The sequence below is a fragment of the Arachis hypogaea genome, chromosome 14 (genome assembly GCF_003086295.3).
Source record: "Arachis hypogaea cultivar Tifrunner chromosome 14, arahy.Tifrunner.gnm2.J5K5, whole genome shotgun sequence".
Taxonomy (NCBI): Eukaryota; Viridiplantae; Streptophyta; class Magnoliopsida; order Fabales; family Fabaceae; genus Arachis; species Arachis hypogaea.
In genome coordinates, this window is record NC_092049.1 from 86,470,553 (window position 1) to 86,542,641 (window position 72,089).

Sequence of the window (72,089 nt, forward strand, 5' to 3'; positions counted from 1 at the left end):
GAAGAAATGAGATGCCACAGAATTTCATCTTAGAACTGGAACTGTTTGATGTATGGGGAATCGATTTCATGGGACCATTCCCAACCTCATAAAACAAGTACATTTTGGTGGCAGTGGACTACGTTTCCAAGTGGATGGAGGCTATTGCAACCCCAACAAATGATAACAAGGTGGTCATGAACTTCCTCAGGAAGAATATCTTTAGCCGGTTTGGAGTCCCACGAGCACTCATCAGTGATGAAGGGAGCCACTTTTGTAACAGACCACTAGAAGCTCTTCTCCTACGATACGGGGTGAAACACAAGGTTGCAACGCCTTACCATCCCCAAACATGTGGGCAAACTGAGATATCTAACAGAGAGCTAAAAAGGATTTTGGAAAAGACTGTGGGAGCATCAAGAAAGGATTGGTCGAAGAAGCTGGATGACGCTCTTTGGGCATACAGAACAGCATTCAAAACACCACTCGGGATGTCCCCATATCAACTGGTGTATGGGAAAGCTTGTCACCTACCACTGGAGCTGGAACACAAAGCTCTCTGGGCTCTCAAGATACTAAATTTTGACGGTATTGCTGCTGGTGCAAAGAGGATTCTGCAGCTGCAAGAGATGGAGGAATTTAGATCTGAAGCCTATGAAAATGCCAAGATTTATAAAGAAAAGGCGAAACGAAGGCATGACCTCCATCTGGCACCCAGGAGTTTCACAAAAGGGCAGCAAGTACTCCTCTACAACTCCAAATTTAGACTGTTCCCAGGAAAACTTAAATCAAGGTGGTCAGGACCCTTTCTTGTCATAAAAGTCTCCCCATATGGACACATAGAAATCATGGATGAAAGTTCTGAGAGGACTTTCACTGTGAATGGACAAAGGCTCAAACACTATATGGACAACATGGGGGAAAACCCCAAAGTGAAGTATCATCTCAAGTAATGGAGGGATCGTCGAGCTAGCGACGCTAAAAGAGCGCTTTGTTGGGAGGCAACCCAACCTAAGGTAGTTTCTTTTTCATCGTCATTTGAATAAAGACCACAAGTTGTTTCCCCTGTATTACAAGGAGCTAAGTTTGGTGTTTCACACCAAAACAATCGAAGAGTGAAAGTGTAATTCTAAGTTTGGTGTTCCACCGAAGATATTAGTTAGAATCACACTACACTCCAATGGCAAAATGCTAGCTCCAACTAATCAGGGGAACCACTTAGCAGTAGTTTAGTCTTTAGTTAATAGTTGCTTAGTGAATAACAACTTATGAGGCTCTCTGCAAGTATGCAATCTGTTGTACTAGGCAAGGAACTAAGTTTACACCAAATTAAGTTCAGAAATTCACAAGCATACATACAAGCTAACTATTTCTCAAGTGCTTTGGGAACAAGCAACTTCCAATAATTTTGCAGGAGCCTTCTGAGGAAATGGTGCACCATCATCCAAGGAAGTGAAGGAGCAAAACCTATGGATGATGACAACAAGGGGACAGCTAAAAACCATCACCCGAAGGTCGTATTGTTACTTAATTCCATATACTTGAAATGCTAAAAAATTGGAAGTCCCAAGGTGCCCTTGATTAATAGTTACTCATTAGTTTAAATCATTAGAATTTAATGTTTGTTTTTATTGCTTTTGTCATAAGTGTGATGTCCACGATACCTGCTGCATCTTCACCTTGCTTATTTGTATGCTTGTCCCCTTTATAATCAAATAAAAAGAGAACGTGTGTTATCAAAGACCAGAGTGGAATCCATATTGTGGAGTAAGTTCCTAATCTTGTGGTGTGGTAATAGATTAGCTATGTTGGTTCACCAATAAGGTGGGAAGGCAATTATCTGTCCTGAATTATATGCTTGAAACACACCCTATGAGACTAGCTAAATAATAGGATCCGAATAAGAAAAAAAAGAAAAAAAATGAAAGTTAAAGAATAAAAGAAAAAGAGTAAGAAATAAGGCTAGGCACCAAGGGTTTGAATCTTGAGGCAAGTGTCTGTGGCGTTTCTGTGTAAGGGATTTACTTGGATGAATAAGCTCTTAGGGGTGCCTTATCACTTGGTAACTTGGGTTAACTAACTTGGGATTATCAGCTGAAAGTCCACTATCAAGAGTAACCTTTGCTACAGAACGCTTAGTAACCCAAAGAGGTGCTGGACAGCAAGGTCTCAAGAAAGAAAATAACAAACCATGTGCCTGTGGTGTGTATGTATGGGGGAAAGAGACTTGAAGGAGTAAGTCCTTAGGGGTGTCTTAACACCTAGCACCTTGAACCAACTGGTTCGGGAGTGCTGGCTGAAAGCTTATCTTAAAGACTCGCCCCCTCACAGAGCACCTAGTCTAAGAACACAAACGAGCCCTGAAATGACAAAAAGGATCAATGAATAAAAGTTTCATAAGGTGCAGTCAAGTGGGTATTCCAGAACATGATAAAAGTCTGAAAGCCAGTGAAGGAATGAACCTAAGTTGCTATGCATGAAACCACCATAAAACCAAGGACATGACTTCCACAATAATGACTCATTTCTCTTGGCATTTCATTCATCATTCTCTTGTTCCAGTACTTGCTTAGGGACAAGCAAGCTTTAAGTTTGGTGTTGTGATGCCAGGGCATTTTGGCCAGTTGCACTGACCTTTTCTTTACTATTTTAGGGTAGTTTCATGCATTTTCTTAGGAAATAAGCAAGTTTTGGGTAAAATTTCACTTATATCTTGGTTCAAGCAAGCATGGTGCACTTTACATGATTTCATGAGAATTTTGCATGAATTAAATCACAAATTGGATGATGCATGTCTCATGATGAGGATTAGAACTTTGATAAACTTTATTGCTTGATTTCAGGACAAAGGAAGCAAGAGAGAACCACGTTAGCAGCCACGTTAGTCTAACTAATGTGACCACTAACGTAGAATGGGAGCTAGCTTGCAACGTTAATGAGAAAAGTAATCACCAATAACGTCCTTGAAGCCATCATAGCCCACGTTAAGAGTCACGTTAACTAAGTTAACATGAACTCTAACGTGGAAGAAGAAAGTGGAGCCAACGTTAGTGACACCAACCTTTGTCACTAACGTTGGACCAAGCTCATATTGGCCACGTTAAGGGCCACGTTAACTTAGTTAACGTGGACTCTAACGTTGGGAAGCAAAAGAATGGCCAACGTTCGACAAGCTCGGCTTAGAAGAAAAAGAGGTTAAAGCATACCCGAACAGCCTGTTCGGACTGGGAGATACCCCGGTACAACCATTGGGATACGTGCCACTACATACAACCTTCGGAAAAGGAAACCAATATAGAACACTCAAAATAGACTACATCGTGGTCGACGTGAGTTCAGCATACAATGCCTTAATAGGACGGACAACCTTAAATCAACTCGGCATAATAGTCTCAACTCCGTATATATGCATGAAATTTCCAACTACAGAAGGGATAGCTATAATAAAAGCAGATCAAAAGATGGCACGCCGTTGTTACAATGAAAGTCTAAACCTTAGAGGCAGAGGAGAATAATTCCACACAATTGAGCTCGGTGGAGTTCAGAGACGAGAAGAACTCCGTCCACAACCCGAAGGTGAAGTAGAGAAAGTCCGGATCGGAAACACCTCAGACAAAACAACTAATATTGGCATGATCCTAAAAAAAGACGCAAAAGAATCACTGATTCAGTTCTTACGAGATAATGTCGATCTCTTCACATGGAAAGCTGCAGACAAGCCAGGCATAGACCCCAAACTAATGTGCCATAAGTTGGCGGTCTATCCAGGATCTCGGCCAATACAGCAGAGACGAAGAAAACTTGGGTCAAAATGATCTCAAGCTGTGGAAGAACAGGTACAAGCGCTACTAGAGGCAGGATTCATAAGAGAAGTCAAGTACCCACTATGGCTAGCCAACGTCGTCTTGGTGAAAAAATCTAATGGGAAGTGGCGAATGTGCACCGACTACACCGATCTCAACAAGGCCTGCCTAAAAGATCCTTATCCACTCCCAAGTATCGACGCACTAGTGGATGCCTCATCCGGATATAAATACCTCTCATTTATGGATGCATATTCTGGATACAATCAAATTCCAATGTATCCACCTAATCAGGAAAAAACCTCGTTTCTAACACCAAAAGCAAACTATTGCTACATTGTAATGCCTTTTGGTCTTAAAAATGCGGGGGCAACTTATCAAAGGCTAATGAACAAAGTCTTTTCAGACCATATCGGAAAAATCATGGAAGTCTATGTGGACGACATGTTGATAAAGACACAAAGTGAAGAGACATTATTGTCCGACTTGATCCAAGTGTTCGACACTATAAGGAAGCATGGCATGCGACTCAATCCTGCAAAATGCACCTTTGCAGTAGAAGCTGGCAAGTTCTTGGGTTTTATGCTCACACAAAGAGGAATCGAGGCAAATCCAGATAAATGCCAGGCTATACTCAACATGAAGAGCCCAACTTGTGTTAAAGAGGTACAACAACTCAACGGGAGGTTGGCGGCCTTGTCCAGATTCCTAGCGGGATCAGCAATAAGGTCTCTCCCCTTCTACGCCACTCTAAGGAAAGGAAAAAAGTTCGAATGGACAACAGAGTGCGAGCAAGCCTTTCAGAACTTCAAAAGTTTCCTAGGGCAACCACCTATCCTAACTCGACCACGAGGGGAAGAGCCACTCGTATTATACCTCGCGGTAGGAAGTCGGGCAATAGCCTCAGCACTGGTTCGAGAAGACGACAAAGAGCAACAACCTGTATAATTTATTAGTAAAGCGCTACAGGGATCCGAGCTCAACTACCAAAAAATAGAAAGATTTGCCTATGCACTCATACTAACATCTCGACGTCTCCGCCCGTACTTCCAAACTCACACCATTAAGGTTCGGACCAACCAGCCCATAAAAGGGATATAGCAGAAAACAGATCTAGCAGGCAGAATCCTACAATGGCTAGTCGAGTTGTCCGAATTTGACCTTCAATACGAAGCTCGGACAGCCATTAAATCACAATACTTAGCCGACTTCATTGCAACCTATAAGACATAGCAACGAAAAAAGTAAAGAAACTGTAAATGGAACCAACATGGAAAAAAGCGGAAAGTTTCAGAAGAGTTGAAGATGGAAAGACAGAATTGCCGGATCGCTGAATGACGCCGCAAACGCAAGAAAAGGCAATTAATACCAATTAATGAAGGTATTAATCCCTCGCACGTTCCCGAGAACAAAGCGCTGATATAAAAGCGCGTGCTTTTAGAAGAAAACGTTCCACATTCAAAAAGATTCTACAAAGAAAGGAATCGACAAAGTGCTCGAGTTCGGCTTCACTAGAGAAAGATCGAAATTAAGGACTCGACCTCAGAGCAGAAGACCGAGCTCAAGCAGGGGCACTGTTCACACCCAGGGTCGAGCTATCCGATCCGGGATGTTCAGTAACAAAGCGACCGACCACCTCAGGTCAGGCTATCCGACCTCTTCTTAAAGAGGTCGGTCAAATTGACAAAAAAGCCCAGTAAGGGGCCCAAATAAGAGGAACACGACCCAAATCCAAAGGCAGTCCAAGCCTATAGAGATAAGGGCGGTTCCCTTGAAGATAAGCTGACCTCAACTCAAAAATAAGATAAGATAAGATAACTAACTTATCTTATCTAAAAAGGTCACTCTACACCATTATAAATACACTAGAGCACCCAGGTATAACTCATACTCTGATTCTACTAAAAAACTTGTTTAATACCCATGCTAACTTAAGCATCGGAGTCTCTTGCAGGTACCTCCACCCTCCAGTGACCAAGGATCAGCAGTACAGCCAGTCCAACAAGTCAGACACGACAGCTCCGGCCGCCACTCACCAGCCGGACACGTCAGCACCGACCAGTACAGAAGATCTCATCCAAGATCGACCTCCAGTTTCAGGTAACCCTCGGAACAGTTTTGGCCTCCACTCTAAGCTTGCTCAATTTTTGAGGTGGAAAGAACTTTGCCAAGAAGGCATTGACTAGCTTTTCCCAAGAGTTCAGGCTTTCTTTAGGTTGTGAATCCAACCATGTTCTAGCTCTGTCTCTTATAGCAAAGGGAAAAAGCATAAGCTTGTAGACCTCGGGATCAACCCCATTGGTCTTGACAGTGTCACAGATTTGCAAGAATTCAGCTAAGAACTGATGAGGATCTTCGAATGGAAGTCTATGAAACTTGCAATTCTGTTGCATTAGAGAAACTAATTGAGGCTTAAGCTCAAAGTTGTTTGCTCCAATGGCAGGGATTGAGATGCTTCTCCCATAGAAGTCAGGAGTAGGTGCAGTAAAGTCACCAAGCACCTTCCTTGCATTGTTGGCATTGTTGTTGTTTTCGACTGCCATGGCTTCTTCTTGTTTGAAAAGCTCTGTTAGGTCCTCTGCAGAGAGTTGTACTTTAGCTTCTCTTAGCTTTCTCTTCAAGGTCCTTTTAGGTTCAGGATCAGCTTCAATAAGAATGTCTTTGTCCTTGCTCCTGCTCATATGAAAAAAGAGGAGAAGAAAATATAGAATCCTCTATGTCACAGTATAGGGATTCCTTGAGGTGTCAGAGGAAAATAAAAATCAAAGGATGAGGTAGAGAAGAAAGAATTCGAACTTATCAAGAGAGATAGAGTTCGAATTGTTGATAATGGAGGGGTGTTAGTCCTTTGAATAGAAGGATTTGAGAAGAAGGGAAGAATTTTCGAAATTAAAGTAAAAGATTTTGAAATAATTAAAACAATTTTGAAAATTTGGTAAATGATTTTCGAAAACTAAGATTGGGAAAGAAATTAAGTGATTTTTGGAAAAGATTTTAAAATTAGAAATCAAAAAGATATTATTGAAAATTAATTTTGAAAAAGATGTGACTGAGAAGATATGGTTGAGAAGATATGATTGAAAATCAAATTAAAAAGAGAAAGTTTTAAAATTAAAGTTGATTACTTGACTAACAAGAACTTAGAAGATATGATTCTAGAATTAAAACTTTTGATTCTTTCTTAATAGGTAAGTAACAACTTGAAAATTTTGAATTAAATCACTAATTGTATCGCGGATTTTCGAAAATAGTAATAAATAAAAAAATTGAAAAGAAATTGATTTTGAAAAGATATGATTAAAAAGATATGATTTGAAAAATATTTGATTTTGAAAAATTATGAAGATTTGAAAAAATTTGAATTAAAAACAAAATCTTCCCTCTAGTGTCCTCCTGGTGTTAAACGCCCAGAATGGCATCCATTCTGGCGTTTAACGCCCAAAATGCTACCTTTTTGGGCGTTTAACACCCAGCCAGGTACCCTGGCTGGCGTTTAAACGCCAGTTTTCCTTCTTCACTGGGTGTTTTGAACGCCCAGCTTTTTCTGTGTAATTCCTCTGCTGAATGTTCTAAATCTTCAATTCTCTGTGTTATTGACTTGAAAAGACACAATTTTAAATTTTTTTTTTTTGAATGTTTAATGATGAGAAACAATAATAAAAAGAATGCAACTAAGATCAAATAAACAATGCATGCAAGACACCAAACTTAGAAATTTTCATATTAGAAACACTAACAAATTGAGAATGCATATGAGAAACAACAAAAGACACAATACAAGAGAATTTAAAGATCAAAGCAAGGAAATCATCAAGAACAACTTCAAGATCAATGAAGAACATATTGCATGTAATTTTCAAAAATTAGAAGAATATAGACATGCAATTGACACCAAACTTAAAAATTGATACTAAGATACATAAAATATTTTTGATTTTATAAAACTAATAATTTTTTTGTGATTTTTCGAAAATTATATGGAAAGGAAAATAAAGGGATTCAAAATTTTTAATGAGAATTCCAGGAATCATTGTAATGTTAGTCTAAAACTCTGGTCCAGGAATTAGACATGGCTTACTAGCCAGCCAAGCTTTCAGTGAAAACTTCGGTCCAAAACCCTAGACATGGCCAATGGCCAGCTAAACTTTAGCAGATCATTACTTTCAATAGCAAGATTGATAGAAATCAACAAGCTCTTGTGATGATAAGTTGAAACCTCGGTCCAAACGATTAGACATGGCTTCACAGCCAGCCAGACTTCAACAAATCATCATGAAACTCTAGAATTCATTCTTAAAAACTCTGAAGAACAAAATAGAAAATTTTTTGTATTTTTTTTATAAAATTTTTTCGAAAATAAAAAGTAAAAAGCTTAAAGATAAAATAAAATTACCTAATCTAAGCAACAAGATGAACCGTCAGTTGTGAAAACTCGAACAATCCCCGGCAACGGCGCCAAAAACTTGGTGCACGAAATTGTGATCATCAATGGCGCCAACAACTTGGTACGCACAATTATAATCTCAACTCTTTATCACAACTCCGCACAACTAACCAGCAAGTGCACTGGGTCGTCCAAGTAATAAATCTTACGTGAGTAAGGGTCGATCCCACGGAAACTGTCGGCTTGAAGCAAGCTATGGTCATCTTGTAAATCTCAGTCAGGCGGATTCAAATGGTTATGGAGAATTGATAATTAAAATATGAATAAAACATAAAATAGGATAGAGATACTTATGTAATTCATTGGTGAGAATTTCAGATAAGCGTATGGAGATGCTTTGTTCCTCCTAAACTTCTGCTTTCCTATTGCCTTCATCCAATCATTCATACTCCTTTCCATGGCAAGCTGTATGTTGGGCATCACCGTTGTCAATGGCTACTTTCCGTCCTCTCAGTGAAAATGGTCCAAATGCGCTATCACCGCACGGCTAATCATCTGTCGGTTCTCGATCATGTTGGAATAGGATCCATTGATCCTTTTGCGTCTGTCACACGCCCAACAGTCGCGAGTTTGAAGCTCGTCACAGTCATCCCTTCCCAGATCCTACTCGGAATACCATAGACAAGGTTTAGACTTTCCGGATCTCAGGAATGGCTGCCAATAATTCTAGCCTATACCACGAAGGTTCTAATCTTAGATTAGAAACCCAAGAGATATACATTCAAGCTTGATTGCATGTAGAACGGAAGTGGTTGTCAGGCACGCGTTCATAGGTGAGAATGATGATGAATGTCACGGATCATCACATTCATCATGTTGAAGAACGAGTGTATATCTTAGAGAAGAAGTAGGCGTGAATTGAATAGAAAAATAGTAGTCCTTTGCATTAATTCATGAAGAACAGCAGAGCTCAACACTTTAATCTATGGTGTGTAGAAACTCTACCGTTGAAAATACATAAGAACAAAAGGTCTAGGCATGGCTGAATGGCCAGCCTTCCAAAGCGTGAACATACAAGTTCTAAGATGAAAAGTATGATTCAAAGATGAAAATACAATAGTAAAAGGTCCTATTTATAGAAACTAGTAGCCTAGGGTTTACAGAAATAAGTAAATGATGCAGAATCCACTTCCGGGCCCACTTGGTGTGTGCTTGTGCTTAGTATTGAAGTTTCCACGTGTAGAGACTTTTCTTTGAGTTAAACACCAGCTTTTGTGCCAGTTTGGGCGTTTAACTCCAGCTTTTATGCCAGTTCTGGCGTTTTGACGCCAGAATTTCTATGCTGACATTGAATGCTGATTTGGGCCATCAAATCTCGGACAAAGTATAGACTATTATATATTGCTGGAAAGCCCAGGATGTCTACTTTCCAACGCAATTGAGAGCAAGCCAATTGGACTTCTGTAGCTCCAGAAAATTTACTTCGAGTGCAAGGAGGTCAGTATCCAACAGCATCTGCAGTCCTTTTTCAGCCTCTGAATCAGATTTTTGCTCAGGTCCGTCAATTTCAGGCAGAAAATACCTGAAATCACAAAAAAACACACAAACTCATAGCAAAGTCCAGAAATGTGATTTTTATTTAAAAACTAATAAAAATATAATAAAAACTAATTAAAATATACTAAAAACATACTAAAAATAATGCCAAAAAGCGTATAAATTATCCGCTCATCAGATTACTTTTTATAACTTGTTAATTTTGAGACCGACTTCCTTGCGTCGGTCCCTTCTAAGTTATTTTTAGTAATCCTCTTTTTTAGGGCTGGCCAGGCCTCTTTCCAAGGATTGACTTTTTATAACTTGAGTTATTGTGATCGACTGGTCCGACTTCTTTACGCCGGCCTGTCTTTTTAAGTTATTTTTAGCAACCCATTTTATTAAGACCTCGTCAAGTCCTTTCTATGGTTCACTTTCGATAACTTCTTGCATTATTCTGTTTTGTCACTTTTTCATCTTTGCCGATTTTCTGTCGAAGTTAAGTTTGGTCCCTGTTTGGTCGACCTTTTGATGGATTTGGTTTTCATCTTCTTTGGTCTTTTATTATGGTCAGACAGTGAATTTGATCTTCACTTTCTGCCGATCTCGTAGCTTTGTAATCGGGCGATGAATTTTTTAGCGTTTCAGACTAATGCATCTTGAGAATTTTGTAGAAAATCTAAAAAACTTTATTCAAAAGAAAATGCAGATATATACACGTGGGAGTTTATCCCTTTAAGTCGGGCAACTTTGTAAATCTTGGCTTGGCACCTCATTAAAAAACCTTTTCAGGAAAAAGAGTGCACTTTATCCTAAGATTTTATTACCTTTAACTATAGTATCTTCTTAAGTTGTAGGCGTGCCATGACCTAGGAAGCTCTCTCCCTTTAAGTTCGAACAGTCTGTAGTAGCGCTTTCCAAGTCCTTCTATGACTCGATAGGGTCCTTTCCAGTTTGCTACCAGCTTTCCTTCTCTAGGTCGAGTTGTTCCGATATCATTTCGGATTAGGATGAGGTCGTTTTTGGCAAAACCTCATGGCACTACCTTTTGATTGTATCTTGAAGCCATTCGTCCTTTTAATGCCTCTTTCCTGATCCGAGCTCTTTCTCGGATTTTCAGAAGTAGGTTGAGTTCTTCCCTTTGAAGTTAGGAGTTGGCTTCTTCACTATAGTGAATCACTCTGGGCGACCCTTCTTCGACCTCCACTGGGATCATTGCCTCCGTTCCATAGGCTAGTTGGAATGGTGATTCCTTTGTGGTGGAGTGTGGGGTTGTTCGATATGCCCATAAGACTTGTGGGAGCTCGTCGACCCAAGCTCCCTTTGCCTCCTGTAACCTCCGTTTTAGCCCAGCTAATATGACTTTGTTGGCAGCTTCATCTTGTCCATTGGCCTGGGGTTGTTCTACGGAAGTGAATTGGTGTTTTATGTTCAGATCGGCCACTAACTTTCGGAACCCTGCATCTGTGAATTGGGTGCCATTGTCTGTGGTGTTGGAGTATGAAACCCCAAATCTTGTGACAATGTTTCTATATAGGAATTTTTGACTTCTTTGAGCCGTGGCGTTAGCTAAGGGTTCTACCTCGATCCATTTTGTGAAATAGTCTACCCCTACTATGAGGAATTTGACTTGTCCCGATCTCTGAGGAAAAGGTCCGAGAAGGTCGAGTCCCCACTTTGCGAATGGACAAGGTGAGGTTACGCTGATGAGTTCCTCTGGTGGAGCGATGTGAAAGTTGGCATGTTTTTGACACGGTGGACATGTCTTTACAAATTCTGTGGCTTCTTTTTGTAGAGTTGGCCAATAAAATCATGCCCGGAGTACCTTTTTGGTAAGTGCCTATGCTCCGAGGTGATTGCCACAGATGCCGCTGTGTACTTCTTCTAAAACTTCCTTCGTGTTGGAAGTCGACACACATTTTAACAATGGTATCGAGATCCCCTTTTTGTATAGGGCATTGTTTATGATAGTGTAGTATTGTGCTTCCCGTTTTAACCTCTTTGCCTCCTTTTCATCTGTGGGGAGTGTTTCTGATTTAAGGTAGTTAATTACGGGAGTCATCCATCCTTGATCTTGACCTGTTATGGTTAGGACTTTCTCTTCTTCCGAGATTGACGGGTTTTGTAGCATTTCTTGGATGAGGCTTCTATTGTTCCCCCTGGTTTGGTGCTGGCTAGTTTTGATAGTGCATCAGCTCGGGCATTCTGTTCTCGGGGTATGTGGTGGACTTCGTATTCTCCGAGTTGTCCGATCTGTTCCCTGGTTTTGTCCAGGTTCTTTTTCATGGTGGGGTCTTTAGCTTGGTAGCGTCCTGCTATTTGCGAGGTGACCACTTGTGAGTCGCTGAAAATGATAAGCTTTTGAGCTCTAACCTCCCTAGCCAGTTTTAAACCAGCTAGTAGTGCCTCATATTCAGCTTGGTTGTTTGAGGCAGGGAACTCGAATTTGAGGGAGAGTTCGATTTGGGTTCCTTGGTCGCTTTCAATTATCACACCTGAGCCGCTTCCCGTTTTACTTGAGGAACCGTCCACGTAAAGTTTCCATTCTATGGGGATTTCTGGGGTGTCTGTGAATTCCACAATGAAGTCGGCCAGGTATTGTGATTTGATGGCTGTCCGAGCTTCGTATTGAAGGTCGAATTCGGATAACTCGACTGCCCATTGCAAGATTCTGCCTGCTAGGTCTGTTTTCTGCAAAATCCCTTTTATGGGATGGTTGGTCCGAACCCTAATAGTGTGAGCTTGGAAGTATGGACGAAGTCGTCGAGATGTTAGTATGAGAGCATAGGCAAATTTTTCTATCTTTTGGTAGTTCAGCTCGGATCCTTGTAATGCTTTACTGATGAAGTATACGGGTTGTTTCCCACTGTCGTCTTCTCGAACTAGTGCTGAGGCTACTGCCCGACTTTCCACCGCGAGGTACAATGTGAGTGGTTCTCCCTCCCGTGGCCGAGTTAGGATAGGCGGTTGTCCTAGGAATCTTTTGAAATCATGGAAAGCTTGCTCGCACTCCGTTGTCCATTCAAACTTCTTTCCCTTCCTTAGAGTGGCGTAGAAGGGGAGAGATCTTATTACCGATCCGGCTAGAAACCTGGATAAGGCTGCCAACGTTCCATTGAGTTGTTGTACCTCTTTGACACAAGTCGGGCTCTTCATGTCGAGTATGGCCCTGCATTTATCCGGATTTGCCTCGATTCCTCTTTGTGTGAGCATAAAACCCAAGAATTTGCCAGCTTCTACTGTGAAGGTGCATTTCGCAGGATTGAGTCGCATGCCATGTTTTCTTATAGTGTCGAATACTTGGGTTAGGTCAGACAATAACGTCTCTTCACTTTATGTCTTTATTAGCATGTCGTCCACATAGACCTCCATGATTTTTACGATGTGATCCTTAAAGACCTTATTCATTAATCTCTGATAAGTAGCTCCTGCGTTTTTAAGACCAAAGGGCATGACGATGTAGCAGTAGTTTGCTTTTGGGGTTAAGAAAGAAGTTTTTTCTTGGTCGGTGGATACATGGGGATTTGATTGTATCCCGAATATGCGTCCATAAATGAGAGGTATTTATATCCGGAGGAGGAATCTACCAGAGCGTCGATATTTGGGAGTGGCTAAGGATCTTTTGGGCAGGCTTTGTTGAGATCAGTGTAGTCGGTGCACATTCGCCACTTCCCATTTGATGTTTTCACCAAGATGACGTTAGCTAGCCATAGTGGGTACTTGACTTCTCTTATGAATCCTGCCTCCAGTAGAGCTTGTACCTGCTCTTCCACAGCTTAGGATCGTTCTGGTCCGAGCTTTTTCTGTCCCTGTTGTACTGGCCGGGATCCTGGGTAGACCGCCAGCTTGTGGCACATTAATTTGGGGTCTATGCCGGGCATGTCTGCAGCCTTCCACGCAAAGAGGTCGACATTATCCCGTAAGAACTGTACGAGTGAATCTTTTATATCTCCTTTTAGGATTGTACCAATATTGGTTGTTTTGTCCGGGATGTCTCCGATCTAGACTTTCTCGACTTCACCTTCAGGTTGTGGGCGGAATTCTTCCCACCTCTGAACTCCACCAAGCTTGATTGTGTGGAATTCTTCTCCTCTGCCTCTGAGGTTTAGACTTTCATTGTAACAGCGGTGTGCTGTCCTCTGGTCTGCTTTTATTGTAGCTATCCCTTCTGCCGTTGGGAACTTCATGCATAGATGTGGAGTCGAGACTACTGCGCCGAGCTGATTTAATGTTGTCTGACCTATTAAGGCATTGTAGGCTGAACTTACGTCGACCACGATGTAGTCTATCTTAAGTGTTCTTGACTGGTTTCCCTTTCCGAAGGTTGTGTGTAGTGAGATGCATCCAAGTGGTTGAACTGGGGTGTCTCCTAGTCCGAACAGGCTATTCGGATATGCTCTGAGTTCCTTTTCTTCCAGGCCGAGCTTGTCGAAGGCAGTTTTGAACAAGATGTTGGCAGAGCTCCCTTGGTCTATCAATGAGCGGTGGAGATTTGTGTTTGCCAATATGATAGTGATGACCATAGGGTCGTCGTGCCCTGAGATGATGCCGGATGCGTCTTCCTTGGTAAAAGTAATCGTCGGCATGTTGGGTGTTTCCTGCCTTCCCTCGACATGATATACTTCTTTAAGATATCTTTTGCGAGATGATTTGGAGATCTCCCCTCCCGCAAATCCTCCGTGTATCATGTGGACATGTCTCTCGGGCGTACGAGGTGGTCGTTCAGCCCGTCCGACATCTTCATCCCTTCTTCTTTTTCTGGGATCATCTGCTCGGCTCGCCAAATACCGATCTAGCTTTCTCTCTCTTACCAGTTTTTCTATGATATTTTTCAGGTCGAAACATTCTTTGGTGGAATGTCTATAGATTCGATAATATTCACAATATTCAGCCCGGTTTCCTCCTCCTTTTTTGCTTTTGAGTGGTCAGGCTGGAGGTATCTTTTCAGTATGGCATACTTCCCTGTAGACATCCACAAGGGATACCCGAAGAGGGGGTATAATTGTGGTATTTTTTGATCTTTTCCCCATGTTGATCTTTTTTCTTGGATTCTTTGACCTTATCTCGGGAGGAATAGGAGAATCCAGATTTTGAGGTCTCTCCTAGTCGAGAGTTTTCCTCCATGTTGATATACTTCTCTGCCCATTCTTGCACCTCATTCAGGGACGTAGGATGCTTTTTTGATATGGAGTGGCTGAAAGGCCCTTCTTGTAAGCCATTGATGAGGCCCATGATGGCCGCTTCTGTGGACAGACTTTTTATGTCTAGACATGCCTTGTTAAATCATTCCATGTAGCTGCAGAGACTTTTTCGATCTCCTTTTTTGATTCCTAATAAACTTGGGGCGTGCTTAGTTTTGTCTTTCTGGATAGAGAATCTGGCTAGAAACTTTTTGGCCAAGTCGTCGAAGCTTGAGATAGACCTGGGGGGCAGGTTGTCGAACCACTTAATCGCCGTTTTGGTTAAGGTAGTCGGGAAGGCTTTGCAGTGGACTGCGTCCGAGGCATCAGTGAGGTACATTCGACTCCTGAAATTACTGAGGTGATGGCTGGGATCTGCCGTTCCGTGGTATAAAGTCATATCCGGGAGTTTAAAGTCCTTAGGGATTTTGGTCTTCATGATCTCCCTAGTGAACGGATCTTGGTCCTTGCGAGAGCTATCCTCATGGGTGGATCGAGTAGCTTTGGCTTTAAGATCGGCTTCGAGTTTTAGAAGTTTATCTTCTAATTCCCGGTGTCGCCTTATCTCCCTTTGTAGATCCTTCCCAGATTCTCGCTGATGTTGGGCTTCTTTTTCAAGTTGTTTTAAACGATCTTGAAGTGTCTCTAGAGCTCTCGGGTTTGGTGAGTTTTTGTCCCCGTTAGATTCTGGGGTATCTTTTGGGCTTCTTTTTATCCCTAGCCAAGGCTTTTATATAGCTTGATTTTCATTCACACTATTAGCTTGTTCCTTTCTTGCATTAAACTCCAAAACACCAATACAACTTCTATTCCGAGGGTTACCTGAAACTGTAGGTCGATCTCGGACGAGATCTTCTGTGCTGGTCGGAGTTGACGTGTCCGGCTGGTGGATGACAGCCAGAACTGGTGCGTCCGACTTGTTGGACTGACAATGCTGCTGATCCTTTGTCACCAGACGGTGGTGGTACCTGCAAGGGACTCCGATGCTTAAGTTAGCAAGGTATTAAGCAGGTTTTTAGTAGAATCAGAGTATGAGTTATATCTGGGTGTTCCAGTGTATTTATAATGGCATGGAGTGACCTTTTTAGATAAGATAAGTTATTTATTTTATCTTATCTTTATCTTTGGGTGAGGTCAGCTTATCATTCAAGGGAACCGCCCTTCTCTTTGTAGGCTTGGGCTGCCTTTGGATTTGGATCGTGTTCCTCCATTTGGGCCCTTTTTTGGGCTTTCCTGGTGATTTGGCCGAGCTCTTTGAGAAGAGGCCGAATGGTTTGACCTGAAGAGGTCGGTCGCTTTGTCGTTAATCATCCCGGGTCGGACAGCTCGACCCAGGGTATGAACAACTTCTAACCAATAATGTGCATCTTGGAGCACTCCTAGGGAGAACAACTCGAGACTAATACTCTCGGTTATTGAATTTAGATTGTGGTGACACAATTTCTTTGTTTGATGTGGAACTGCGTGTCGGTTTAGACTATACTCACGATTGAATTTTATTGATAAATTCTACACCGGCATAAAATCACTCATCAAAATGGTGCCATTGCCGGGGAGTTGCACATGAGTGCCATGTTATTGGTTAGTGTAAATATGTGGATATGTACATACTTGCATTTTGCTTGATTATGTGTGTTAGTTAGGATTACTCTTTTTTTAGTTCACTTTATTGTCATGAGCTCACTATTTCTTTCCTTGAATGACGCGTTCCTTACCAGATCCAAGCTTAGCTACATTTGATCCTGAAATAGAAAAAACTTTGCTTCACATTAGACAAGCTTGGAGACAGTTAGCCTTTGGAGGTGGTGAAAAGGTTTTTGCCAATTCACCCACCATATCTGAAGTTGATTCCGAATCGTCATTTGAAGGAGGCATTGTTTACTCTTCCATAGATACTACTAATAACTCTTCTCTTGATCTAGGTACAGACACTATGGCTGCTCCAAGGCAAATCACTCTCAAGGAAGCCGGTGCTCTGGATTTTGTTCTTCAACCTAATCACATTCGTCATCCGGACTTGAATGCAAATTTTGAGCTTAAAACCGCCTTGATCAATCTTCTTCCCAAGTACCAAGGACTCCCCGCTCAAGATCCTATAAGACACCTTAGGGACTTACAAGGTGTATGCTCCACTACTAGGCGGGAAGGCTCTAGTGAAGTTGCGGTTTGGTTGTATGCTTTTCCTTTCTCTCTTGAAGGGAGAGCTAAGGAGTGGTTCTACTCTTTACCAAGTGAGATTGTCGGTGATTGGGACTTGCTTAGAAGAGAATTCTTAGACAAATTCTTTCCCGCGGCGGTGACCGATAAGTTGCGGAAGGAAATTTCATGCATTGTCCAATGTGAATTGGAAACTCTCTACGAGTATTGGGAGCAGTTCCGAAAGCTTCTTGACTCATGTCCGAACCATATGATTGACACTCTAGTTTTGATTAGCTGTTTTTGTCAAGGAATGAAACCACAAGACAAGATCCTCCTAGATGCTTCAAGCAATGGTTCCTTGACAAAATATAGAACGGCGGAGAAAGCATGGCAATTGATCTCCGATTTGGCCGAGTCTACCTTTCATGCTAAACAAAGGAGCAATCACCCTAGAACCATTAATGAAGTTTCTTCTAGTGGTGAGACCGCCACCCTTACCAAAACCTTGTGCGAGATGACAAGCATTCTAAAGCAACTCCAAATAAATCAACAACCACCTCCATTCCATCAACAACAACCTCCACCACCTCATCAACAACAAAGTCAACAATTCGTCCCCCCAAAGAATATGCGGTATTTGTTCTTGCTACTCCCACTACACGGTTGAATGTTCAAGTCTCCAAGAAGATAACACCTTGGCGGTTACCCATAATTTCTATGACCGCCCTAATCAAGGATACTATTCACAAGGCGGCAATTTCAACCAAGGGTATCCCCAACAAGGAGGCTATTACAATCAAGGGAGTAACAACTATAATCAAGGTTGGAGAGATAATCCCAACCAAGGTTGGTGGGACAATTATCAACAATGAGGTAGGGACAATAGAGGAAACCAAAGATGGAACACCAACAATTCACAAAATCGATACTCACAAAACCCTCCACATCAACATCCAAACCAAGGAAGAAACTACCAAACCTACCAACCGCCTCATCATAGGCAACTACCTCAACCCAACCAATCACAAGCACCTCAAATCACCTATCCTTCCCCTTCCTCCAATTAAGATGAGACGCTCTGGTCCATACTCCAAGGACAAAAAGAAATCCAAAATACACTTACCTCAAGCCTTACCGGACTTTCTTCTACCCTCCAAGCTCTCATTGCTTGAATGGAACCACCTTCTACCTCCACTTCTCAAGCTTCAAGTTCTAGTGCCATACCCTCTCAACCTCTACCCAACCCCAAGGGTGGAATCAATGCCATCACCTTGAGGTCCAGAACTCAACTACATGAGAAGAGTCCAAAGGCACCTAGCCCAATGATAGTCACTTAAGATGAGGATGTGGTTGAGATAGAAGAAATTGAAGAGGAGGATGAAGCACATGAGGTAGTTGAAGATGAAGTCCCTCAACCAAGGAGTGAAGTCTCTAGAGATGAGCAAGTCTTGGAGGAAGTTGCTCAACCAATTCCATTTTCTAAATTGGCAAGAAAGACTAAGAAGCGTGTAGAGCTTGACCCCAAAATGGTGGAGATGTTTAAAAAAGTTGAGGTAATTATCCCTCTCTTTGATTCTATCCACCAAGTGCCTAAATATGCAAAGTTTCTTAAGAATTTGTGTATAAACAAAGATAAAATCCATGAGTTAGAAACTATTCTATTGGGGAGTTCTATTTCGACTTTAATGGGAGCAATACCGGAAAAGTGTGGTGATCCTGGCCCTTGCTTAGTCTCTTGTACCATAGATGGAGTTCAATTCATTGATTGTATGTGCGATCTTGGTGCATGCATTAGCATTATGCCTCTTTCCGTTTATCATATATTGAAGCTACCACCGTTGAAGGGGTCGGCGGCTAGGTTTGTCTTGGTGGACAAGAGCATAATAACTGTGATGGGTATTGCGGAAGATGTGTTGGTAAACACAAAAGGTTTGTTATTTTCGATTGATTTTCATATCCTTGAGATGCCATCTAGTGAATCCGAAAGGACATCATCTATCCTACTTAGAAGGCCATTCTTGAGGACCTCTAGGTTCAAATTGGATGTCTATTTGGGAACTTATTCTTTTGAAATCGACGGAAGAATTGTTAGCTTTAGTCTTGATGAAGCCATGAGACACCCACCGGAGAATCATTCCATATTCTGGTGTGACGTAATTGACAATCTTGTGGCCGAAGTGCATTGTGCAAATATTGATGAGAAGATTGAAGAATCAAGTGTGGGGAGCCCCCACGAATGTGAAGAGCCCCCATGGGAAGTTCAAATGCCAAGTCAAGAGTAACATGTAGAGTTGAAACCACTACTGCCCCATCTAAAATATGCCTATCTTGATGAAGCTCACAAGTTCCCAGTAATTGTTGCAAGAGAGCTCACTCTTCCATAAGAAGAGAAGTTGCTTAATGTTTTGAGGAGGAACAAAAGAGCTATAGGATGGAGCTTGGCAGACATAGTGGGCAAAAGCCCCTAAGTGTGCGAGCACCGAATCTTCTTAGAAGAAGGAGCTAGACCCATTCAGCAACCTCAAAGGTGTTTGAATCCTACCATTCTAGAGGTTGTAAAGAAGGAGGTAACCCGGTTATTAGAGGCAGACATCTGATGAGCGGATATTTTATACCCTTTTTGGCATTGTTTTTATATAGTTTTAGTATGTTTTAGTAACTTTTTATTATATTTTTATTAGTTTTTATGCAAAAATCACATTTCTGGACTTTACTATGAGTTTGTGTATTTTTCTGTAATTTCAGGTATTTTCTGGCTGAAATTGAGGGACCTAAGCAAAAATCTGATTCAGAGGCTGAAAAAGGACTACAGATGTTATTGGATTCTGACCCTCCTGCACTTGAAATGGATTTTATGGAGCTACAAAAATCCAATTGGCGTGCTCTCAATGGCGTTAGAAAGTAGACATCTTGGGCTTTCCAGCAATATTTAATGAGCTATGCTTTTCTCGAGATTTGATGACCCAAACTGGCGTTCAAACGCCCACCAGAGATTTCTGGCGTAAAACGCCAGAAATGGCACCAAAACTGGCGTAAAACACCCAAACTGGCACCCAAGCTGGCATTTAACTCCAAGGATGGCCTATGCACGTGAAAGCTTCAATGTTCAGCCCAATCACATACCGAGTGGATCCCGGAAGTAGATTTCTGCACTATCTGCACTTAGTTACTTAATTTCTGTAAACCATAGTAACTAGTTTAGTATAAATAACACTTTTTACTATTGTATTTGAGACTTTGGATGCTACCATAGACCTATCTTTTCACGTTTGGAGGCTGGCCTCACGGCCATGCCTAGACCTTGTTCACTTATGTATTTTCTACGGTGAAGTTTCTACACCCCATAGATTAAGGTGTGGAGCTCTGTTGTTCTTCATGAATTAATGCAAGTACTATTGTTTTTATTTCAATTCACGCCTACTTCTTCTCCAAGATATACTCTTGTACTTAATTCAGTTAAGTCAGAATGAAGGGGTGACCCGTGACAATCACCCACTATCTTCGTTACTCGCTTAGCCAAGATCCGCGTGCCTGACAACCACAAGCGGTCTACATGATGTTCAACGTAGTCATTGGACGACAGCCGGAGTATATTCTCTTGGATATCTAATACACGGACCGAGTCCGTGAGATTAGTATCTTCGTGGTATAGGCTAGAACCATTGGCAGCATTCCTGAGATCCGGAAAGTCTAAACATTGTCTGTGGTATTTCGAGTAGGATCTGCGAAGGGATGACTGTGACAAGCTTCAAACCTGCGAATGTTGGGCGCAGTGACAGTGTGCAAAAGGATAGAGAGATCCTATTCCGACGCTAGTAGGAACCGACAGATGATTAGCCGTGCAGTAGCTGTACATGTTATTTTTCATCCGAGATGAGAAATCTGACAGTTGATTAGCCGTACAGAGATCGTAGTTGGTATTTTTAATCTGAGAGGATCATACAGCTTGCCATGGAAGGGAGCACACATGATAGGAAGAAGGCAATAGGAAAACAGAGGTTTAGAAGCAACAAAGCATTTCCAGACGCTTATCTGAAATTCCCACCAATGAATTACATAAGTAACTTTATCTTATTTTATGTTTTAATTATCTTTTAATTATCAAAACCTCATAACCATTTGAATCCGCCTGACTAAGATTTATAGGATGACGATAGCTTGCTTCAAGCCGACAATCTCCGTGGGATCGACCCTTACTCACGTAAGGTATTACTTGGACGACCCAGTGCACTTGCTGGTTAGTTGTGCGGAGTTGTGAAAAGTGTGAATCACGATTTTCCACACCATGTTTTTGGCGTCGTTGCTGGGGATTGTTCGAGTTTGAACAACTGACAGTTCATCTTGTTGCTTAGATTGGGTAATTTTATTTTATGTTTAAGTTTTTTATTTTTTATCTTCAAAAAATCATTCAAAAAACAATTTTTATTTAATTTTCAAAAAATTCATCAAAATTTTTAAGAATGAATTCCATCTTCGAGCTTCATGATGGTATGTTAAAGCTTGGCTGGCTATTAAGCCATGTCTAATCTTTTGGACCGAAGCTTTAACTTATCATATTCATTGGATTGTTGTATGTAGTTGTTGTGCCAAAGCTTAGCTGGCCATCTGGCCATGTCTTACTCTGTTGGACCGAAGCTTTAGAACAACATTGCATCAGCTTTGGGATTCTCATTTATAACTCTATGCTAAAGCTTGGCCGGCTATCGGTCATGTCTAACTTTTTTGGACTGGAGCTTTAGACTAACATTACATGAATCCTTGAATTCTTATTAAAAATTTTGAATTCTGTATTTCCCTTTCCAAAATAATTTTCGAAAAATATACAAAAATATAAAAAAATTAATAAAAACATAAAAACCAAAAATTTTGTGATTCTTGTTTGAGTCTAGTGTCAAATTTTAAGTTTGGTGTCAATTGCATGTTTTAATTTTTCTTAAATTTTCGAAAACTCATGCATTGTGTTCTTTCTTAATCTTCAAGTTGTTCTTGATGATTTTCTTTGCATGTGTTTCTTTCCTTGAAAATTTTTTAAAATATGTTCTTGGTGTTTATCTTGACATTCAAAGTGTTCTTGGTCTTCATCTTGACATTCAAAGTGTTCTTGCATGCTTTATTTGTTTTGATCTTAAATTTTTATGTCATGTGTCATTTTGTTGTTTTTCTCTCTCCTCATTAAAAAATTCAAAAAAAAAAATATTTTTCCCTTATTCTTCTCATAAATTTCGAATGTTTTGAGTTGACTTGGTCAAAAAAATTTAAAATTTAGTTGTTTCTTAGTAGTCAAGTCAAAATTTCAATTTAAAAACTTTATCTTTTCAAATCTTTTTCAAAAATCAAATCTTTTTCATTTTTCTTCTTAATATTTTCGAAAATTTTAAAATTGCTTTTCAAAATCTTTTTCTTAATTTTATTTCATAATTTTCGAAATCTTTACTAATATTAAATGCTTTGATTCAAAAATTTCAAGTTTGTTACTTTCTTGTTAAGAAAGGTTCAATCTTTAAATTCTAGAATCATGTCTTTTAGTTTCTTGTTAGTCAAGTCATCAACTTTAATTTCAAAAATCAAATCTTTTTAATTTCCTTTTCAATCTTTTTTAAAATAAATTTCAAATCATATCTTTTTCAAAATCTTAATTTCAAAATGTTTTTCTAACTTCTTATCTTTTCAAAGTTTATTTTCAAATCTTTTTCAATTAACTACTTAACTTTTTGTTTGATTTTAAAGGTTTACTATTTCTTATCTTTTTCAAAACTACCTAACTATTTCTCTCTCTAATTTTCGAAAATAATTAGCATCTTTTTTCAAAAATATTTTTAATTAACTAATTGTTTTAAATTTTATTTTATTTCTTTTAATAATTTTGGATTCTAACCAATAATTAAAATAAAAACAAAAATATTTTTCTTTCCCTTTCTGCTCTTTCTATTTATTTTATTTAATTACTAACACTTCTCTTCTTCTTAAAATTCGAACCCCCTCCCTCTCTCTGTGTTCGAATTTTTCTTATCCTCACTCTACCTCATTCTTCTATTCTTATACTCACATAAAGGAATCTCTATACTGTGACATAGAGGATTCCTCTTCTTTTCTGTTCTCTTCTTTTTCATATGAGCAGGAAAAAGGATAAAGATATTCTTGTTGAAGCTGATCCTGAACCTGAAAGGACTCTGAAGAGGAAGCTAAGAGAAGCTAAAGCACAACACTCTGGAGAGGACCTAACAGAAATTTTCGAAAAAGAAGAGGACATGGCAGCCGAAAATAACAACAATGGTGGAGATGCAACGAAGATGCTTGGTGACTTTACTGCACCATCTTCTGACTTCTATGGAAGAAACATCTCAATTCCTGCAATTGGAGCAAACAACTTTGAGCTTAAGCCTCAATTAGTTTCTCTAATGCAGCAGAATTGCAAGTTTCATGGACTTCCATTGGAAGATCCTCATTAGTTCTTAGCTGAATTCTTGCAAATCTGTGACACTGTTAAGACCAATGGGGTTAATCCCGAGGTCTACAGACTTATGCTTTTCCCTTTTGCTGTAAGAGACAGAGCTAGGATATGGTTGGACTCACAACCTAAAGAAAGCCTGAACTCTTGCGAAAAGTTAGTCAATGCTTTCTTGGCCAAATTCTTTCCACCTCAAAAGTTGAGTAAGCTTAGAGTGGAAGTCCAAACCTTCAGACAGAAGGAAGGTGAATCCCTCTATGAAGCTTGGGAAAGATACAAGCAATTGATTAGAAGGTGTCCTTCTGACATGATTTCAGAATGGAGCATCTTATGTATATTCTATGATGGTTTGTCTGAATTGTCCAAGATGTCATTGGACCACTCTGCTGGTGGATCTCTTCATCTGAAGAAGACACCTGAAGAAGCCCAGGAACTCATTGAAATGGTTGCAAATAACAAGTTCATGTATACTTCTGAAAGAAATCCTATGAATAATGGGATGACTCAGAAGAAAGGAGTTCTTGAGATTGATACTCTGAATGAAATATTGGCTCAGAATAAAATATTGACTCAGCAAGTCAATATGATTTCTCATATTCTGAATGGAATGCAAGCTGCATTCGGTAGTGCTAAAGAAGCGTCCTTTGAAGGAGAAGCTTATGACCCTGAGAATACTGGAATGGAAGAAGTGAATTACATGGGAGAATCCTATGGAAACACTTATAATCCTTCATGGAGGAATCATCCTAATCTCTCATGGGAGGATCAACAGAAGCCTCAACAAGGCTTCAATAATAATAATGGTGGGAGAAATAAGTTTGGCAATAGCAAACCTTTTCCATCATCTTCTCAGCAACAGACAGAGAATTCTAAGCAGAGCCTCTCTGACTTAGCAACCATAATCTCTGATCTAAGTAAGACCACTCACAGTTTCATGACTAAAACAAGGTCATCAATTAGAAATTTGGAGGCACAAGTAGTTCAGCTGAGTAAAAGAGTTACTGAACTCCCTCCAAGTACTCTCCCAAGTAATACAGAAGAGAATCCAAAAAGAGAGTGCAAGGCCATCAATACGTCCAACATGGCCGAACCTGTAGAGGAGGGAAAGGCAGTGATTTCCAGTGAAGAAGACCTCAATGGACATCCACTGGCCACTAAGGAGTTCCCTAATGAGGAACCAAAGGAATCTGAGGCTCACACAGAGATCATAGATATTCCACTGAACTTACTGTTGTCATTCATGAGCTCTGATGAGTATTCTTCCTCTGAAGAGGATGAACACATTATTGAAGAGCAAGTAGCTCTGTATCTAGGAGCAATCATGAAGCTAAATGCCAAGCTATTTGGTAAAGAGAATTGGGAGGATGAACCTCTATTGCTCACCAATGAACTGAATACTTGAGCTCAACTGAAGTTACCTCAGAAGAAACCGGATCCCGGGAAGTTCTTAATACCTTGTACCATAGGCACCATGACCTTTGAGAAGGCTCTGTGTGACCTCGGGTCAGGAATAAATCTCATGCCACTCTCTGTAATGGAGAAACTAGGGATCTTTGAGGTACAAGCTGCAAGATTCTCACTAGAATTAGCAGACAAATCAAGGAAACAGGCTTATGGACTTGTAGAGGATGTCTTAGTGAAGGTTGAAGGCCTGTACATCCCTGCTGATTTCATAATCCTAGACTCTGGGAAGGATGAAGATGAATCCATTATCCTTGGAAGACCTTTCCTAGCCACAGCAAAAGCTGTGATTGATGTGGACAGAGGAGAGTTAGTCCTTCAATTGAATGAGGACTACCTTGTGTTTAAAGCTCAAGGATCTTCTTCTGTAACTATGGAGAGGAAGCATAAAAAGCTTCTCTCAATACAGAGTCAAACAGAGCCCCCACACTCAACTTCTAAGTTTGGTGTTGGGAGGCCACCATTAAACTCTGAGTCTCTGTGAAGCTCTCTAAGAGCTCACTATCAAGCTATTGACATTAAAGAAGTGCTTTTTGGGAGGCAACCCAATTTTATTTAATTAGATTTATTTTTTTTCCACTGTTATTTTATGTTTTCTTTAGGTAGATGATCATGTGGAGTCACAAAAACAACTTCAGAATTAAAGTGGAATCAAAAACAGCATCAAAAATAGCACACCTTGGAGGACAGGCTTACTGGCGTTTAAATGCCAGTAAGAATAGCAGAATGGGCGTTTAACGCCTAGTTTGGCAGCATTCTCGGTGTTAAACACCAGAAAAGGGTGTTTGGCTGAAGGCTGGTGTTAAATGCCATATTAGGCAGATAGACTGGCGTTTAATGCCAGAAAAGGGTGTATGGCTGGCATTAAATGCCAGAAAGGGGCATCAGCCTGGCGTTAAACGCCAGAATTGGCACACAATGAGCGTTTAAATGCCAGAATGGTGCAGGGACCAAAATTCCGTGACACCTCAGGATCTGTGGACCCCATAGGATCCCCACCTACCCCACCTCTCTCTTTCCCCTCTTCACACATTTCCATAACACTCTTCCCCAAACACCCTTGACCAATCCAATCACCACCTCTTCCCTAAACACCATTCACCTATTAAATCCTACCCTCTTCCCCATAATCCCTTCACCACTCACATCCATCCATCATAAAACCCCACCTACCTCACCATTCAAATTCAAACCATTTCCCTCCCAAACCCAACCCCTCATACATGAATTCCCTCTCTCTCTCTTACCCTATAAATACCTATCCTTACCACCTTCAATTTCACACATCTTACACACTTAAACCCCCTTGGCCGAATCCACTCCTCCCCTCCATCTCATACATTTCTTCTTCTTCTCCTCATTTCTTTCTTCTTTTGCTCGAGGACGAGCAAACTTTTTAAGTTTGGTGTGGAAAAAAGCTCGGCTTTTTGTTTTTTCATAACCATTAATGGCACTTGAGGCTGGAGAAACCTTTAGAAAGAGGAAAGGGAAGGCAATTGCTTCCACCTCCGAGTCATGGGAGATGGAGAAATTCATCTCAAAAGTCCATGAAGGCCACTTCTATGAAGTTGTGGCCAAGAAAAAGGTGATCCCCGAGGTCCCCTTCATGCTAAAAAAGAGTGAATACTTGGATTTCAGTCCAGAAACTATAAGGTTGGTATTCAACTTGCCAATAATGAGAGGAGATTCTCATCCTTTCACTAGAAGAGTCAACTTTGATCAAAGGTTGGACCAAGTTCTCATGGACATCTGTGTGGAAGGAACTCAATGGAAGAGAGACTCAAGAGGCAAGCCGATTCAATTGAGAAGGCCTAACCTCAAACCTGTGGCTAGAGGATGGTTAGAGTTCATCCAATGCTCTATCATTCCCACTAGCAACCGGTCTGAAGTTACTGTAGACCGGGCTATCATGATCCATAGTATCATGATTGGAGAGGAAGTAGAAGTTCATGAGATCATATCTCTAAAACTATACAAAGTAGCTAACAAGCCCTCCACTTTGGCAAGGTTAGCCTTTCCTCATCTCATTTGTTATTTGTGCAATTCAGCCGGAGTTGTCATAGAAGAAGACATCCTCATTGAAGGGGACAAGCCCATCACTAAGAAAAGGATGGAGCAAACAAGAGAGCCCACTCATGGACCTCAACAAGAGCATGAGGAAATTCTTCATCAAGAAATCCCTGGAATGTCTCAAGGGATGCATTTTCCTCCACACAACTATTGGGAGCAACTCAACACTTTTTTAGGAGATTTGAGTTCTAACATGGAGCAACTAAGAATGGAGCACCAAGAGCACTCCATTATCCTCCATGAAATCAGAGAGGACCAAAAGGCCATGAGAGAGGAGCAACAAAGGCAAGGAAGAGACCTAGAGGAGCTCAAGCACTCCATAGGATCTTCAAGAGGAAGAACTAGCTGCCGTCACTAAGGTGGACCCATTCTTTAATTTCCTTGTTCTTATTTTTCTATTTTTTGATTTTTATGCTTTATGTTTTATCTATGTTTGTGTCTTTATTACATGATCATTAGTGTCTAGTGTCTATATCTTAAAGATATGAATGATTCCATGAATCCCTCACCTTTCTTAAATGAAAAATGTTTTTATCTGCAAAAGAACAAGAAATGCATAATTTCAAAAATTATCTTGAAGTTAGCTTAATTATTTTGATGTGATGGCAATACTTTTTGTTTTCTGAATGAATGCCTGAACAGTGCATATTTTTTATAGTGAAGTTTATGAATGTTAAAATTGTTGGCTCTTGAAAGAATAATGAAAAAGGAGAAATGTTATTGATAATCTGAAAAATCATAAAATTGATTCTTGAAGCAAGAAAAAGCAGTGAAAAGCAAAGCTTGCGAAAAAAATGGCAAAAAAGAAAAAAAAAAAGAAAAAGAAAAAGCAAGCAGAAAAAGCAAATAGCTCTTTAAACCAAAAGGCAAGAGCAAAAAGCCAATAACCCTTTAAACTAAAAGGCAAGGGTAAAAAGGATCCAAGGTTTGGAGCATTAAAGGATAGGAGGGCCCAAAGGAATAAAATCCTGGCCTAAGCGGCTAAACCAAGCTGTCCCTAACCATGTGCTTGTGGTGTGAAGGTGTCAAGTGAAAAGCTTGAGACTGAGCGGTTAAAGTCGTGGTCCAAAGAAAAAAGAGTGTGCTTAAGAGCTTTGGGCACCTCTAACTGGGGACTCTAGCAAAGCTGAGTCACAATCTGAAAAGGTTCACCCAGTTATGTGTCTGTGGCATTTATGTATCCGGTGGTAATACTGAAAAACAAAATGCTTAGGGCCACAACCAAGACTCATAAAGTAGCTGTGTTCAAGAATCAACATACTAAACTAGGAGAATTAATAACACTATTTGAATTCTAAGTTCCTATGGATGCCAATCATTCTGAACTTCAAAGGATAAAGTAAGATGCCAAAACTGTTCAGAAGCAAAAAGCTACTAGTTTCGCTCATCTAATTAAAACTAATCTTCATTGATATTTTAGAAATTTATTGTATTTTCTCTTCTTTTTATCCTATTTTGTTTTTGGTTGCTTGGGGACAAGCAACAATTTAAGTTTGGTGTTGTGATGAGCGGATATTTTATACCCTTTTTTGCATTGTTTTTATATAGTTTTTAGTATGTTTTAGTTACTTTTTATTATATTTTTATTAGTTTTTATGCAAAAATCACATTTATGGACTTTACATGAGTTTGTGTATTTTTTTGTAATTTCAGGTATTTTCTGGCTAAAATTGAGGGACCTGAGCAAAAATCTGATTCAGAGGCTGAAAAAGGACTGCAGATGCTGTTGGATACTGATCCTCCTGCACTCGAAATGAATTTTCTATAGCTACAAAAACCCAATTGGCGCGCTCTTAATTGCATTGGAAATTAGACATCTTGAGCTTTCCAGCAATATATAATAGTCCATACTTTGCCCAAGATTTGATAGCCCAAACTGGCGTTCAAACGCCCACTAGAGATTTCTAGCATAAAACGCCATAAATGACACCAAAACCGGCGTAAAGCGCTCAAACTGGCACACAAGCTGGCGTTTAACTCCAAGGATGGCCTATGCACCTGAAAGCTTCAATGCTCAGCCCAAGCACACACCGAGTGGGCCCCAGAAGTGGATTTCTGCACTATCTACACTTAGTTACTTAATTTCTATAAACCCTAGTAACTAGTTTAGTATAAATAGCACTTTTTACTATTGTATTTGAGACTTTGGATGCTACCATAGACCTATCTTTTCACGTTTGGACGCTGCCCTCACGGCCATGCCTAGACCTTGTTCACTTATGTATTTTCTACGGTGGAGTTTCTGCACCCCATAGATTAAGGTGTGGAGCTCTGCTGTTCTTCATGAATTAATGCAAGCACTATTGTTTTTCTTTCATTTCACGCCTACTTCTTCTCCAAGATATACTCTTGTACTTAATTCAGTTAATTCAGAATGAAGGGGTGACCCATGACAATCACCCACTATCTTCGTTACTCGCTTAGCCAAGATCCGCGTGCCTGACAACCACAAGCGGTCTACATGATGTTCAACGTAGTCATTGGATGACAGTCGGAGTATATTCTCTTGGATATCTAATACACGGACCAAGTCCGTGAGATTAGTATCTTTGTGGTATAGGCTAGAATCATTGGCAGCATTCCTGAGATCCGGAAAGTCTAGACCTTGTCTGTGATATTCCGAGTAGGATCTGGGAAGGGATGACTGTGACGAGCTTCAAACCTGCGAATGTTGGGCGTAGTGACAGTGTGCAAAAGGATAGAGAGATCCTATTTCGACGCTAGCGGGAACCGACAGATAATTAGCTGTACGGTAGCTGAACATGGTATTTTTCATCTGAGACGAGAAATCCGACAGTTGATTAGCCGTACAGAGATCGTACCTGGTATTTTTCATTCGAGAGGATCATACGGCTTGCCATGGAAGGGAGCACGCATGATAGGAAGTAGGCAATCGGAAAACAGAGGTTCAGAAGCAACAAAGCATCTCCAGACGCTTATCTGAAATTCCCACCAATAAACTACATTAGTAACTTTATTTTATTTTATGTTTTAATTATCATTTAATTATCAAAACCTCATAACCATTTGAATCCGCCTGACTAAGATTTATAGGATGACCATAGCTTGCTTCAAGCCGACAATATCTGTGGGATTGACCCTTACTCAAGTAAGGTATTACTTGGACGACCCAGTGCACTTGCTGGTTAGTTGTGCGGAGTTGTGAAAAGTGTGAATCACGATTTCCCACACCAGCATCATTTACCCCATTTCGGATAGTGAATGGGTGAGTCCCGTCCAAGTTGTTCCAAAGATGTCTAGGGTGACCACAATCAAGAATGAGAGCGGGGAGCTTATAGATACAAGGGTGCAAAACTCATGGAGGGTATGTATTGACTACCGGCGTTTGAACAGGCCAATAGGAAGGATCACTTTCCGCTACCATTTATCGATCAAATGCTTGATCGATTCTCTGATAAATCTCATTACTGTTTCTTAGATGGCTATTCGGGGTATTTTTAAATCCATATTGCTTTAGAGGATCAAGAAAAAACAACATTTACATGCCTCTTTGGAACTTATGCCTACAAGCGTATGCCATATTGCCAATGCAACGCACCGGTAACTTTCCAAAGGTGTATGATGAGCATATTTACGGATCTTCTAGAGCATTGCATGGAGGTGTTCATGGACGATTTTTGTGTCTATGGGGACTCTTTTGATCTTTGCTTGGACAACCTTGCAAAAGTGTTAGAGAGGTGTACTAAATCAAATCTTGTCTTAAATTTTTAGAAGTGTCATTTTATGGTTAGACAAGGTATTATTTTAAGACACATTGTCTCTAACAATGGTATTTCTGTAGATCTGGTAAAAATCAATGTTATATCTAGTTTGCCTTACCCCTCCTCCGAGAGGGAAGTCCGTGCGTTCCTTGGTCATGCAGGTTTTTACCGGCGATTTATTAAGGACTTTAGTAAAGTAGCACTACCTCTATCTTGATTGTTGCAAGAGGATGTTGAATTTGATCTAAGCAAAGAATGCATGGAGGCTTTTAACACACTCAAAGTTGCATTGACCCAAGCTCCCTTAGTGAGAGGGCCCGACTAGAGTTGGCCATTTGAAATAATGTGCGATGCTTAAAACTATGCCGTGGGAGCCGCGCTAGCACAGCACGAGGGTAAGAATCCTTATGTCATTTTCTATGCATCAAAAACATTGGATGGAGCCCAATCCAATTACACTACCACCGAAAAAGAGCTATTGGCTATTGTTTTCACTTTGGATAAATTCTGAGCTTATCTACATGGTTCCAAGGTGGTAGTGTACTCGGATCATGCGGCGTTGAAATATTTGTTAGCTAAGAAGGAATCCAAGCGAAGTTTGATTAGATGAGTTTTGTTATTGCAAGAATTTGATTTAGAAATTAAAGATAGGAGTGATTCGCAAAACCTAGTGGTGGATCACTTTAGTCGCCTTGAGCACACCAAAGGCGATGCCACTCCTATTAATGATTCTTTTCCCTTTGAGGGCTTGAAAGCAATCTCAGAAGTCATACCTTCGTACGCATCAATTGCCAATTACTTGGTGTCTTGCACCTTTCCTCCTAATCTCTCCAAGCATCAAAAGGATAAGCTAAAAAGCGAATCCAAATACTATGTATGGGATGACCTACACATTTGGAGATGTGGTGCAGATCAAGTAATTCAGAGGTGCATTCCACAAGCCGAATTCCAATCAATCTTGGAAGCTTGCCACTCATCTGAGGGAGGTGGCCATTATGGACCTCAAAGGACGGCAAGGAAGATCCTAGATTGTGGATTTTGGTGGCCAACTCTTTTCAAGGACCCTTCTCTCTTTTGTAAATCTTGTTCTCAATGTCTTAGATTTGGTAATATCTCCAAGAAGAATGAAATACCCCAATAAACCATGCTATTTTGTGAGATCTTTGATGTGTGGGGTATCGACTTCATGGGGCCATTCCCAAACTCTAATGGTTTTCTCTACATTTTGCTAGCCGTTGATTATGTGTCCAAATGGGTGGAAGCGATACCTACCCAGACGGACGATGCTAATGTGGTAATTTCTTTTGTGAGGAATAATATAATTTGTCGCTTTGGGTTGCCACGAGCAAGCGTGAGCGACCAAGGCTCACATTTTTGCAACATGAGAATGGAAGGGATAATGAAGAAATATGGCATCATGCATAAAGTAGTCACGGCCTACCATCCCTAAACAAACGGCGAAGCTGAGGTTTCCAATTGGGAGATTAAACACATATTGGAAAGGATTGTGAAGCCTCATCGAAAGGATTGGAGTGCGAAGCTCACCGAGGCACTAAGGGCCTACCGAACAGCTTACAAAACGCCAATTGGCATGAGCCCCTTTCGGTTGGTCTATGGCAAAGCTTGCCATCTACCGGTGGAGATAGAGCACAAAGCATATTGGGCCATCAAGGAGTGCAATTCAAGTTTGGGAGGGGCCGAAATTGAGAAAAAGCTACAACTAGTAGAATTGGAATGTTTGAGGTTAGAAGCCTATGAGAACTCTAGACTCTACAAGGACAGGATGAAAGCCGTGCATGATAAGAACATAAGAGGAAGAGAATTTAGAGCCGATGAACTAGTCCTCCTCTACAATTCAAGATTGAGGTTGATACCCAGAATGCTAAGGTCAAGATGGGAAGGACATTATAGAGTAGAAAAGGCGGAGCCGTATGGGGTCTATCATGTGCGCCATTCTTCAAGCTTCGATGTTTTCAAGCTGAATGGGCATCGTCTAAAGTTGTATCATGGTGAAAAGATGAAAAGTAACAAGGAGATTGCGGTGTTCCTTTTGGAAGATGCACCTAATAGCAAAGAGAATTGAGCTAATGACCGTCCAACTTAAGGATGTTAAACAAAAGTGCTAGGTGGGAGCGATAAACCACTATTTTGTGGTTTATCTTGTGCTAATTTGAGTGGTTTTTATCAACTCTTTACTCACTTATTCATACTATTTTCATGATTTTACAATTCCTTCCTAATTATGCTTTATGATTGAAAACTTGCTTTCTAAGCCTTTAATTTGTGTATTTTAATTTCCCTTTATACCATTCGATACCGTGATCCGTATGTTCAGTGTTTTCAGACTTTACAGGGCAAGAATGGCTTAGAAGATGGAAGGGAAGCTTGCAAAAATGGAAGGAGCACAAGAAATAAAGGAGACAACCAGCGAGAAGCGACACGCACGCATGGCCCACGCATGCGCGCGATTTGGAAAATTCACAGCGACGCGTGCGCGTACCTGACGCGTACGCGTGAAAGCGAGTTTGTACAGCGACGCGTGTGCGTACTTGACGTGTACGTGTGAGACACGAAGATGACCAGCGTGAAAGCGACGCGTACGCGTGACATGCGCGATCTGCAGAAATCACAGAAAATGCTTGGGGCGATTTTAGGCTGAGTTTGGACCCAGCTTTCGGCCCAGAAACACAGACTAGAGCCAAGAAACAGCAAAGACTCAACACACATTCTTATTATGCATAATTTTAGTTTAGTTTTTGAATGTTAGAGAGAATTCTACTACTTCCTCTAGGGTTCTTCACATTCATAGATTTCTAGTTTCATGCTTTTACTTTTGGATATTGAGAAAAGTCATTACCTCCGTGGAAGTTTCATTATTCTAGTTTGTTTTCTTATTCCTTTACTTTTTACTGCCCATTAACCCTGTTTGGATAAGTATGCTGCATTTTGGGATTTATTAATGCAAAGAACCATTTTTACTTTTAATTGATTTTTAATTATTATTTATCATGTCTTCCTTTTATTTCCTTTTTAATTCCGTGAAAGTTATATTCATGTTAATGGAGTAGTTTCCTAACTTGATTGGGAGTTGATTAATCTTAATTGGAAGTTGTTGGCTGACTCTCTAGTCCCTAAATCTAATCATTCCTTAGGAAAGGATTAGGACCTGAGGATATAGTTGGTTAGTTAGTTACTTGACTTTCCCTTATTAAGTAAGGGATGACCAAGTAGAACAACAACCTTTTATTATTACACTTGGGAAAATTCAACAAGGATAGAAATTCCAATTAATCTTCTCCTGGTCAAGGCTTTTAATTGAATTATATAAATTCTCTCGTTAATTCCATTGCTTCTATTTACAATTATTTATTTTTCTGTTTCTCAAACTCAAACTTTATGGGAAAACCTCTAACCAATAAGCTGCACTCTTTTGTCAACTCGTTGGAAGACGACCTAGGATTCCTACTCCCAGTATTTTGTTCTTAATTTTGTGACAACTCCTTTCTAAATTGATAAGCGGATTTTAGCCGGTTGAGAATTGTACTTGCAACGTATTTCTTATATTAATTTCTTAATCGGCTGATAAATCCATATTTTATGATATATTTTATGCTCAATTTAGGTGATTTATTTAATCCTTCACTCACTTATTCATGTAAATTGCATGGTTTTACTTTCCCTTCCTTATTATGTGATATATATGAAAAACATGTTTCCTATGCTTTAAAAATAATTATTTTAAATTACCCTTTATTACCATTCGATGCCGTGATTTGTGTGTTGAGTAGTTTCAGATCTTCTAAGGCAGAAATGACTTAAAGGATGGAAAGGAAACATACAAAAATGGAAGGAAAGCACAAAATGGAGTTTTTGAAGAAACTGGCAGCGACGCGAACGCATGGACAACGCGACCGCATGCCTAGCGCGAAAAGGTAGCGACGCGAACACGTGACTGACGTGGACGCGCGTCTTAAGCAGAACACAGATGATGCGGACGCATGACCGAAGTGAACGCGTGATAAGGAAAACTCCAGATGACGCGACCGCGTGACCCACGCGGACTCGTGACAGATGCCACGCATAAAAAATTATAGAAAATGCTCCAAGCGATTTTTGAAACTCTTTTTGGCCCAGATCCAAGTCCAGAAAGCACAGATTAGAGGTTATTGAAAAGAATTGAAGATTGATGGTTTAGAAGTTATAGTGAACTCTCGTTGTAAGTATAGTTACGAAACCAAGCAATCAACCTTTCTTACAAAAGTTTTGGTTGTCAGAAGTAACAAACCCCTAAATAAATTGATAACCGAAGTATTCAAACCTCGGGTCGTCTTCTCAAGAAATTGCAGGGAAGTATGTTCTTATTATTGGTTATGAGTCTTGTAAATTGGGGGGTTTTGAAAGTAAGGAAGCAGTATGTTGAATGATAAGAAGAATAAAATAAATAAATAACTATAAAATAGACTCTTGGCAAGGTATGAAAACTGGAAGTCCTATCCTGGTTATCCTTATCAATTGTAATGAGAATTGGATTTTTCTCCCACTTTGTTAACCTCTAACTATGAAGATAAGTTAAGTGAATGAATTAATTTTTATTCCTCAGGTCCTAGTCTTTCCTTGGAAAAAGTTAGAGTTATTGGAACTCAAATTAATTCTTAAAGAATTCCAATTTTCAATCAACAATGAGTTTGATAACTCAAGAAGCACCAATTATTTAACCAAAGCCAAAAGGGAAAATATCTAAATTAAATTAAAAGCATTTGTATAAATAAAGCAAAGCAAAATTAAATCTGAAAATACCTCGAATTGCATTCACAAAAGAAATCAAATCTAACATGAATATTCATAAATTAAATTGGAAAAATAAATAAAAGAAACATTGAACCTGTGATTACAGAAGATGAAATCCTAAATCCTAATCCTAAGATAGAGGAGGGAACCTCTCTCTCTAAAACTTCATCTAATCTTAAATTTGTGAATATGAAAGCATTATTATGAATGGATGCATTCCCCCACTTTATAGCCTCTAATCTGTGTGTTCTGGGCTGAAAACTGGGTCAAAAACAGCCCAGAAATCACCCCCTACGTAGTCTGGTACGTTCAGGTCGCGGCAAAGTGACGCGGAGGCGTCATCCACGCGTCTGCGCGTATTGAAGTTCGCAGATACGACGCGGGTGCGTTATTCACGCGTTCGCGTCGCCTAATATCAGGGCAGCTATGGCAAATTATATATCAAATCAAAGCCCCGGATGTTAGCTTTCCAACGCAACTAGAACCACGTCGTTTGGACCTCTTTAGCTAAAGTTATAGCCGTTTGAGTGCAAAGAGGTCAGGCTGGATAGCTTAGCAGTTTCTCCAACTTCTTGTATTCCTTCCAGTTTTGCATGCTTCCTTCCCATCCTCTGAGCCATTCCTGCCCTGTAATCTCTGAAATCACTTAACACACATATCAAGGCATCTAATGGTAATAAGAGAGGATTAAACATAGGGAACTTAAGGCCAAAGAAACATGTTTTCAATCAAAGCACATAATTAGGAAGGCAAATGTAAAACCATGCAAATAGTATGAATAAGTGGGTAAAGAGTTGATAAAATCCACTCAATTGAGCACAAGATAAACCATAAAATAGTGGTTTATCAATCTCCCCACACTTAAACATTAGCATGTCCTCATGCTAAGCTCAAGAGAAGCTATAAAGGAATGGAGAGGAAAGTAAGAATGTATGGAATGCAACCTATCTATATGAATGCAACTACATGCAAAATGTTTCTACCTACTTAGTTAAAAGTAAACAAATCTTTCAAGAAGATATATGAACTGGATTTCACTAACTCAAATCATGAAAATGAAGTACAAATAGACTTGCAAGAAGAAAATAGCTCATGAAAGCAGGGAACAAGGGATTGAGCATCGAATTCTCACTGGTAGTGTATACACTCTAATCACTCAAGTGCTTTGATGAGCGGATATTTTATACGCTTTTTGGGGATAATTTCATATAGTTTTGAGTATGTTTTAGTTAGTTTTTAGTCTATTTCTAGTAGTTTTTAGGAAAAATTCATATTTCTGGACTTTACTATGAGTTGTGTGTTTTTCTGTAATTTCAGGTATTTTTCTGGCTGAAATTGAAGGAGCTGAGCAAAAATCTGATTCAGGCTGAAAAAGGACTGCTGATGCTGTTGGATTCTGACCTCCCTGCACTCAAAGTGGATTTTCTGGAGCTACAGAACTTGAAATGGGGTGCTTCCAATTGCGTTGGAAAGTAGACATCCAGGGCTTTCCAGCAATATATAATAGTCCATACTTTGCACAAGAATAGACGACGTAAACTGGCGTTCAACGCCAGTCCTCTGCCCAATTCTAGCGTCCAGCGCCAGAAAAGGATCAAAAACTGGAGTTGAACGCCCAAACTGGCACAAAAACTGGCGTTCAACTCCACAAATGGCCTCTGCACGTGGATTGCTTAAAGTCTCAGCCCCAGCACACACCAAGTGGGCCCCAGCACACCAAGTGGGCCCCAGAAGTGGATCTCTGCATCATCCATCATAGTCCACTGATATTTTGTAACCCTAGGCTACTAGTTTAGTATTTAAACAACTTTTAGAGACTTATTTTGTATCTCATGACATTTCAGATCTAAACTTTGTATTCTCTGACGGCATGAGTCTCTAAACCCCATTGTTGGGGGTGAGGAGCTCTGCTGTGTCTCGATGAATTAATGCAAGTATTTCTGTTTTCCATTCAAACACGCTTGTTCCTATCTAAGATGTTCATTCGCGCTGAACCAAGTGATGGAGGTGATGAGCTGTGACACTCATCACCTTCCTCAAACCATGAACGTGTGCCTGACAACCACCTCCGTTCTATATACGATTGAATGAGTATCTCTTAGATTCTTAAATCAGAATCTCCGTGGTATAAGCTAGAACTGATGGCGGCATTCATGATCATCCGGAAAGTCTAAACCTTGTCTGTGGTATTCCGAGTAGGGTTCAATGATTGAATGACTGTGACGAGCTTCAAACTCCTGAAGGCTGGGCGTTAGTGACAGACGCAAAAGGATAGTAAATCCTATTCCAACCGGATCGAGAACCAACCGGTGATTAGCCGTGCTGTGACAGAGCGCGTGAGCGTAGTTTTCACTGGAAGGAGGGACGGTAGCCATTGACAACGGTGATCCACCAACACACAGCTTGCCATAGGAGGACGTGCGTGTGTGAATTAGAAGACAGAGGAAAGCAGAGATTCAGAAGACAAAGCATCTCCAAAACTCCAACATATTCTCCATTACTGCACAACAAGTAACTTTTAATTTATGCTCTACTGGTTATTCATAATTCAACTGATAAACATAATTGACTTCCTGACTAAGATTTACAAGATAACCATAGATTGCTTCAAACCAACAATCTCCGTGGGATTCGACCCTTACTCACGTAAGGTATTACTTGGACGACCCAGTGCACTTGCTGGTCAGTGGTACGCGTTGTGAAAAGTGTGATTGGCAATTTGTGCTACCAAGTTTTTGGCGCCGTTGCCGGGGATTGTTCGTGTTTGAACAACTGACGGATTATTTTGTTGCTTAGATTAGGAAAAATCTTCTCTTTTTCTGGTTTAGAGTATTTTATTATATATCCCTTGTTAAAACACTTTAAATTTATAGCTCAGTTAATTAGAACGTGGTGTTTATGTTCATGGTAATTGGCTATCATATTTTTAAAAAAAAAAAAACCTTTTTCAAAAATAATTTTTCTATTGAATCCTGTGCCAAACTTTAATAAGGTCCCATAACTCATTTGGCTAGAACATTAATTTGATTGTGTTAGAATCTTTTATACTCTTTTCAAAACCTTCTTTTTCAAAAATATTTTTTCTATTAAATCTTGTGCCAAACTTTAAGTTTGGTGTTTTCTTGTTGATTCCCCTTTGATTTTCGAAAATTTTGGTTTGGTTTTCTAAAAATTTTAAGTTTGGTGTTCTTCCTTCATGTTCTTGTGTTCTTGTGAGTCTTCAAAGTGTTCTTGAGTTTTCCTTGTGTCTTGATCTTAAAATTTTTAAGTTTGGTGTTCCTTGGTGTTTTCCCTCCAAATTTTTCGAAAACAAGGAACATTAGATCTAAAAAATTTTAAATCTTGTACTATCTTATTGTTTTTCTCTCTCCTCACTAAATTCAAAAATATCTTTTCAAAATATCTTTTCTAACTTCCTATCTTTTCAAAATTTGTTTCAACTAACTAACCAACTTTTTGTTTGTTTCTTAACTTTTTCAAAACTACCTAACTAACTCTCTCTCAAATTTTCGAAAATATCTCCCCTCTTCTTCAAAAATTTCTGTTTTTTTTAACTAATTATTTTTAATTTTTTTTTACGAAAAAAAAAAATTTATTATTTCAAAATTCAAATTCTTTTTAGTTATTTTATTTTATTTAAGTATTTACTTCTTATAAAATAAAATAAATAAAAAGATAAATCAGTCCAAGTTATATCCATATATCCATCATGGACATAAGTGGAGATGGACAGTCCAGGAGGACTTTGGGGTCATATTCTAACCCCTCTACTGCTTCATATGGGAGTAGCATATGCATACCCTCCATTGGAGTTAGTAGCTTTGAGTTGAATCCGCAGCTCATTATCATGGTGCAGCAAAGTTGCCAGTATTCCGGTCTTCCACAGGAAGAACCTACAGAGTTTCTGGCACAATTTTTACAAATTGCTGACACAGTACATGATAAGGAAATAGATCAGGATGTCTACAGACTATTACTGTTTCCATTTGCTGTAAAAGATCAAGCCAAGAGGTGGTTAAATAACCAACCTAAGGCCAGCATAAGAACATGGAAACAGCTGACAGAAAAATTCCTGAATCAATATTTCCCTCCAAAAAGGATGACACAGCTAAGGCTGGACATCCAAGGCTTTAAACAAGGAGATAATGAATCTCTTTATGATGCATGGGAGAGATACAGAGAGATGCTACGAAAATGCCCCTCTGAAATGTTTTCAGAGTGGGTTCAGTTAGACATCTTCTACTATGGGCTTGCAGAAGGAGCTCAGATGTCTTTAGATTACTCAGCTGGTGGATCTATCCATATGAGAAAGACAATCGAAGAGGCTCAAGAGCTCATTGATACAGTTGCCAGGAATCAGCATCTGTATCTAAGCAGCAACCCTTCCATGAATGAAGAGGTTAAAACAGTAACTGCTGAATTCAGTACTGTAAAACAAGCTGCTGAATTCAATCAGCAATTAGATTTTCTAACAAAGCAGCTAGCTGAATTCAAAGACAGGTTACAGGAGACAAGGATAGCTAATATACATATGGAAGAACAGTTTAAGCAAACAAAGCAGCAGCTATCAAAGCAAATAGCAGAAGAATGCCAAGCAGTTCAATTAAGAAGTGGGAAAACATTAAATACCCCACCTCAAGGCATCAAAAATTCAAGAACTGAGCGACCCACCAAAAATTCCCCTGAGGACAGTAAGAGCCCAGGGAAAAATAATTCTGGCACTAAAACGCCAGAAAATGGGTGGAAGGCTGGCACTGAACGCCCAGACCATGCCCAAAACTGGCGTTCAACGCCAGAAACAAGGCAGGATTGGCGTCCAACGCCAGAAACAGGCAAGAATCTGGCGTTGAACGCCCAACAGGGGCACATTTCTGGCGTTCAGGCGCCAGGAACAGGCAGTGAGCTGGCGTCTAACGTCACTCCAGCTTCTGACTCTGGCATTCAATTGCCAGTGAGGGATCAGACACACACAAGTGCTGATAACAACCCCTCTAAAAAGGCTTCTTTAACCACTAAGGTTGAGGAATATAAAGCCAAGATACCTTATCCTCAAAAACTCCGGAAAGAGGAGCAGGATAAGCAATTTGCTCGCTTTGCAGATTATCTAAGGACTCTTGAAATAAAGATTCCATTTGCAGAGGCACTTGAGCAAATACCTTCTTATGCCAAGTTCATGAAAGAGATCTTGAGTCATAAAAAGGAGTGGAGAGAAACAGAAAGAGTTCTCCTCACTGAAGAATGCAGTGCAGTCATTCTGAAAAGCTTTCCTGAAAAGCTTAAAGACCCTGGGAGTTTTCTGATACCATGCATATTAGAAGGTGATTGCACCAAGACAGCTCTATGCGATCTTGGGGCGAGCATCAACCTGATACCTGCATCCACTATCAGGAAGCTTGGCTTAACTGAAGAAGTTAAACCAACCCGGATATGTCTCCAACTTGCTGATGGTTCCACTAAATACCCATCAGGCGTGATTGAGGACATGATTGTCAGAGTTGGGCCATTCGCCTTTCCCACTGACTTTGTTGTGCTGGAAATGGAGGAGCACAAGAGTGCTACTCTCATTCTAGGAAGACCCTTCCTAGCAACTGGACGATCCCTCATTGACGTCCAGCAGGGGGAAATAACCCTGAGAGTCAACGATGACGAGTTCAAGTTGAACGCTGTCAAAGCCATGCAGCATCCAGACACATCAACAGACTGCATGAAAGTTGACCTTATTGACTCTTTGGTAGAAGAGATCAACATGGCTGAGAGTCTCGAATCAGAGTTGGAAAACATCTTTAATGATGTTCAGCCTGATTTGGAGGATTCAGGGGACATGAAAGAGCCTCTGAACTTTCTTCTGAAAGAGGAAAAACCTCCTAAACCAGAGCTCAAGCCACTGCCACCATCCTTGAAATATGCATTTCTAGGAGAAGGTGACACTTTTCCAGTGATCATAAGCTCTGCTTTAAATTCACAGGAAGAGGACGCACTTATTCAAGTGCTAAGGACACACAAGACAGCTCTTGGGTGGTCCATAGGTGACCTTAAGGGCATAAGCCCAGCTAGATGCATGCACAAAATCCTACTGGAGGATAATGCCAAACCAGTGGTTCAACCACAGAGGCGGCTAAATCCAGCCATGAAGGAAGTGGTGCAGAAAGAGGTCACCAAATTACTAGAGGCTGGGATTATTTATCCCATTTCTGATAGCCCCTGGGTGAGCCCTGTTCAAGTCGTCCCAAAAAAGGGAGGCATGACAGTGATTCATAATGAAAAAAATGAACTGGTTCCTACAAGAACAGTTACAGGGTGGCGCATGTGTATTGACTACAGAAGGCTCAATACAGCCACCAGAAAGGATCATTTTCCTTTACCATTCATAGACCAGATGCTAGAGAGACTAGCAGGTCATGATTATTACTGCTTTTTGGATGGCTACTCAGGCTATAACCAGATTGCAGTAGATCCCCAGGATCAAGAGAAAACAGCATTCACATGTCCATCCGGAGTGTTTGCTTACAGAAGGATGCCCTTTGGGCTATGCAATGCACCTGCAACCTTCCAGAGATGCATGCTCTCTATTTTCTCTGATATGGTGGAAAAATTTCTGGAGGTCTTCATGGATGACTTCTCAGTATATGGAGACTCATTCAGCTCCTGTCTTGATCACCTAAAACTTGTTCTGAAAAGATGCCAAGAAACCAACCTAGTTTTAAACTGGGAAAAGTGTCACTTCATGGTGACTGAAGGAATTGTTCTTGGGCATAAAATCTCAAACAAGGGAATAGAGGTGGATCAAGCAAAAATAGAGGTAATTGAAAAATTACCACCACCTGCCAATGTTAAGGCAATCAGAAGCTTTCTGGGGCATGCAGGATTCTATAGGAGGTTTATAAAGGATTTTTCAAAAATCGCAAAACCTCTAAGCAATCTGCTAGCTGCTGACACGCCATTTGTGTTTGACACAGCATACCTGCAGGCGTTTGAAACGCTGAAAGCTAAGCTGGTCACAGCACCAGTCATCTCTGCACCAGACTGGACATTGCCATTTGAGTTAATGTGTGATGCCAGTGATCATGCCATTGGTGCAGTACTGGGACAGAGGCATGACAAGCTTCTGCATGTCATTTATTATGCCAGTCGCGTTTTAAATGATGCCCAGAAAAATTACACAACCACAGAAAAGGAATTACTTGCAGTGGTTTACGCCATTGACAAGTTCAGATCCTACTTAGTAGGATCAAAGGTGATTGTGTACACTGACCATGCTGCTCTTAAGTATCTACTCACAAAGCAGGATTCAAAACCCAGGCTCATCAGATGGGTATTGCTTCTGCAAGAGTTTGATATAGAAATAAGAGACAGAAAAGGGACAGAGAACCAATTAGCTGATCATCTGTCCCGGATAGAGCCAGTGGAAGGGACGTCCCTCCCCTTCCTTGAGATCTCTGAGACATTCCCTGATGAGCATCTATTTGCCATTCAGGAAGCACCATGGTTTGCCGATATTGCAAACTATAAAGCTGCAAGGTTCATACCCAAGGAGTACAATAGAATACAAAAAAAGAAACTAATTACTGATGCAAAGTACTACTTGTGGGATGAGCCCTATCTCTTTAAGAGATGTGCAGACGGAATTATCCGTAGGTGTGTCCCCAGAGAGGAAGCACAGAGAATCTTATGGCATTGCCATGGATCTCAATATGGAGGTCATTTCGGAGGTGAGCGAACAGCCACCAAGGTCCTCCAATGTGGCTTCTATTGGCCCACACTCTATAAAGATTCCCGAGAGTTTGTACGTAATTGTGACAGTTGCCAAAGAGCTGGTAATCTGCCCTATGGTTACGCCATGCCTCAACAAGGAATCTTGGAAATAGAGTTGTTTGATGTATGGGGAATTGACTTCATGGGACCTTTTCCACCATCATATTCAAACACTTATATTCTGGTGGCAGTTGACTATGTATCAAAATGGGTCGAGGCTATTGCCACACCCACCAATGATACTAAAACAGTGCTGAAGTTCCTCCAGAAACATATCTTTAGCAGGTTTGGTGTCCCTAGAGTGTTAATCAGTGATGGGGGCACTCACTTCTGCAATAAACAGCTTTACTCTGCCATGGTTCGGTATGGAATTCGCCACAAAGTGGCCACACCATATCATCCACAAACCAATGGGCAAGCTGAAGTCTCTAACAGAGAATTAAAGAGAATCCTGGAACGGACAGTAAATACCCATAGAAAGGATTGGGCAAGGAGCTTGGATGATGCTCTGTGGGCTTACAGAACAGCATTCAAGACCCCTATAGGGACCTCTCCATACCAACTCGTGTATGGTAAGGCATGCCACTTGCCCGTGGAACTGGAACATAAGGCCTACTGGGCAACCAGATTCCTAAACTTAGATGCCAAATTAGCAGGAGAAAAACGATTGCTCCAGCTAAATGAGCTAGAGGAATTCAGATTCCCAGCTTTCGAAAATGCCAAGCTTTATAAAGAAAAATCAAAAAAATGGCATGACAGAAAGCTGTCATCTAGAATCTTTGAACCAGGACAGAAGGTCCTGTTGTTTAACTCTAGACTCAGGCTATTCCCCGGGAAACTGAAATCCTGGTGGAGGGGACCATACGTGATTACAAGTGTGTCACCATATGGTTATGTGGAGCTTCAAGATATTGATTCTGATAAGAAGTTCATTGTCAATGGACAGAGAATCAAGCATTATCGTGAAGGCAACACTGAGCAAGAATGCTCAAGGCTGAAGCTAGATTAAAAGCTCAGCAAGGTCCAGCTAAAGACAATAAAGAAGCGCTTGCTGGGAGGCAACCCAGCCATGGGGCAACAATCCTCTAAGCATTTTGCCCTATTTTTATTTTCATTTGTTTATATAAAGTTCACTGACACTAAGGTAAAGAATCATTTGCATAAGTTTACAGGGTTACAGAAGGAATCTACACACAAAACAGAGATAGGGAGCTTACTGGCAAGAAAACGCCAGTGAAGGCCATTTTGGGCGTTCAGCGCCCAAAATGGGCATCCAGTGGGCGCTGAACGCCAGTAAGGATAACTATCTGGTGTTCAACGCCAGAAAAGGGCAACAACTGGGCGTTGAACGCCCAGGAGAGCAGCATTTGGGCGTTGAACGCCCAAAACAGGCAGTGTTTGGGCGTTCAAACGCCAGGATGGTGGGGAGGAGCTCTCCTTCTACCCATCTCCTTCTTTTTCTTTTGCTTGAGGACAAGCAAAGCTCTAAGTTTGGTGTGCTTATCCGTGATCACTAAGATCATGGCCCCTAAAGGAAAACAACCCCCTCCAAGAGGAGCAAGGGCGTGATTTAAAGGAACTGAAGCGCCAGAAATTCTCTCTTGAAGAACCAAGCACCTCACAGACTAGAGGAACATCCACTTCCCAAACCCCAAGGTTGTTGAGTTCTAATCTTAGCCTTAACTCTGTGATAACTGTTCTTATTTTAATTTTACCTTAGGAGTCATATAGTAGTAATTAGTATCTATTTTGATTTTATCTCCAATTAAGCTATAGTTTATTTTTCTCATCATCAGCAAACATGAATAAAGTAGTAGATCTTTTGAATAAGAAGCAATAAAATTTCGAGTTTTAATAAGAGAAATTCTAATTAGTTAAATGTGGTGGCAATGCTTTCTGTCTTCTGAATGAATGCTTGAACAGTGCATATATCTTTTGAATTTGTTGTTTAAGACTGTTAAATATGTTGGCTCTTGAAAGAATGATGAACATGAGACATCTTATTGAGAATCTGAAAAATCATAAAAATGATTCTTGAAGCAAGAAAAAGCAGCAAAGAACAAAGCTTGCAGAAGAAAAAAAAGAAAAAAAAAAAAGAGAGAGCAAGCAGAAAAAGCCAATAACCCTTAAAACCAAAAGGCAAGGGCAATTAAAAAGGATCCCAAGGCTTTGAGCATCAGTGGATAGGAGGGCCTAAAGGACTAAAATCCTGGTCTAAGCGGCTAAACCAAGCTGTCCCTAACCATGTGCTTGTGGCGTGAAGGTGTCAAGTGAAAACTTGAGACTGAGCGGTTAAAGTCAAGGTCCAAAGCAAAAAGAAGAGTGTGCTTAAGAACTCTGGACACCTCTAATTGGGGACTTTAGCAAAGCTGAGTCACAATCTGAAAAGGTTCACCCAGTTATGTGTCTGTGGCATTTATGTATCCGGTAGTAATACTGGAAAACAAAGTGCTTAGGGCCACGGCCAAGACTCATAAAGAAGCTGTGTTCAAGAATCATCACACTGAACTAAGAGAATCAATAACACTATCTGAATTCTGAGTTCCTATAGATGCCAATCACTCTGAGCTTCAATGGATAAAGTGAGATGCCAAAACTGTTCAGAAGCAAAAAGCTACTAGTCCCGCTCATCTAATTAGAATCTGAGCTTCATTCAAAAACTCTGAGATATTATTGCTTCTCAACCTATTAGTCTTCTATTTTATTTGTCTAGTTGCTTGAGGACAAGCAACAGTTTAAGTTTGGTGTTGTGATGAGCGGATATTTTATACGCTTTTTGGGGATAATTTCATATAGTTTTGAGTATGTTTTAGTTAGTTTTTAGTCTATTTCTAGTAGTTTTTAGGAAAAATTCATATTTCTGGACTTTACTATGAGTTGTGTGTTTTTCTGTAATTTCAGGTATTTTTCTGGCTGAAATTGAAGGAGTTGAGCAAAAATCTGATTCAGGCTGAAAAAGGACTGCTGATGTTGTTGGATTCTGACCTCCCTGCACTCAAAGTGGATTTTCTGGAGCTACAAAACTCGAAATGGCGTGCTTCCAATTGCGTTGGAAAGTGGACATCCAGGGCTTTCCAGCAATATATAATAGTCCATACTTTGCACAAGAATAGACGACGTAAACTTGCGTTCAACGCCAGTCCTCTGCCCAATTCTAGCGTCCAGCGCCAGAAAAGGATCAAAAACTGGAGTTGAACGCCCAAACTGGCACAAAAACTGGCGTTCAACTCCACAAATGGCCTCTGCACGTGGATTGCTTAAAGTCTCAGCCCCAGCACACACCAAGTGGGCCCCAGCACACCAAGTGGGCCCCAGAAGTGGATCTCTGCATCATCCATCATAGTCCACTGATATTTTGTAACCCTAGGCTACTAGTTTAGTATTTAAACAACTTTTAGAGACTTATTTTGTATCTCATGACATTTCAGATCTAAACTTTGTATTCTCTGACGGCATGAGTCTCTAAACCCCATTGTTGGGGGTGAGGAACTCTGCTGTGTCTCGATGAATTAATGCAAGTATTTCTGTTTTCCATTCAAACACGCTTGTTCCTATCTAAGATGTTCATTCGCGCTGAACCAAGTGATGGAGGTGATGAGCTGTGACACTCATTACCTTCCTCAAACCATGAACGTGTGCCTGACAACCACCTCCGTTCTATATACGATTGAATGAGTATCTCTTAGATTCTTAAATCAGAATCTCCGTGGTATAAGCTAGAACTGATGGCGGCATTCATGAGAATCCGGAAAAGTCTAAACCTTGTCTGTGGTATTCCGAGTAGGGTTCAATGATTGAATGACTGTGACGAGCTTCAAACTCCTGAAGGCTGGGCGTTAGTGACAGACGCAAAAGGATAGTAAATCCTATTCCAACCGGATCGAGAACCAACCGGTGATTAGCCGTGCTGTGACAGAGCGCGTGAGCGTAGTTTTCACTGGAAGGAGGGACGGTAGCCATTGACAACGGTGATCCACCAACACACAGCTTGCCATAGGAGGACGTGCGTGCGTGAATCAGAAGACAGAGGAAAGCAGAGATTCAGAAGACAAAGCATCTCCAAAACTCCAACATATTCTCCATTACTGCACAACAAGTAACTTTTAATTTATGCTCTACTGGTTATTCATAATTCAACTGATAAACATAATTGACTTCCTGACTAAGATTTACAAGATAACCATAGATTGCTTCAAACCAACAATCTCCGTGGGATTCGACCCTTACTCACGTAAGGTATTACTTGGACGACCCAGTGCACTTGCTGGTCAGTGGTACGCGTTGTGAAAAGTGTGATTCGCAATTTGTGCTACCATGCTTAAGGTTTGATTCTCTCAATTCTCCACTAACCTTGCTTTCTAAGGCTTGCTCTTCATCTAACAGTCAACATAAATTTAATGCACATATACACATATCAAGAGGTCTTTTAAGGGTTGTAATGGGGTTAGGGTCAAGGTAGGATTGTATTTGGCTAAGTGGACTAAAATCTGAATCCTTAATTAACTTAAACTTTTCCCACCTAACTTAAGACAATCCATATAATCAAAGTACAAAACCTAACTATCCATTAACCATGTTTTCCACATATTCATGCATTCTTATTTCAAGTACAGTACATATGCATTACTTTCACCACTTACTTTGGGGCATTTTGTCCCCTTTTACTTAATTGCTCTTTTTTCTTTTCTTTTTCTCACTTCTCTTTTTTTTATATATCTATACTATTTTTTTTCTTTTGTTTTTCTCAATGCATATGATTAAATTATTGAATGCATGAACATGTCCTAAACATTTCTTTCACATTTTCATAAAATTCTAACATACTCAATTCTCAAACCAAATGTTTCCAAATTCATGTTTCCCACACTTAATTCATGAGCACTCTCACTAGTCTAAGCTAACCAAGGATTCACATTAAGGGCATTCTTGTTTTTCGCTTAGAGTTAATGATGTGCTAAAGTAAAGAACAAAGGGGTAAAATAGGCTCAAAATTGGTTTGCAAGGGATAATGAAAGGTAAGGCCATATGGGTATGTAAGCTCAGTGAAACAAAGGCCTCAATCATGTAAGTGTATACATAGATCAAATAATGGAAATATAGAATTAAGCAAGACAAAGATCACAATTTTAGAGAGAAAAATACACACTAAAACAGAATATTGGTTGATAAAATGCAACCAATTTAAATAAGCTCAAAATCTCACTGGTTTTGTGTGTTCGAGCTCTAAACCATGTTCCAGTATAATATTTCTTCAAACAAGTGTAACATTAAATTTTATTCAAATTATTGAAATTTTCTTAAAAGGTTTCTTGAAAAAGAAAATATTACTTCAACCAAGTGGTAAAATATGAATAAAATCAAATAATCATGCAATCAAATTTGTAAATGCAACAACTAATAAGGAAAATAAATCATTGGTGTTGAGATAGAAGAGTGACTAACCCATGGAGATCGGTATCGACCTGCCCACACTTAAAGATTGGACCGTCCTCGGTGCATGCTGAGATGTACAAGTGGACGGGTCTCTCCAACTGATGCTTTTCTCCAAGGATTGTGCTGATGGACTTGTTTGTCTTCCCATGTAAATGTCTTCCGGTTCCCTTCCGGGTGGCCATCCTGAAAGAAAAAGGAAAGAAAAGTAAACCAAAAATAGAGATAAGAAAATAAATGAAGTATGGGTGGGTTAATGCCAAATGAAAAGGGTCTTATTTACATGGAAGCCTCAACATGTACGTGAGAAAATAATAGAAGCCATGGCATACCAGTGGTACAAATTTTGTAACAATGAGGAAGAGAGTGCAAGACAATATAAATTAATGTCAATTGCAAAATTAATACAAATATCATAAAAGATTAGTATTGACTTAAATAATATTGCCTAACAGTGTAAAACAAGTAACTGAGCACCAAAAATAAATTCAAGAAAAGATGCAACAGTTGAATAAGAAAATTGTAACACCAGTTAAAAAAAATTAATAAATTTAGAAAAAAAATAAAAATATGCACAAAATTAAAATGCAATGAATGAAAGTATGCAATTAGGTAAAAGAGAATGAAAGTAAAGAAGGAAGAAGAAAAGAAGAAAGAAATAAGAATGGAAAAGAAAAATTAGGACTTGGGGGAAGAAAAGATATGATATTTGGTGCTGATCTGGATAAGTTGTGCGGTGTAGGCGACGCGGACGTGTGGGTGACGAGGATGCGTGGGTCACGCGATCGCGTGGCCTGATTTGTACGATTGGCGCGAGTGCAGGCTCACGTTTGCACAACTCTCTGTTCGAAACTCTTTTCGCCAAATTTTTGGGTGACGCGGTCGCATGGTTGACGCGATTGTTGACGCGTGGCCTTATTTTCAATATGATGCGGACGCGTGGGTGACGCTTTCGCGTGGTAGGGCTGGTGCCTCTAGCACGGGTCCAGCGCAATTCCAGCTCAACTTTCGGCCATACACCCTTGTTACGTCGATTTACAGGGCCACGCGGTCGCGTGGGTGACGCGGACGCGTGGGGAAGCTATTTTCCAAATGACGCGGCCGGTCGCGTGGTCATATTTGTGCCTAAGGAACGCCTCCAGCCACGCTCTCGCGTGACTCTCTGTTCGATTCTTTTCTTCCAAAACGCACTGGTGACGCGGACGCGTCAGCGACGCTGCCGCGTCGCGTGCGTGTTTTTTTTTATGCATGAAAAATGCAGAATGCAATGCTAATATGAATGTTATGCAAAACTCCAGGTTCAATACAATAAAATAAAATAAAACTTGAAAACAAATAAAACTAAAAAAAAAATGAAAAAGGAACGATCATACCATGGTGGGTTGTCTCCCACCTAGCACTTTTAGTTAGAGTCCTTAAGTTGGACATTTGGTGAGTCCTTTGTTATGGTGGCTTGTGCTTGAATTCATCCAGGAATCTCCACCAATGTTTGTGATTCCAGTAACCTCCGGGGTCCCAAACTAGGCATGTAAACCCCTTAAGAAGCTTCAAACAGATTCTTAGGCTCTCGGGATGACAAATGTCAGAGCAGATTCCAGGATCCCAAACCTTGCTTTTACACCCGTCTTCAAGTTGATTATCATGATTCCATCCGAGTGGTTCAGCTTTAGAATTCTCACTGAAGTGTCCAAAGAACTTCCTAGACCCATTCAATTGAGCTCTACACCAACCTTTGCGTTTAAACTTAAAGCTTCCAACCATAATGAAACTTGCAGGACAATTCTTACCACTGACCATCTTCCTCTTACTCTTTATGCCACAAAGAGCTCTAAGTTGACCATCCGTCTCCAGTAGCCCATATTCAAGTGAAATTAGAAAGCTGAGGGATATGAATTTTACCCACTTGAATGTTGTGAAGGATGATGGCAACTTAGGGGGAGGTATTTTTAACGAATTTGCAAGCTCCACTTCCTTGTGCTCTTCTCTGACAACTTCCACCTCTTTGCAAACTTCTTTAATTTCAACCTCTTCCTCTTGGTAGTTTTCTTCCAGTTCAATCTCTTCTTCATTGATCACCAAGGGCATGGGAGGCTGTGCTTCTTCTTCTTTAATCTCCATCTCTTGACCAACCTCTTCCAAGTCTTCAACTATGATATGCCTAGGAGGTTGTACACCCTCCTCAACATCAAATGCAACCGTCTTGGAAGGAGGCTCTATGTCTTGACTTTCCCATGGAGGTTCAGCATCTCCTAAGTCTTCAACCACTTCTTCCTCCTCAATGGCGGGCGTAGCTTCTTCCAATTGTTTTAATATGAAATCGTGCTGCTCACTGTCCGCCGGAGTTTCTAATGTCTCCTTCATGCTACGTTCTTCATTAGATTGCCCACATGAGGCCATGGGGGTTCCTTGAGTGTCCGAACGTCGGGAAGGTAATCGATTTATCGCTTAATCCAGTTGGCGAAGCGTTGCTTGAAGTTTTGCACATGTTTCCGTGAGACGATCCCTTGATTCTTGTTGCGCTCGGCTATCATATGTAGGATCATAGTGCTCTTGGATTGATTGATATGGAGATGGAAAATATTGAGGTGGTGGTTCTTGGGAGTAATTGGGTTGGAATTGGGGTGGTTCTATATATGGTTCATATGGCTCATAAGGTGGTTGGTGTGGTGGATACAGGTTAGAATCATGTGATGATGTCTGGTAGTAGGGGGCTTGTGAGTATGGTGGTCCAGAGTTGTGTTGAAGAGGCGGTTCATAATCATATGGTGGGCCTTATTGGTAACTACAAGGGGGTCCACCATATCAAGTGTCTAGGCATGCATTTTGGAATAGTCGTGGTCCATGGTATCTTGGAGGATGTTGTTACCAAAAGGGTTGATCAGATCCTTGTGGCTCCGTCCATCTCTGATTGTTCTGACCTTGATGCATGTTCCTGTTATAGCTTCCATTCTTTTCAACATTATTAGAACCAAACTCAAAGCGAGAGGGGTGAGAACTCATAGTAGCTATTAAAAATTAAAAACAAAAACAAAAATAAAAACAAATAAACAAGCAAAATAAAATAAAATAAAATATTGAAATTAAAAAGGTTTTAAAATTTAAATTTTAAATTTGAAAATTAAATTTTGAATTTTAAATTTTGAAAGATTTGAATTTTGAATTTCGAAATTTGAAATTTGAAATTTGAATTTGAAATAAAATAAGATAAGATTTTGAAAAAGATATGATTTTTGAAAAAAATTTGAATTTTGAAATTTAAGACGAGATAAGATAAAAAAAATTTTAAAATTAAAAATCTGAAATATTTATTTTTTATTTTTTTCTATAAAATAAAAACAAATAAACAAGCAAAAGGCAAATATTTACAATAACCAATAATAAGGCACACGTTTGCAATTCCCCGGCAACGGCGCCATTTTGAAAAGAACTGAAGATTGATGGTTTAGAAGTTTTAGTAAACTCTCGTTGTAAGTATAATTACTAAACCAAGAAATCAACCTTTCTTACAAAAGTTTTGGTTGTCACAAGTAACAAACCCCTAAATAAATTGATAACCGAAGTATTCAAACCTCGGGTCGTCTTCTCAAGGAATTACAGGGAAGTATGTTCTTATTATTGGTTATGAGTCTTGAAAATTGGGGGTTTTGAAAGTAAGGAAGCAGTATGTTGAATGATAAGAAGAATAAAATAAATAAATAACTATAAAATAGACTCTTGGCAAGGTATGAAAACTGGAAGTCCTATCCTGGTTATCCTTATCAATTGTAATGAGAATTGGATTTTTCTCCCACTTTGTTAACCTCTAACTATGAAGATAAGTTAAGTGAATGAATTAATTTTTATTCCTCAGGTCCTAGTCTTTCCTTGGAAAAAGTTAGAGTTATTGGAACTCGAATTAATTCTTAAAGAATTCCAATTTTCAATCAACAATGAGTTTGATAACTCAAGAAGCACCAATTATTTAACCAAAGCCAAAAGGAAAAATATCTAAATTAAATTAAAAGCATTTGTATAAATAAAGCAAAGCAAAATTAAATCTGAAAATACCTCGAATTGCATTCACAAAAGAAATCAAATCTAACATGAATATTCATAAATTAAATTGGAAAAATAAATAAAAGAAACATTGAACCTGTGATTACAGAAGATGAAATCCTAAATCCTAATCCTAATCCTAATCCTAAGAGAGAGGAGGGAACCTCTCTCTCTAAAACTTCATCTAATCCTAAATTTGTGAATATGAAAGCATGATTATGAATGGATGCATTCTCCCACTTTATAGCCTCTAATTTATGTATTCTGGGCTGAAAACTGGGTCAAAAACAGCCTAGAAGTCGCCCCCTACATACTCTGGTACGTTCAGGTCGCGGCAAAGTGACGCGGAGGCGTCGTTTACGCGTCCGCGCGGATTGAAGTTCGCAGATGCGACGTGGGTGCGTCATTCACGCGTTCACGATGCCTAACGTTGGGGCAGCTATGGCAAATTATATATCAAATCGAAGCTCCGGACGTTAGCTTTCCAACGCAACTGGAACCGTGTCGTTTGGACCTCTGTAGCTAAAGTTTTAGCCATTTGAGTGCAAAGAGGTTAGGCTGGACAGCTTAGCAGTTTCTCCAACTTCTTGTATTCCTTCTAGTTTTGCATGCTTCCTTCCCATCCTCTGAGCCATTCCTGCCCTGTAATCTCTGAAATCACTTAACACACATATCAAGGCATCTAATGGTAATAAGAGAGGATTAAACATAGGGAACTTAAGGCTAAAGAAGTATGTTTTCAATCAAAGCACATAATTAGGAAGGCAAATGTAAAACCATGCAGATAGTATGAATAAGTGGGTAAAGAGTTGATAAAATCCACTCAATTGAGCACAAGATAAACCATAAAATAGTGGTTTATCAGTTATAAAGTGGGAGAATGCATCCATTCAGGGGGATGTCTTCCATTATTCACTTTTCATAGTTTTAGATGTAGTTTTTAGAGAGAGAGGTTCTCTCCTCTCTCTTAGGTTTTAGGATTATGATTTCTTATTATTTCAATTTAGAATTTCATTTCTTCATCAGGTTCAATATTCCTTTTACTTTATATTTCTCTTTTACTTTCAGATATTTTAATGCTATCCTTCAATTACTTATGCTACCAGATTGGCTTATGAACTCTTTATGTTTAGATTGATTTCCTATTTAATATAATTACAAGTATTTCAGAATCATGATTGCTTTCCTTTATTTATATAAATAATTTAGATTTTTCCCTTTTTGCTTTGGTTGATTAATTGGTAACTCTTGAGTTGTCAAACTCATTATGATTGATAATTGTTATCTTTACTGATTGATTTAAATTCCTATAACTCTAGTCTCCCCTTAGGAGTTGACTAGGACTTCAGGTGTTAAATTGATTTATCCCCTTGACTTACCCTCATAGTTAGAGGTTGACTTAGTGGAGAGCAAAATATAATTCTCATCACCATTGATAAGGATAACTAGGATAGGACTTCCGAATTTTCATACCTTGCCAAAAGTTTATTTTATAGTTATTTATTTATTTTATTTGTCATTTAAATTACTTGTTCCTTACTCTCAAAACCCCCAATTTACAAAACTCGTAACCAATAATAAGAACATACCTCCCTGCAGTTCTTTGAGAAGACGACCCGAGGTTTAAATACTTCGGTTATCAATTTTAAAGGGGTTTGTTACTTGTGACAACCAAAACGTTTGTAAGAAAGGACTTTTGTTGGTTTAGAAAGCTATACTTACAACGGGAATTTATTCTGAATTCTAGACCATGCAAAAGTTCTCTCTTCATCAGCCAATTTTCACCACGTCAGGGAAACACCCCACCATGGTGAGATCTACCCTTTTTATCTCTTTTGTATATAATCTTGAACTTTTGCTTGATTTGGTGACTGCTTAGTTTTTGAGATTACTTAGATAGATTTTATTGTGCTAGTTGTGATGATCATGAAGGATTGCATTGATCTTAGGTAGGTTGGATTATTAGTGCAATAAGAAACATCCCATTTTTACGTGTTGTATAGAATTTTTGTTGTTTTCGCACCCTTCAACTTGAAGGCCTACGAAATTTATGAGGAAAATGCACTCCTTAATGTCTATGAAAAAAAAGGGGGTATCACCGCATGGGCGTACAAGACGCATCCACGTCGATAGCCTTTCGCAACTTCTGGTAGTTTTTTCTGAGAGTTATACGAGAATTGAGCCAGCACTGAGCCCCGCGCCTAACCCCTGTCACGTGTACGCGCACAAGACGCGTACGCGCCCCTAAAACTGATTGAGCAATCCACTCTCGAGCGTGCTAGACGCCTACGCGTCAGTTGCGTTTTCTCATTCTCTGGTACATTCTACCTGAGAGTTATGTGAGAAATATGCCAACACTGCACCCTCCGCATGACTTTTGCAATGCGTGCGCACACATGACGCTTACGCGTCCCTCTGCTGATCTGCGCATCCACGCGTAAGCGTGGATGGCGCGTCCGCGCCGACTGCGCAACCCCAACTCTCGGTACATTTTACAGAGAGTTGCGCAAATATCGCGCGACCACTATGCTGGGAGCACAACTCCCTCCCACGCGCAAGCGTACCTGGTGCTTCCGCGTCTATCTGCTTTCTGCTGAATCCATGCGTGTGCGCACCGTGCACGTGCGCGTCGATGTTCCTACAGCCACCTCCTGGTACTTCGACCAGAGAGTTGTGCAAGTTTCTTGCTGACACTGTGCCACCGGCACAACTGCCCCCACGCGTGCGTGCCACTTGCGCATACGCGTCCCTCCTACTTCTGCTGCCCACGCGTATGCGTGGGCGACGCTTACGCGTCCCTGCCTCTTTCGACCAATCCACGCGTAGCGCGCGCATCATTTTCGCGACGTCACTTAGCGGAAGTGCGCCTGTTTTCAAATTTTCTCCCTTTTTCTTCCCCTATGCCATCATTCTTCTTCTATTCCCATCTTCCCTTCTTCTCCACCCACCTCTATCACCCTTTCTCAGCCCCTTCCACCAGTGGCACTAACCACCGGCGACCACCATCTCCGGCGGTCCCACACTCTTCTCTCTCCTCTTTCTTCTCACATTTCTCTTCTCCTCTCTTTCCTTGTATTCTACATCACTTTCTTCCCCATTTCGAGGTACTACTCACCCTTCTTCTTCCTTGTTTTTTTCCATTTTTTCTCTCTTCAGTTATACTTCTTTGCATCCTTTCTTAGTTAGACTCTCACTCATGCATTCTAGTTATTTGTTTGCTTCTTTTTTCTATTTGCCATGGGTGTCAAGGGTGGAGTTCTTTTGTGCATTAGTGGGTTATCTTACTATACTCTGATTTCTTTGTGATATGTGGTGCTATATGATGATGATAATGCATTGTGGGATGCTACATTGTCATATTTCCTTTATTTACTTATTGCTTAGAACTTGCACACCAAGTGTTTGATGAAACGCACCTATGAATTTTTGTTTCAAATTTGACATAATGCTTTCAACTTAGTGTCCTTTCTCATTCCCTTGCCAGTTCCTATGTGCATTGAGCCTGTTGTTCTTCATGTTTCCCATTCATATGCTCATCCCTTATGCCTTGCTTGTTCCTATGTGCTTATCCCCTCTTGTTATTGATGCTAGAGTATATACTTCTCATGCCTTTTCTTTGCATGCCTATACTCCTCTTGCATCGCATGCTACGTGACTTGCCATTATTTCCATCGTCGTCTTGCTTACATGTTGCAGCTGTTATGTCTCCAAGACACCTATCCTTTTGTGGCTTTCTCTATCACTTGCATGACAGTATCTGTTCCGAGGGTTACCTGAAACTGTAGATCGATCTCGGACGAGATCTTCTGTACTGGTCGGAGATGACGTGTCCGGCTGGTGGATGGCGGCCGAAGCTGTCGTGCCCGACTTGTTGGACTAGCTGTACTGCTGATCCTTGGTCACCGGAGGGTGGAGGGTACCTGCAAGAGACTCCGATGCTTAAGTTAGCATGGGTATTAAACAGGTTTTTAGTAGAATCAGAGTATGAGTTATACCTGGGTGCTCCAGTGTATTTATAGTAGTTGTAGAGTGACCATTTTAGATAAGATAAGTTAGTTATCTTATCTTATCTTTTTGAGTTGTGGTCAGCTTATCTTCAAGGGAACCGCCCTTATCTCTATAGGCTTGGGCTGCCTTTGGATCTGGGTCGTATTCCTTGAGTTGGGCCCTTTTTCGGGCTTTTCTATCGATTTGGCCAGCCTCTTTTAGGAAGAGGTCGGATAGTCTGACCTGAAGAGGTCGGTCGCTTTGTCGGCAATAATTTTGGGTCGGATAGCTCAACCCAGGGTATGAACAGTGCCCCTGCTTGAGCTTGGTCTTCTTTTTTGAGGTCGAGTCCTTGACTTCGGTCCTTCTCTAGTGAAGCCGAACTCAAGCATTTAGTCGATTTCTTTATTTGTAGATCCTTTTTGAATGTGGAACATTTTCCTCTAAAAGGGCGCGCTTTTATATCAGCGCTTTGTTCTTGGGAACATGCGAGGGTTTAATACTTTCATTAATTGGAATTGATTGCCCCGTTTCCCTTGGCTTTGTTTTGAATTTTGCGATTTAGAAATGGTTTCTCTTCTTCGTAACCTCCCTTATTTTTCTTTCTTTCTGTTTTTTGCCTAGAGTTCATAGTTTCTCCTTGCGACGCCTGCTTGCTACTGCTTTCTGTGGAAGAGGGGTGATTCTGGATTTCACCTTTCGTTTCCTACTTTTGGCGAGTTTTTCCGTTCGAGGGGTGGCTGATAAACTACTATTTTATGGTTTATATTGTCTTTAATTGTGTGGTTTTATCATGAACCTTACCCACTTATTCATTAATTTAGCATGCATTTATATTTCCTTCCTGAAATTATTACATAATTGAAAACTGCTTCCTAGAGACTTTTAATTATGCATTTTAATTCTCCTTTATTCCATTCGATGCCGTGATCTGTGCGTTAAGCGTTTTAGGCTTTGTAAGGCATGAATGAGTTGGAGATTGGAAAGGAAGCTAGCAAAAATGGAAGGAACACAAGAAATTAAGGAGATAACCAGCGAGAAGTGATGCGGCCGCATGGCTCATGCGACCGCGCGAAAGAGGAGAAATCGCAGTGACGCGGCAGCGTGGCTCATGCGACCGCGCGGACTGGAAAAGCACGAGCGACGCGGAGGCGTGGACGACGCGAACGCGTGGCGAGGAAAAGCGCGAATGACGCGTCCGCATGGATAACGCGATCGCGTGACATGCGAGATCTGCATAATCTGCAGGATTCGCTGGGGGCGATTTTGGACCCTATTTTGACCCAGTTTTCGGCCCAGAACAGCAGACTAGAGCCAGAGAACATCCAGAAACCAAAAACAACAATTCATTCTACACAGTTTTAGTTTCTAGATCTAGTTTTACTCCTCCCCTAGGTTTTCTCTCTAGACATTGATAGTTCTTAGGATTTTATTTTCTCTAGCTTTTTGCATTGGGATATTGAGAAGAGTTATTACCTCATCAAGACTTCGTCATTCTAGTTTGTTTTCTTTACTTGGCTTACTCTTCCATGTTCTTTGCTTTGTTTAATTTTACCATTGGAATATTTTTAGGATTATTTAATACAAGGATCACTTTTATTTTTAATTGTCTATTTTAATTTTTATTTACAATGTCTTTCTTTAATTCCTTTTTATATGCTATGAATTTTACCTTTACAATGAGTGAGCATTTCCATAACTTGATGGGGAGTTGATTGAAAGGAACTCTTGAGTTGGAAGATTCAAGAGAAAGATTGTAATTGGGTTATTGTTGGTTTGCTCTCTAATTCCTGACACCAATCCTCCCAAGAGTGGATTGGGACTTGTGGATAGAACAGTATTCCAACTTGTTTTACCTTCCCTTACTTAGTAAAGGATAACTAAACGAAATAACTCTCAATTGTCAATTAATCTTAAGAGTGTTCCATCAAGAATAGGGCTTCCATATAATCAACTCCCAGTCAAGGCTTTTATTTACATTATTCAATTTCATCAATTTAATTTCCTGTTTACTCAACTCAAACCTTTTCGGAAACATCTAATTAATAAAATAGCACCCTTTCTTGCAACTCGTTGGGAGACGACCTGGGATTCATACTCCCAGTATTTTAAATTTCAATTTTCTGTGACACCTTTCTAAATTGAGCGGTGGATTTCTGGCGAGTTAAGAACTATACTTGCAACGTATATATTCTAATAATTTTTAATTCACCAATTTCTGCCCACATCAATTTTTGCGCCGTTGCTGGGGAGTTGCAATAGAGTGCTAAAGTTATTAATTAGAATTTATTTATTTGCATTTTATTTTATTTTACTACTATGAGCTGCATGTTTCTTTCGCTAGATGACGCGTTCACTTCCTGATCCACGCTTGCCAGTATTCGATCCTGAGATTGAAAGAACCATCTCACGAATAAGGCGAGCTCGGCGTTGGTTAGTCCTCTCTGTGGGCGGATTTGAAACACCATCTGAGGAAGAAACCAGCCCCCGTTCTACTGATTCGGTTGATTTACGTACAGGTAACATGGCAGCAGCCAGAAGAGTTACCATCCAGGAGGAAGGAGCCCCTGATTTTACAATGCAACCGTTTCAAGCGCATCACCCAGCGGTGGCTACAGATTTCGAAATAAAGACCGCACTGCTCAATTTGATGCCCAAGTTTCATGGCTTACCTGCTCAAGAGCCTATCAAGCACCTGAGAGATTTTCAGGCAGCCTGTTCTACTGTCAGGCGAGATGGTACAGATGAAACTTCAATTCTGCTGAAAGCTTTCCCGTTTTCTCTTGAGGGAAAAGCAAGAGAGTGGTACTACACTCAACCCCTAGCAAATGTATCCAACTGGGATACGCTCAGAAAAGAGTTTTTGGAGAAATTCTTTCCATCTGAAGTTACTGATAAACTTAGGAAAGACATTTCCACAATTGTTAAAGATGACAACAAAACTCTCTTTGAATACTGGGAGCACTTCAATAGTCTTCTGGAAGCATGCCCCCACCACATGATCGATAAAATAGTGTTACTCAGCTACATCACACAGGGTATGAGGCCCCAAGATAAGACCACATTGGAAAGTGCTAGCAATGGGTCTATGAAGAAGTACAAGACCATTGATGAGGCATGGTAATTGATTAGCGACCTAGCTAAATCTACTAGGAACCACAGACAGAAGCAAGGCCGTTCAAAAGCCGTTGCAGAAGTATCCTCTAGCAGAGAGATTGCTGCTCTAACTCAGAGTATCTGTGAAATGACCAACTTGCTGAAGCAGATGCAATTGAATCAACAACAAGTTCAGCAAGCTCAATCTCCTTCACCACAGCAAGGCCAACAGCTAGTCCCACAGAGAGATTCCGGAATTTGTGCTGATTATAGCCATTATAATGATGAATGCCCGCAACTCCAACAGGAAGACAACACGGTGGCATCCACTCATAACTTCTATGACCGCCCCAACCAAGGGTACAATCAAGGTGGAAATAATAACCATGGATGGCAGGACAATTCTAACTAGAATTGGAGGGACAACAATAACAGAGGAGGCAGAGATAATCAGGAAAATCAGAGGTGGAATAATAAGAACAACAGGCAGCAGAACCAACCTTACAGAGCACCTCACCTGAGGCAGTCCCAAGGACCACAGAATACCCAACAGCAGACCTCTCAATTTACTCACCCTTCTTCATCTCCTAATGAAGAGTTACTAAAATTTTTTGAGTGAAGTCAATAGACCATGGAAAATAACATTAATGCCAGTCTGAATGGTCTGACCACTACTTTGCAAGCTCTTGTCTCACATATTGGATTAATGCAAAATTCCAATAACCAACCTTCAAGTTCCACTGGAATTTCCTCTCAACCATTACCGAATCCGAAGGGGGGCATTAATGCCATCACTAAGGTCCGAAACCACACTGCAGGAGAGGAATCAGGAGGAGCCAAGCCCACCAGAGCATGCCTCAGCTGAAGAGGTCGTAGAAATAGAAGATGTTGAAGAGGAAGAGGACATACAGGACATAACTGAAAAAGAAGAAGCCCAACCACAGGAGGAAGTACCAAGAGGCGCAGACACTGCAGAAAACACCACTCCCATTCCATTTCCACAACTTGCAAGGAAGCCCAGGAAGCAGCTGGAACCTGATCCCAAAATGGTAGAAATATTCAAAAAGGTTGAGGTAACCGTTCCTCTTTTTGATGTTATTCAACAAGTACCTAAATATGCAAAGTTTCTAAAAGATTTATGTATACATAATGACAAAATTCATGAATTAGAAACTATTCCTTTAGGTAGTTCCATATCTGCTTTAATGGGAGGATTGCATGTGTGATTTAGGAGCCTGTGTTAGTATAATGCCTTTGTCTATATATGATATTTTGAGGCTCTCTCCCTTAAAAAGGTCGGCAGCTCGTTTTGTGTTAGCAGATTAAAGCATTATCACAGTGGCTGGAGTTACTGAAGATGTTTTAGTGAACATTAAAGGGCTTACATTTCCCACTGATTTTTATATCTTGGAGATGCCTCATAATGACTCAGATAAGCCATCATCAATCCTACTTGGAAGACCATTCCTGAAGACATCAAAATTCAAATTGGATGCTTTTTCAGGAACATACTCTTTTGAAATAGATGGCCGAATAGTAATCTTCAATCTGAATGGAGTCATAAACAACCCTCCAGAAAATCATTTTATCTTCCAGTGTGATGTCATAGATGAAACTGTAGCTGCAGTTCACAAGGAAGAATTAGAAAAGAGGAACACTGGACAAGGTCCAAGTGTGGGGATCCTCTTGATTGACAATGAGGGCACTTCGGCATTTTCACAAGTTCCAGACAATCCAGCGCCTGCCCATGATCAGAAGCTGGAATTAAAACCCCTTCCTCCACACCTCAAATATGCTTATCTTGAAGATGAGCAGAAGTTTCCAGTTATCATTGCAAGGGAACTTACTTCTCAACAGGAAGAGCAGTTACTTGATGTACTGAGGAGGCACAAGAAGGCAATTGGGTGGATTTTGGCAGACATAGTAGGCATCAACCCTCAAGTATGTGAGCACAGAATATTTTTAGAAGAGGGAGCAAGACCTGTCCGTCAACCCCAAAGAAGATTGAATCCCACTATCTTGGAAGTTGTCAAAAAGGAAGTGACTAGACTATTGGATGCAGGTATCCTCTATCCCATTTCAGATAGTGAATGGGTTAGCCCAGTACAAGTGGTGCCCAAGAAGTCTGGAGTCACTACAGTGAAGAATGAGCATGGAGAGCTCATAACAACTAGAGTTCAGAATGCTTAGAGAGTCTGCATTGATTACAGGCGTCTCAACCAAGCTACCCGTAAGGATCACTACCCACTTTCATTTATTGATCAAATGCTGGATCGCCTGTCAGGTAAATCACATTATTGCTTTTTAGATGGTTACACAGGTTATTTCCAGATTCATATAGCTCCTGAGAATAAGGAAAAGACCAGTTTTACATGTCCTTTTGGGACTTATGCTTACAAGAGAATGCCCTTTGGCTTGTGCAATGCACCAGCTACTTTCCAGAGGTGTATGATGAGTCTTTTCTCTGATCTTATTGAGGACTGTATGGAGGTTTTTATGGATGATTTTAGCGTTTATGGTGATTCTTTTAGCCTTTGCTTAGATGGATTATCTAGAGTATTAGATAGATGTGTTAATACAAACCTTGTATTGAATTTTGAAAAATGTCATTTTATGGTAAAACAAGGGATTGTATTAGGACATGTGGTATCTAATACTGGCATTTCTGTAGACCCAGCAAAGGTGAATGTTATTTCTAGTTTACCTTACCCCTCTTCTGTGAGGGAAGTCCGTTCGTTCCTTGGCCATACAGGTTTTTACAGGAGATTTATTAAGGACTTTAGTAAGGTAACACTTCCCTTATTCAGATTACTATAGAAGGATATTGAGTTTGAGTTCAGTGAAGATTGCAAGCAAGCGTTTGATAAGCTGAAGGCCGCCCTGACTCAAGCTCCAATTGTGAGAGGACCAGACTGGAGCCAGCCGTTTGAAATCATGTGCGATGCTTCCAACCATGCAGTAGGAGCAGCGTTGGCTCAGCGCGAAGGTAAGGATCCTTTTGTTATTGCTTATGCGTCTAAGAATTTAGACGCTGCCCAGTCCAATTATACTACTACTGAGAAAGAGCTTCTTGCTATTATTTTTGCTCTGGATAAATTCTGAGCTTATTTACTTGGTACTAGAGTAGTAGTGTATTCGGACCATGTAGCTTTAAAGTATCTATTATCAAAAAAGGAGTCCAAACCAAGGCTTATACGTTGGATACTGCTATTATAAGAATTTGATTTAGAAATAAAGGATAGGAGTGGTAACCAGAATTTAGTGGCAGACCACTTGAGTTGCCTTGAGCACATTAAGGATGATTCTACTCCTATAGATGATAATTTTCCATTTGATAACCAGCAAGCAGTATCTGAAGTATCCCATTGGTATGCACTTGTAGCTAATTATCTAGTTAGCCACACATTTCCTCCAAACTTTTCTAAGCATCAAAGAGACAAGCTGAAAAGCGAGTCTAAATATTATATATGGGATGACCCATATTTATGGAGATGTAGCGCTGATCAGGTAATTAGACGTTGTGTGCCTCAATTAGAATTCCAGTCCATCTTAGAGGCCTATCACTCATCTGAGAGTGGAGGACATTTTGGCCCTTAAAAAACTGCTAGAAAAATCTTGGACTGTGGATTCTGGTGGCCTACTCTTTTTAGAGACGCTGCTGAATTTTGTAAATCTTGCCCCCATGCCAAAAATTTGGTAATATATCCAAGAGGGATGAGATGCCTCAACAATATATGCTTTTTTGTGAAATTTTTTATGTTTGGGGCATTGACTTCATGGGTCCATTTCCAAATTCTAATGGTTATTTTTATATATTGTTAGCTGTGTATTACGTTTCCAAATGGGTGGAAGCAATTCCTACCCGTACTGATGATGCTAACACTGTTGTTTCCTTTGTGAGAAACCATATTATCTGTCGCTTTGGATCCCCACGAGCAATCGTGAGCGATCAAGGCACCCATTTTTGTAACAGGAGACTAACATGATTAATGAAGAAGCATGGGATAATTCATAAGGTTGCGACAGCATACCATCCTCAGACCAATGGGCAAGCTGAGGTGTCAAATAGAGAGATAAAGCGTATCTTGCAGAAGATAGTAAAGCCTCATAGAAGAGACTGGAGCACCAGGCTACAAGATGCACTCTGGGCATACAGAATAGCAGACAAAACACCCATTGGGATGAGTCCTTTCCGCTTAGTTTATGGAAAAGCTTGCCATCTCTGAGTTGGAATAAAGCACAAAGCCTTTTGGGCAGTCAAGGAGTGCAATATGGGAATTGAAAAAGCTGGAGCTGAAAGGAAGTTGCAACTGCAAGAACTGGAGAGCCTTCGCCTAGAAGCTTTTGAGAACTCAAGACTACACAAGGAGAAGATGAAGGCTGTACATGACCAGAACATTAAGAGGAAAGAGTTCCAACCTGGGGACTCAGTCCTCCTTTACAAATCTCGACTGAGGCTCATGCCAGGCAAGTTGAGATCAAGATGGGAAGGCCCATACAGAGTAGAGAAGGCTGAACCGTACGGAGTCTATCACCTTAGCCATCCTTCGAGCTCGGAGCTTATCAAAGTTAATGGACATCGTTTAAAGCTGTACCATGGCGAAAAGTGGAAGAAAGACAAGGAACTTGAGATCTTCCTCTTGGAAGATCCCCACATAGCCAAAGACTGAGCTAGTGGAGCGTCCAACTTACGTACGTTAAAGCAAAGTGCTAGGTGGGAGACAACCCACCATGGTATCATCGTTCTTTTCTCTATTTTTAATTTTTTTATCCAATAACTCTTCTCTTTATTAGTATATTTCGTGCATCTGCATTCACATACTTTTATTTAAAAAAAAAAATGCCACGCGACGCGACCGCATCAGCGACGCGTCCGCATCGCAAGGAGCTGGGGAAAAATAAAAAACGAACAGAGAGTCATGCTGGAGCGTGGGTGGAGGAGTGCTAGTGGCACAAATCATCCCACGTGACCGCGTCCTCAACGCGTCTGCGTCGTATGGGCATAATGACCTCCCACGCGACCGCGTGCCCTGATTTTCGACGTAGAAAGGGTGCACAGCTGAAAGTTGTGCTAGAGTGGTGCTGGACTGGCGCTGGACGCGCAATCACCCTCACGCGACCGCGTGCCCCATGCGGCCGCGTCTTACCCCATAAATTACCCACTCACGCGATCGCGTGCCCCATGCGATCGCGTCACCTAAAATTTGGCATTTAATGATTTTGAACAGAGAGTTGTGCGAGTGCGAGGCAACCCTCGCACCACTGGCACAAACTGGGTCACGCGACCGCGTGCCCTATGCGATCGCGTCGCTTGCGGCGCACAGTTTTCCTAATTTTGCCAAATACCATATCTTTTTCTCTCCAAACCCTATTTTTTTTTCTTTTCCTTCCTTATTTCTTCCTCCTCCCTTCTTCCTTCTATCTCACCTTTCACTCTCTCTCCCTCACCTCCATTAACAAGGTTTTATTTTCTTCTTCATCCTTCTCTTTTCTATCATTCTTCTTATTTTATATGTTATTTTCTTTTCTTTTCTTTTTCTTTTCATTATTCATATTTTCTTTCTTCTTCTTTCCTTTTTACATGGTGTTAGAATTTTATTTGAGTCATTATTCTTCATTATATACTTGTGGATTGTTGCAAATTATTTGGCAATTATATATTATTTTCTTTAAAGGATTGCTTGCATGCTCACTTTAATCCTTTCTATACCTTATTCACCATGCATGCTATGTGTTTGTGAAAAAGCCCATATGGCATTATGCACTTCTCTATGTTATTCTACTATTCAATGCTTGCTTTTCACAAATTCCCTTTACTATTATATTAATTGAATTTAATTGTCAATACAAACGTGATGGTTTGCTACAAAGTAATGCTTGGTCTATGCTACTCATGCCCTTTGCCGGCATGCCAATAAACACCTTGCATTCACTTATCATCATATGCACTAACTATTTTCCATTAATGATCTTTCACATGTACTCATGGGCGTGTGTTAACATCATTTACCTTTTAATGTGAATTTATAACCATCCTTTTTCATTCTCTTCATTGCTATATATCTCTTTGAATTTAATTTACTCTCTCTTCCCTTTTCAGGATGGCCACCAAGAAAGGAAAAGAGAAAGCTACTCCCAAACCTCCAGCAAGAAGAGGAACTAAAAGAGCACTAGTGGCAGAGCCTTCTTCAACTGCAGTCAAGCCCTCAACAAAAAGAGTTAAGAGGATTATAAAGGTTGATGAAAAGGAGAAATCCTTTCCAGCAAAGGACACTGCGCGATTTCCAAATCGCTACTGTGAGCAGATGTTCCCTATTCTAGCTGAAAGGAGTTACAACAACGAACACCTTCTTATCCTTCCGCCCAATATTGCTACTTTTATTGAGCCGCAAATTGAACAAAGACAATGGGATTTCCTACAGAGATAACAGAAGCAGGTCAATTTTTCTTGGGTAGTCGAGTTCTACTCTAACTTCTACCTGCCTACCCTGCAGTCTGTCTTTGTCCGTCAGAAGCAAGTCCCCATTACAGAAGAGGCTATTCAACAAGCTTTGAGTCTTCCCCCTATTCCAGAAGGATTGGACGCCTTTTAAGAAGCCGCACTCAAGCGCCAGATGTACCAATTTGACTAGGAAGCTGTTCTCAGAGTTATCGCACTACCTGGCAGCCGTTGGATCTACGGATACCATCGTACCTGCCCTAAGGGAATATCAGCTTCATCACTTACCTTGGAGGCTCGTGTATGGGCACAGATCATGTCCCATTACGTCTTTCTGAGCACTCACGAGTCCTTCTTCACTGCAGACATGGCTGTTCTACTATGGTGCATCCTTACAGACCAGCCTCTGAACCTACCAAGACATATCCAGAATGCCATGGGACACGTACAAATTGCGGGCAACTTACCTTTTCCCGCCTTGGTCTCAGATCTTGTCTCAGCAGCCGGAGTTTCCTACAGAGCTGGAGACACCAAAGCCATGCTTCCGCAAGATGATCAGTATGTCCCCAATGGGAAGTACCTCAGACTTCCAGCAGCCACTACAAGCCTTCCAACTGCTCCAGTTGAAGATATCCCCTCTTCATCACCACAAGCACCTACAACAGATGAACCGCTCCAGCAGATAATCATAAGATTGGATCGACAAGAACATAAAGCGAAGTTAAGAGAGCGCCGTAACGAGCGCCGATTCAAACACCTCAAGGAGCTACTCAAGGGACACTTCAAGGACTCAGACACCCCGGACTCCACTTCTTTTACCAGCACAGGGTGACATGATGGTCCCAACTGTGGAGATACTGCAACCAGCCCACCCCTGTTCCTGACAGATGGCACCGAGGACGATGCAAAGCCTTAAGTGTGGGGAGGTCGATCAGTACCTGACTTCCGGAGGTAATATCTCTTCCCTAGCACCAATAAATTAGGATATTTAGTTAGATTTTCTTTCTTTTATAGAATAGGATAAATTGCATAGTAATAGGTTAGTTGCATGCATGCTCTACTTGATTGAAAAGACAATAAGTTTCTTCTAAGACTCTATCTTTGGAACAAAATTTCACTAATTTTTAAAATTTTTTATGATAAATTTGCTTGAAGTTGTATTTGGAACATGATTATTTTTGAGCTAAAGAACACACAACCTGTGAAGATTTGAGCCTTTATGCATGGTTACATTATTTAACCATAATTATTTTATTCTTGTGTGTTTACTTCTCTATGATTGTAATCTATATTTTGTTTTATCTTATATGTCCAATATTTATTATATTTATATGCTTGCACATGATTGAGGCCATTATTTGTTTAAACTCACTCATCCAAATTAAGCCTACCCTTTTCAATTACCTTTATTAACCACTTTGAGCCTTTAAATCCCATTTGTTCTATATTTCACCACATTACTAGTCTTAAGCGGAAAAACAATTGTATATCCCAAATTGAATCTTTGGTTATCTTAAGATAGAATTGTGTGTGCTAGTTAAGTATGGGAAATTGTGGGAACAAAAGTTATTAAGGGAATGTGTCATGATAATTTAATGGAAATTTGGATACCTGCTCATGTGAAACTATAAGAATTAAAAATCTATGTGCATTGATAAGCTATGTTTATTTTTGCTTCTATTTAAAAAAAATTAAAATAAAAAGTTGATACATTAGTATGGGATGTAAAAGGGGAATTCTGGGTAGCTAGGTATGAATTCTAAGGTTATGCAAGTTATATAGGTTGGGTTAATTAAAGATTCAATTTATAAGCTCACTTGACCATACATGTATCCCTACCTACCTTGGCCCCATTACAACCTTGAAAAGACCTCATGATGTTTGCATTGGTATATTAACTGTTGTTGATTGGTTAGGAGAAGAACAAAAGTTAGAGAGCATGATTAGAGAAGGATAGAGTGATTACCTTATACACTAGAGAGATTAGAGCGTACATACATCATCAGTGAGGGTTCAATGCTTCAATTTCCATGTTCCCTGCTTTCATAAGCTATCTTCTTGCACTTTTATCTGTCTTACTGTATAATGATAGAATTAGTGGAAATTGATTTGTAATTATTTTGAAGAGCTTATTTACTTTTGATCAAGTGGACAGGAATCATATAGTTGCATTCATATATATAGGATTGCATTGCATTGCATGAGTTTCTGCATGTTCATACTTATTTACTTTATCTCCTTCAATTAAGCATGAGGACATGCTAATATTTAAGTGTGGGGAGGTTGATAAACCACTATTTTATGGTTTATATTGTGTTTAATTGTGTGGTTTTATCATGATCCTTACCCACTTATTCATTAATTTAGCATGCATTTATATTTCCTTCCTTAAATTATTACATAATTGAAAACTGCTTCCTAGAGACTTTTAATTATGCATTTTAATTTTTCTTTATTCCATTCGATGCCGTGATCTGTGTGTTAAGCGTTTCAGGCTTTATAAGGCATGAATGAGTTGGAGATTGGAAAGGAAGCTAGCAAAAATGGAAGGAACACAAGAAATTGAGGAGATAACCAGCGAGAATTGACGCGGCCGCATGGCTCATGCGACCGCGCGAAAGAGGAGAAATCGCAGTGACGCGGTTGATGGGATATTTTCGCGGAAAAACGAATTTCTCCAAAACACCCAAATCTAACCGACAAGTGCACCGGGTCGCATCAAGTAATAATAACTCACGGGAGTGAGGTCGATCCCACAGGGATTGAAGGATTGAGCAATTTTAGTTTAGTGGTTGATTTAGTCAAGCGAATCAAGATTTGGTTGAGAGATTTGTGATTTGCAGAATTTAAATTGCATGGAAAGTAAATGGAATGGGTAATTGACATGAAATTAAAGAGAACAGGAATTTAAATGCTGAATCTTAAAGAACAAGAAATTAAATGGCAGAAACTTAGAACGCAAGAAATGTAAATTGCAGAATCTTAAAGTGCAAGAAATGTAAATAGCTTGAATTGTAAAGGGAATTGGGAGTTGGATTTGCAGAAATTAAACGAAGGAAAGTAAATTGCAACAAACAGAGAAATAGAAGATGTCTTGAATCAAACCGGATCTCAACCAGAAAAGTAAAATAAGCATGAAAGTAGTAAACAGAGAAAGTAAAATGAGAATTCAGATCTCAGGACCCAAGAGACTAGAAAACCAAGTCTAGATCTCAATGCCTTCCTAGATCCAACAAGAACAATTGCAAAGGAATTGTAAATTGCAAAGAAAGTAGATGAAGAACGATTAACAGAAATTAAATTCAATAAGCAGTAGAAGAAGCAGAGAGATCTTCGGATGAGATTGAAACAGAATTCCTTCAATTCTCCAACCCAAGATCCAAGACAATTGCAATTGAAATTGAAAGCAATAAAACTAAGAGGAAGAGAGTGGAATTCTCCTTCCCCGAAACTAAGAAATTAAAGATCACTCAATATCCAAAGCTCTCCGAAAACTATTATGAAAACACAAAAGGAAAGCTCCCTTAAGAACTTGAATTCTATCCTATTTATACACTTTCTTCAAATGATCTTCAAGCCTTGAGTTGGGCCTTTGCTCTTGGTGGAATTGGGTTGAGAGAGGCCTTGGTTGATTGCTCTTGGAGTTTGGAGAGGAACCAAAGTGAACCAAGTGAACCGGGTTGGAGTTTTGCAAAAGTTTGAGTAAAAGTTTGAGTAAAAGTTTGAGGCAAACTTTTGGTCCAACTTTTCATATCAGCCCCCATGTTTTGCTGATACCCACGTTGGTGCAAAAGTTAGGGGTCTAACTTTTGCTCCAACGTTGGCCTTCCTTAGTGCACTTATGGCGCCAACGTTAGCCCAAAAGTTAGGGGCTAACGTTGGCGCAAACTTTTGCTCCCCCTTTGTGTTTTTCATGTGCCAACGTTAGCCCAAAAGTTAGAGGCTAACGTTGGCGCAAACTTTTTGGTGGCCAGGGGGTGTTTTTCTCATGCCAACGTTAGCCACAAATTTAGGGGCTAACGTTGGCGCAAACTTTTGGTGCCCAGGGAGTAACTTTCATGTGCCAACGTTAGCCCAAAAGTTAGGGGCTAACGTTGGGGCTAACTTTTCACCTAAAAGTTTGTGCAAAAGTTTGAGCCTAACTTTTGGTCCAGCTTTTTGCTTCCTGGTTCATTTTCACTTATTCCATTGTCCTCTCTTTACTCCTAGCCATTCCTTCTTGCTTCAACCTTTCTCCAAGCTTTCTTCACCTATCATTAATCAACCAAACACATCAAAGCTATGCTTAAAATCATGAGATATTCATTTTATCATAATATGTGACAATTATAGCCTAAAACCTCATGAAATAGCATGAATTCATACATGGTTGATTCAATCAAAGGAAGCATGAAAATCTACCCAAATTAGCTTACTTGTAGCTCAAGAAAGTGCACAATTCAAGTGAAAACAAAAGAAAAAGACTAGTGAAACTAGGCTAAGATGACTTGTCATCACAACACTAAACTTAAAGCTTGCTTGTCCCCAAGCAAGAAAAAAAAATTTATTGAGAAGAAAGGATGAAATGGAAGAGGATGTTCATGCTAGCAGAGTATTATTGATAGTTCATGGGATTTTGTGTGGATATGTAAATACTCACTTCTTATTGACTCCTAGGCCTAGGAAGTCTCCTTCAAGCTTCAAGCAACATACTGCTATGACCTCTCATTATTCCTTTATCCTTGGCTATTACTTTGTTCATAAGCTTTAATTGAGTGTCATGTGTAGCAAGTTCATTTCCTTTTCTTTATACTTGACACATTATTCACTATAGACACTTGGCTCACATTCCTTCTTAGAACATTGATGCCCAGCACCTCTTTGGGCTGCTAAATGCCTTGTAGTTAGGTTGCTCTTGATAGTGGACTTTCAGCTGATGATCCCGGGTTAGTTAACCCAAGTCACCGAGTGTTGATGCACTCCAAAGAGCTTAATAATCCAAGCAGATCCTAATACAAAGACACCACAGGCATATATTCTAAGGTTCAAGCTATTGGTGTCCAGCTTTGTTTCTTTTTGTTTTTCTTTTGTTCTGCCACTTCTTTTTTTTTTTTCTTTTTTTTTTCTTTCTAACCAAGGATTTTTATTCGATTGAGATTCATAGACAGTAGGCCGCTCTATACTTAGAAGGAGATATCCTGGCTCTTTATTCACTAAAAGTGAGCTATTATACAATCACACACATACCACCACTTACTTTTATTCTACTTCTATCTAACAGAGATCATTCTACTTCACATTCAATCATTTCTTTTATTGAACTTAAAGATGCAGGGGACAAAACATGCTTTTTGCTAAGTGAAAGTAAACACACAAGCACACACATAGACTAGCTTACTTATTTTGAAACAAACATAATGCAAAGACTATTGATTAAAAGAACTACTTAAAGATGTAAAGACAACTTAAAATAGATAGAATGCATGTTTTTTTCTTTGTAGTGATGAACAAGGAGCAAGTCCACCTTTCATTTGTCATGCTTTTTCTTTCTCCTTTCATACACTTGGTTGTTAGTGTTTCCACCATCCGTGTTTGTTGTCTGTTGGCCTCGCCAGAATCCAGCCTTATTCATAGCCTCCTCTACTCTATCTTCAAGTCTCATAGCATTGCTTACCTCTACCTCACTTCTCTTTTTGAAGAATTCATCAAAAGTTGGGAAAGCCGGATCCATGTTGTGCAAATGTTCTCCAATATAGTTTAGTTTGATTTGGCTATTGATGTTGTAATCGGCTTGTACTTCATACCTTGCATCTTGGAGTGTTGTGAACTCTTTGAGAGCCCTCAAATTTTCAGCTTGCATT

General features: G+C 40.2%; 2 protein-coding genes and 1 non-coding gene across 3 annotated transcripts; 2 read left to right on the forward strand and 1 right to left on the reverse strand.

Moving 5' to 3' along the window:
* Positions 1-16,581: 16,581 nt before the first annotated feature.
* LOC140178620 (uncharacterized) lies at positions 16,582-19,303 on the forward strand. The gene is made up of 3 exons (XM_072215821.1): positions 16,582-17,500; positions 17,698-18,021; positions 18,381-19,303. Exons 1-3 carry the CDS (start codon positions 16,582-16,584, stop codon positions 19,301-19,303), a joined length of 2,166 nt encoding a protein of 721 aa, XP_072071922.1.
* Positions 19,304-23,674: 4,371 nt separating this feature from the next.
* Positions 23,675-23,783, reverse strand: LOC112746322 (small nucleolar RNA R71). The gene has a single exon (XR_003174213.1). It is a non-coding gene; the product is annotated as a small nucleolar RNA R71 (small nucleolar RNA).
* Positions 23,784-32,313: 8,530 nt separating this feature from the next.
* On the forward strand, positions 32,314-32,805 carry LOC112742719 (uncharacterized). The gene has a single exon (XM_025791952.1). The coding sequence runs from the start codon at positions 32,314-32,316 to the stop codon at positions 32,803-32,805; it is 492 nt and encodes a 163-aa protein (XP_025647737.1).
* The last annotated feature ends 39,284 nt before the right edge of the window (positions 32,806-72,089 follow it).

What these genes read in the sequence shown, in the direction of transcription:
- LOC140178620 (XM_072215821.1), top strand. Translation starts at nt 16,582, where the DNA reads ATGACGCGTTCCTTACCAGATCCAAGCTTAGCTACATTTGATCCTGAA. An exon ending in TAATGAAGTTTCTTCTAGTG is followed by an intron (nt 17,501 to 17,697) that starts GTGAGACCGCCA and finishes TGAATGTTCAAG; the next exon opens with TCTCCAAGAAGATAACACCT. An exon ending in TACCAACCGCCTCATCATAG is followed by an intron (nt 18,022 to 18,380) that starts GCAACTACCTCA and finishes TGGTTGAGATAG; the next exon opens with AAGAAATTGAAGAGGAGGAT.
- LOC112742719 (XM_025791952.1), top strand. Translation starts at nt 32,314, where the DNA reads ATGAGCCCCTTTCGGTTGGTCTATGGCAAAGCTTGCCATCTACCGGTG.